This window comes from Lactuca serriola, chromosome 9 (genome assembly GCF_051521515.1).
Source record: "Lactuca serriola cultivar US96UC23 chromosome 9, Lser_US96UC23_V15, whole genome shotgun sequence".
Classification (NCBI taxonomy): Eukaryota; Viridiplantae; Streptophyta; class Magnoliopsida; order Asterales; family Asteraceae; genus Lactuca; species Lactuca serriola.
The window spans coordinates 73,240,195-73,312,283 of record NC_136416.1 but is presented as its reverse complement, the minus strand read 5'-3'; the positions used below and the strand labels follow the sequence as shown (position 1 = coordinate 73,312,283).

The window sequence follows — 72,089 nt, the reverse complement described above, 5'->3', positions numbered from 1 at the left end:
TATAAAATACGTATACAGTTTGAATCCTTTAAAACATGTATAAAACGTTCAACCAGCATAGACAACAAGTATTCAGATAATATGCACACATAGCACGTTGTTTATATAAAATACTTCATATCTATGTGTAAGATGAAAGGGACCATGCACTCACCTGAAAGGTGATGACTCAGCACTCGGACAGCGCTTCGATACTCTCAAAACGATTTTCTTCGATAAAACCTAGTACCAATACCACTAGGGTTTAGTCTAACGATAACCGCGACAAATTAATAGTTTGACTATTATTATTATTATATAAGCGTTAATAACACTCAATATAACTCATAATAATAGCCCAAATAATTATTTTAAGGACCTAATAACATTCCTATAATTATTTGAAAGCTATATTAAAAATTGCGTAAGCGTAGCACACTTACAACGAATTTTATCGAAAACCGGAACTTAATTGGAGCAGCGTTTCGAAACCGAAAGGCTCTTTTTCTCGGGACTTCGGGAGCCTCGGGGCTTCCCTCGGGAGCTAAGGGGTTTAACTAGGGCTTAGGGGGGGTTAAAAACCCTAGAGAGAGAAAGAAATCTAGAGAGAGAAGGAAAATTGTGTGAAAAATGCGGAGACCCTCGCCCCTTTTTATACCCTGCGAGGTCTCGGACTACGCTGGGCGTAGTCCTTGGCTACGCGGGGTGTAACTTCGGATAGGAGCTCCAGTTGTCTCGCACGTGGCTTGCACTCGTCGAATGGATAAGAACCGGAGTACGCTGCGCGTACTTGGCCCCAGACACTGGGCGTAGCGAAGCAAGGCGTGTCCGAATCCGAAGCGTTCACTGATCAGCGATGGACGGCCCACAACGCGCCACGTCATCAAGTCCTTATCAGCCTTCGCAAATTTGATCATAAACTTTAAAAATTTATAACTTTCGCGTACTACCTCCGTTTTCAACGTTCTTTATATCCATGCGAAGGTGGGAACGTACTCTACAACTTTCGTTTAGACTTCGTCGGCTAATTTTGACTCAATTTTAAATTTTATTTTATTAACAAGCCGGGACAGGATTGGTCCGTTAAATCCTCATAACTTCTTCATCCGACGTCCTTTTTTGCCCATCTTTTTTTTCATTACGCTACTCTTATCGAGATCTTCGATTCTCGTTTAGGTCGTGCTGGCTAAAAATCACACGATCTAATATTTGAATTTTGGGTTGTACACTGCTAATCCGAAACTTCGAAAAATCATAACTTCCTCATACGAAGTCAGATTTGGGCGTTCTTTTTATCGATGTTCTTAGTTTAACGTATTCTACGACTTTCGTTTAGAGCGCTAAGGCAAAATCTTGATCTATCGTAAATTCACTATTTACGCTTCCCGGTGCCGTGCTGGTTCCGTCGCGAAACTTCGACGAGTCATAAATTCTTCGTTATAACTCGGATTTCTGTAAGTCCCTAATCTGCCTGTGTATCAGTCAGATCCGTTTGATGGTGTGGAATCCCAATCAAACGGATGATGTTAGATAAAAATAGAAGAGAAGTAGAAGAAGAATAATATGAATCTTCGTATGAATTGATATGAATTAAGATCCGGATACAAAAGATTCACATACAATGCTTTCTAGTTCTCTCTGGCCGTAAGCTCTCTAGTTCATCAATCTCTACTCCTCACCCTAACACCTCTATTTATACATGTTGGATATGGGCCGGAAACAAATGGGCCGTAAATGAGTTTACGGCCGTAAACTCAGCCGTAAACTAGGCCATAAAATCATAAACTATTACACAAAAATATAATTGCCCAGAAAAGTAAAGTATAAACCATATTTTGACCCAACAATCTCCCCCTTGGTTTATAGCTTTCTTTTCTTAATTGACCCAACAAGCTCCCCTAAAAAGTAGCTGACTTTCTTGATAATCTTCATTGGGAACTTGGCTTCAGCATTAAGCTTCAAATTCTTCACAGCATCAGGATGAACATATGAATCTTCCATGAATGACTTCATCTTGAGCAGTTGGGCTTTTCTTCAGAGTTTGGCATTGATCGCACATTGGGTGAGGAGGCTTCTTGTACTGATTCTTGAAAGATAACACTTTCAGCTTGAGAATCTTCAGAGAGAACATCAGAGAGAACAAATCTTCTAGATCACTTCAGCAGGTACAACAATAGCAGCAGACTGATTGAGGAGTCTTCAATGCAATCCGTCACATATTCTTCAATTTCAGCTTCACCTTGCTTCTGGGGTTGAAGGATTGAATGTTGAAAGAATAATCTTCATTTCTTGCTCCTTCGAATGAGAATTCTTCGATGCTCACGGACGAGGCTTTGGCTCAGAAATCTTCAACACAAACTCCATGAGTTTTATCTATACCTGAAATCACTATTCAAGACAAAACAAAACTAAAAGAAAACTTAGCACACAAATTAAAATAGAAACAAAAATATTTTTGGATTTTTGATTTTTCTGAACAAGAAATAAAACAAAAATAACACTATTTTTGGATTTTTAATTTTTGAATTTTTTATTATTATTTTTTTATTTTTTTCATTATTTTTAATTTTTAATTCTCCCCTAATATTTAAATTAGAATATACTATGACAAATTTAACAAAAATAAAAATGATATCTAACTTTAAGAGAGATTTGGGATCAAAGTTTTTAGACATCCTTTATCCACTTGTCGGTACCTTCTATCTTCACGTCTTTGTCTGGTCGATTGCCGGTATTGTTGTCCACTTAAACACGAAAAATTGTGACAAATTTAGGACATACTATTTGTTATAAGACAAGGTGAACTTAAGTTCCTAAAAATTATATCTGATCCTAATTCCTTAGATACTATATCTTAAGGTCCATTCATCTGACGACGACCAGGGATATTGTTGTCCACCTAAATTGAGCAGCGAGATCTATAGACAATCTGTATGTGTTCAATTTTTTTTAAGTGTACTGGAACGTATTTCCCGCTTCCTGATATGCCCCAACCATCAAGAACTTCCAGAGTAATCCTTACACCGGGTGAGCAGACAACCATTCAGAGAGAGAAGAGATTCAGAATTCTATTGCTAACTACTTCAGAGGGGTTGAGAAGAAGAAGGTTGCATATGTTGTGTACCATGTTGGATTAGAAGTCGCGCAAAGGAGACAGCATATGGCTAACAGATGAGAAGTATTTCACACATACATTTCACACACACACACATATATATATATATATATATATATATATATATATATATATATATATGTATATATATATATATATATCCTACAGAGAAATAGAGTTGCATATGTTGTGTACCAGGTTGGATTGGAAGTCACGCAAAGGAGACAACATATGACTAACAGACGGAAAGAAAGAAAATGATATTCTACAGACCTAATTTATCGGAATTTACCAGTCGCCCCATCCAACCGGAATTAAGGACAAAATCCGCACATCGAGGAAAAGTTAAGCCACGGTTCCAAGTACGGGTTCAATTAATGTGACAAGTAGATTCCCATATGTATCTCCCTACTCAACCTATCCGAGCGTCGTATTGTCAGGCTGAACGTATCTAACTAGGTCAAGATTTGTCAAGTCTATATATTTCCTAAGTTCAACTCTGCCTAGTCATGTCCATTTAAAATTTTTTCGTGCCTACCGACGCATCAAGTCAGAGCATAGACCCTTCAACTTCGGGTACGTTACGCAGACGCAGATTGCCTATTATCACTTGATAATATCACTTCCCAAAACATCTCCCTCAATCACATATCATTACAGACCTATTTTTGATTTTTTCTGATTTTGTAATGTTTTTGGATTTTTGAAACTTTTAAAATTTTTGTTGTTTGTTTTGTTTTTATTTCTCCCCCTAAATTTGTGCATAGGAGAGAAACGAAAGTAAATGTGCAAATTTAAACTATCCTAAAACAAAAATTAGTTTTTAAAGCAAATCAGGTTAAGAAAAACTCAGGAGTATAGAGAAGAAAACGCAAACCGTAAGTCACCGATTGAATTTGCATCCAGAAGGTCTGAGAACAGCACGCGTAATCTCAGAACAGATCCGAAAATTCTTTACGTCATTAAGCACTAACCCCATGTGATCCCTTCTTTTCTTCCCTTCCCGCAACGAACACATACTCTCAAATAATGTTCTAAGTGTTGTACAGTTAAGAGATGTCCCCAATCATATGCCAGGAGCAGCCATTACCAACAAACCGAAGTCTGATGATATGCCTCCATAGCTGCTCCGACACAGAGCGAGATCAATTGGTCTTTGAAACCGAGTCCATTTTGAAACTGGGTCGACCTTTGTCATCAATGCACGATACCTTCTCCCATGACATATCCTGCTTGTCACAAACAGAAGATGTAGAAACGTTAGAAGCATTAGGAATTTTGGGAGTTTGAGCCTTCGGAACCCATTTGTAGTTGCGTTTAACCCATTTTTTTCCGATCCGATGGGTGGCTCAGCACTTGCTTTGGAACTTGAAGCCGACTACCGAGATGACTTTGACCTAACCAGTCTTGGCTTCACAATATTATTTCTTGAACTAGACTTCTGGGTCGACGTTTCCTTCTTTCCCTTGGCATTCAGATTCTTGGCCTCTGGAGTTTGATTCTTGGCCTTCTGCGCGTTCCAGTCATCATGGTCTGAACGTGACCTGGAAGGGTTTCTTTTGAAGTGTCTCCCTCTTGACGCGTTCTGCCAGCCTTGTGCGTAGTAGGGAACATACGCGCGATTAGGACAATTTCTGGCAATGTGTCCAGGTGTTCCACAGTGAAAACATGTCCTTTTCTTCACTGGGGAGTTATCTCTTCCTGCCCCTGGTGGCGTATCCTTGCCTTGTCTCTTGTTGTTCCCACATGCACACTTGCGACAGGCACTCTGTTGCGTTGGAATTGGAGGCCTGTATTTCTCAACGGCAGATTTATCAGAAGCAGCTGAGTTCAAAGCAACAGACTCAGAGCTCAAAGAGACATTTGTTTGTTCAATAGTGTTCTCCTTGTTCTCATCTTCTGCTACTTTACCTGCACATGAAGTAGCAACATTAGTATCTTCAAAATTAATAACTCCTCCTGACACAAATCCAGCTTGTTTTCCATACTGAAGATGTGCTTCCCTGTCAATTTCGTTCTTTGTCATAGGGATGGATGTGTAGTTATGATTGAAAGGAGGAGGTACACTATCATACCCTAGACCCTTGTTTTGATTCCTTTTAAACTGCATGCTTTGGTCTATCATATTTGCAACCACCTCACTTGAGAAATCATATTTTCTAACATCAAGTTTGGCGGTTTCAAACTTTCCTTTCAAAGATTCAACTTCAGCCACTAGCTCAGCATTTTGTTTGACTACATAATCATAGTTTTCACATTTGTTACTGTAGTCTTCCTGAAGTTTCCTAAAGTCCTTGGTTTTAGCTTCTAATTCAGCCTTCAGGGGTTTCTGTCCTTTCCTGAGTTAATATCCTTCATATCTCAGGTCTTCAACTTCTCTTTTGAATATATCAATTTGTTCTCGAAGAAATTTAATCGTGGCTTCACAAGCTGGAGAACATGTAACTTCAGTGACCGGAATACTTTCAGAACGCATTGTTTCTCTACACTTCAAAACATCAAGTTCTTGAATTACATCAGCAAGACTAAGATGATTGAGATCTTTTGTCTTCTTGATGATAGCCACGTTCATATCCCACGATTTCGGAAGTGAATTTAGCAACTTTTTGTTTATCTCGGACTTAGTCAAGAAGATCCCGGCTATATTCATCTCAGTAGTGAGTGTAGTAAATCGCTGCAACTGAGTTTCGAGTGTTTCTCCAGGGACATAATCGAAAAAGTTGAAGTTTTGTCTTAACATATCCTGACGACTTTCTTTCATGTTTTCAACTCTTCGTAGACCTTAAAATCAATTAATTAAAAAAACAACTAGAAACAAACGTCAAATTTAAAATGCCCTTTTTTTTTAAATCTTTCGTGCCTACCAGCACATCGAGTACAGAGCGTAGACGATTCAACTTAGGTACGTTACGCCGATTCAGGTTGTCCTTTATCACTTATTAATATCATTTCCCATCACAATACTTACAACCGAGGTTGTTAACAAAAAAAAAAAAATGCTGAACTGAAATGACACTATTTTTGGATTTTTTGTGTAATTTTTGTTGTTTTTGGATTTTATTTCCCTCCTAAATTTGTGCATGGGTGAGAATTTAAATAAAAGAAAACAATGCGCAAATTTAAACAAACCTAACAAAAATTGAAAACAAACCTAATAAAAATTCAAGATATAGACTAATAAAACCAAAAAAATAAAAAATAAAGAATAAAAAACAAAAAAACTTAATCCTCAAAACGTATCATTTTCAGAAATCCCACAAGCACATCAAAACGAGCTTTGTTAAAAGGCTTTGTGAACAAGTCAGCCACATTGTTATCAGTGTGGACTTGTTCGATTCGAATTAAAGATTGTTCATAACAGTCTCTGATAAAGTGAATTTTAATATCGATGTGCTTGGTTTTAGAGTGTTGGACTGGGTTCTTAGCAATTTGTATGGCAACTTCATTATCACAATAGATAGGGGTTTCTAAGTAATTCAAACCGTAGTCCAACAGCTGATGTTGGATCCAAATAACTTGAGAACAGCTCAATGCTATAAAAACAGCTCAATGTTGAAGAGGGTTAATAATGAGTGATGGTTTGTAAAGTCCCGAAAAACAGATCTACCAATGATCAAAGATAATCACAGATGCAAACACGAATTAATAAGCAAATATAGAACAAAAGACCAAGCTTGCATACGCTTCAATGCTATAAAACGTCTGATACAACTTGGGAGAATACGAAAGCATCAACAACAAATAAAGTCTGACACAACACCCTATTTATAGACTTGACTTACAACCGTAAGGTGTTTGCGGCCGTAAACACATTTTGACCGTAAACTCATGACAAAAACATTTTGGCTACACATCTACTGCTATCAACTATTATGCCTAGACCAAACCACTATACAGGGTCTTTCAATCTCCCCCTTGGTTTGGACTAGCTCGGCCCCATTCCTTTCTTTACCAACATGACATCCATTTGGCCCATAGCACCATTCCACATCTGCTTGCTCAAGATCTCAGCAACCATCCTGGTATACGCCTTGGCTCCCTCCTCATAGATATCTTCAACCACTTTGATCTGAAAATTGCTCAGGTAATGAATATCCCACTTCCTGAACTGCAGTAGGTCTCTTCGATCATACAACTGTATGCACCCATTCTTGAGCTTAATGATTGCACCACAAGTACTCTCATCATAAACCCAGCACTCCATAGAATCGAGCGATCCATCTTGATAACCTTGAACAATGGGAAATTGTTTCACTTGAGTCGTGGATGGCCACATAACCACCTGCAGAGGTTTATCAGAAGAAGCTTCAAACACATCTGGATGTTCTAGAATGACTGACTTGGCAGTTGGCATTGTTGGAAAGCCCTTCTTGACTTGCTCATCCAGAAAGAATTTGAACTGCGAAACTTGAGGATTATTTAATAGATTGATAAAAGGAGCTTGTGATAACTCCGTAAGATCAACCCTTGTCAATGAACTAAAAGCACGAATATCTTTATACAACTCTGAGTTACCACTCTTGCGAATAATAATCCAAAGTCGAAGAGGATCGTGAAATCCCCAAGCAGCCACACCCGATCGATCCCCAAAAGTATCTCTGAACCGAACAATTTCAAGATCAGTCACAGTGATCAAAGGTCCTCCTTTAGAAGCACACTGAGTAGCATTTCTCTTGAATAACAACTGCCCCTTTTCAGTATCATCTTCTTGATTTTTCCGAATTATCTCTTGAATATGAGAAGCCATAGGAGGAACAACTGCAATACGTTCAGCAGAACCAGATGATTGACTAGTTGGCACATCTACTGGATATGCTTGCACATGTAGATTTATTCTTTGTTCTTCTATGTTTGTTTTATACTTCTCACCAAAATCATCCTCCAATTTCTTTTTCAATTCGAAGTAGCTCGAAGTTAGCAGATTGAAATGTTCTTGAAGATCAGAAATTTGCTTACTTTTCACTTTCTTATCCCTTTTAACTTCTGCCAGCTATCCACCAAGATAAGTTCTATCTGACTGAAGCTTAGACACTTGAGTACGAAGCTCAATGTTCTGAGCACGAAGTTCAACTACTTGAATGTCAAGTTCTATGTTCTTCTGACTTAGCACAGAGATCTCCTTTTGTAAACTAGCAAGAGATGGATCATCATCTGGAGCACCCCCTTCGTTTATAGAAATGCTCTTTCCTTGAGGACTGGGCGAACGAAGCTGTTCTTCTGCCATGTGCAAAGCCAGCCTCTCACAAGCAGCATCCCTATTGAATCTTGGAACAGGAAAACCGGGCGGAGCTGAGGGACCGCCAACATCAAAAACTGAACTAGGTCCAGTTGTAAACATCTTTGTTGCAGAAAGTCGTGTAGTAGCAGTAGTAATTGGCGGTGTAGGAAGACCACTGACCAAACTAGTAATTAGCTCGGATTGTCTTGCATCAAGTCTTCTCCTCTTTGATTGAGGTTGGTCAGCTTGTAGAGGAATTACACTAACAAATGGTTCAGTTGTAGGAGAAATAGACACGGGAGGGGAACATCCCACAACTATCTCCATTGGAATCGAAGTTGACACCATCTGCTCAGAAGTTGGAGTAAGAGTTTCGCTTGACTTCCTCATCTCAGTTGTCGGCAAAACACCATCATCGACATTTTGAAAAATTGTGTCAAGAATCTCGTTGGACACAACATTGGCACTACTAGCTAAGGAAGCCACGATATCATCATTATCAAATCCCGTAAGATCAAGATCTTCAAATGAGTCATGTCCATCATCACCGCTAACCATTTCCCTTTCATCTTGTCTTTCATTCGATTCGTGTTCATGACTAGAAGCACTTTGGTCTCTCGGAGTTGGTGAATCTTCATCATCTTCAGTCACATCTATCACTATGTTTGCTGGAGTCGAACCTTCAGTAGATGTTTTCTTAGAAGAAGTCGGTTCTGACGATTCGTATGACACTGGCGTCTCATCTAATTCTGTAAACTTTCCAAATTTCTCCAATGGATAACGCCCTCGGAAGACGACTTTTCCTCTTATGTTTTGTTTAATGAGTCCCACAGTGTCTGGACCCAAAGATTTCATATCCAAAGTGTCTCCCGCCTTTCTAACTTCAGGAAACTGCATATCGACAAACACTTGAATGAAGCGGGGATATTGGAGAAAGGTATCCCTCGTAGAAGCTCGGATGTTTATTACAAATTCCTCTAGAATGAACTTTGAGAAATTGAAATGAATTCCTGCAGCCAAAGACACCAACGCACCAGTTGTGCGTTGAGAAATTTCATCAGCCCCAGACCTTCTACCCGATATGCAACGCACGAACACATGAGCTAGAAATCTCCAATACGGATGGAGCAGCTTTTTCAAAGTTGGCGGGTAGGTTCCCTCATAACTCATCCGTCGTAGTATTCTCTGAACATCTTCGATACCAATCTCCATCGGATAGTTAGGTTGATCGTCAATCAACAACGCCTCTCAAACAAAGCTTTCATTGATCACGATGTCTCATCCTTGCACCTTCGCCGCAACCGTGAAATTTCCATCATCATCCATCTGCGTCCTCGCCGTCTCCCAAAATTCACGAACAATGTTCTAATATATCACCGGATTGACTGTTAATGCTGATGCAACACAACATTCACGCAACCTGTGAACCATTGATAGCATATCGGAATGTATGACAGGTGGATCAGCAAGAACGATTGCCAGATTGTGCATGTCTGCAAACTTGAGATTTGCCATTTGTCTGCACTCAAATATAATTGTAAGAAACCGACACCAACAATAAGACTTATTTTGACCAAAAATAGGACAATAAAAATATGATCAAAATAGAATTTATTTATCAATGATTTATGTTTACTGCCCTCCCCTTTTAAATTTTAAAAAAAACGTGACCTTTTAACAATTTGGTTCTTGGGCCGTAAACTCTAGTTTACGGCCTAAAGAACACTTCGAAAAATCTTTGGTTCACGGTCTAAAGATCACAATCATTACCAAATTTGTTTACGGCCAAAAGAAACATGAGTTGAGAATTTGTTCTTGGGCCGTAAACTCTAGTTTACGGCCTAAAAATTACTTCGAAAAATTGATGCGCAGTTATCACTGAAATCTTTCAAACAATCCGAGGCAGTAACAACTCGAATTCACGGACCGTAAACTGGGAGTTTACGGCCTATGAATATTTACTCCAAAAAGTGGCTAAAAATCGACTATTTTCTTTGAGATAACAAATGATAAGCATATATTCGTGAACACAAAGATAAATAGCATCATAATAAAATAAAATCGAATCGAAATTGTCAACTTTCAGAGTTTACGGCCTATGCTTACGGCCGTAAACTCCTCGAATCAGTTTTTTTAATTTTAACACACAATGCGACGGTGAACTATGAAACAAGATACATATTCGAGATCTGCACGATGCTACCTTCACGATGATGTATTTGTTTTTCTGAAAATCTGTAACGACCCGTCTCCGGTATGATAATTCCTTGGTATTTATTGTGAAGTTTTATAAGAGGGACTCGGCGAGTTCATAGCCTGACTCGCCGAGTAGGGACGGGATTTCAAGCACATGTTAGTTGGCGACTCGACGAGTCCATATTCTGGACTCGACGAGTCTGTCCGTCTGGGTGAAACCCTAAATCCCCGGGTTGCCCACTATTTAAGCCGCCTTATAGCCCCCAACCTCGCCTCCTTCACCCTCAAAAGCTGTGAGAAAACCCTAATTCGTTCTTGAGTGATTTTAAGTGATTTTGTGTACATTTGTGAAGGCTTGAAGAAGGAGAAGAAGAAAGGAGCAAGGAGAAGAGTTGTAGAGCAGAGATTCAAGGGAAAAGCAAGAGCTCTTTGAGGTATTCTTCAGATTTCCTTCTCTTTTATGCTTTAAAACCCTTTCTAGATCTTGTTAATGCCTTTCTCAAGCCTTATGTTGTTATGGAAGCTCTATTATGCCGAGATATCCTTAGATCTGTTCATTTAGGAGTTGTAGAACCCAGATCTACTGCCTTTATGGAGCTATTTTGCATATTAACCCTAGATCTACCCCTTTTAAGCATCTTTTAGCCTTTATTCCCTTGTTCATGTGTTTGTACACGTAAAGTTGGAAACTTTACGTGGTAAATCAGCTTATTGGACTCAGATCTATCATTTGTATGTATTGGATTCGAGCAGAATCGAGTGTGGAATAGTTGCATGGCGGTGACTCGGCGAGTCGAGTCGCGAGTCCCCGATTTCTTCCTTTTGCGCGGTGTCGAGTGGGACCAGTGAGTAGTGGAGTGGACTCAGCGAGTTTGAGGGTAGACTCAGTAATGGAGGGACTCGGCGAGTTGTTCATACAAATCGACGAGTCCAAGGCAATCTTCTTAAGCTCAAGAACAACTCGTCGAGTTGTTCATATGACTCGACGAGTCGGATGAAGATTGTCTGAGTTCTTGGACCGAATGAGTACTCGTCGAGTCGATGCCATACTCGACGAGTAGCAGCGAGTAGGGTCGAGGAGTGAGAATAGGGACTCGGCGAGTTGGCGGCCCAACTCGGCGAGTCAGGTCAACTGTGGGTTGACTTTGACCGAGAGTTGACTTTGACCGAGAGTTGACTTTGACCAAGGGTAAAAGAGTCATTTTACCCAGTGCAGTGTTTAGTATTTGATTGAGTGTGTTTATGGACTTGTAGCCGGGGAGATACCAGAGCAGCAGCAGTTAGCCCTTAGAGCTATTCACTCAGTAGTCAGTTCACGAGGTGAGTTCCCTTTCAGTAGGAACGAGTCTAAGGCCATAATGCCGGCCCGTTTGGCTAGCAGTAGTATCCGGATTTTTATCCGATGCAGTAGTTAGCATGTTTGATGCCTTCGTGGCTCAGACAGGATTATGTGTGTTCATGTTAAGTGATACGTTTATGTTATGATCAGTCAGCTTCGGACTTCGGTCCGATGTCAGCTTCGGGCTTCGGTTCGATGTAGGGGACAAGGTCCCAGTCAGCTTCGGACTTCGGTCCGATGTCAGCTTCGGACTTCGGTTCGATGTAGGGGACAAGGTCCCAGTCAGCTTCAGACTTCGGTCCGATGTCAGCTTCGGGCTTCGGTTCGATGTAGGGGACAAGGTCCCAGTCAGCTTCGGACTTCGGTCCGATGTCAGCTTCGGACTTCGGTTCGATGTAGGGGACAAGGTCCCAGTCAACTTCGGACTTCGGTCCGATGTCAGCTTCGGACTCCGGTTCGATGTAGGGGACAAGGTCCCAGTCAGTGAAACGACCCAAAAATACGACCCAAAAATTTTTATTTTTAATATAATCAAAACTGTAATCAGAGCATCATATAATAAAACCATACGTGATGTATTCCAAAACATAATAAAATACTGTGCGGAAATCTGTAACGTACTACATCAGATCCAAACATCTAAATCAATCCCAGGCTAAAGCTGAGGCGGTGGTGTGTGCGATGCCATCATCCCGAGCTCTTCCCTTAGCTTGCGGAAGTACCTGAAACCAAAACTGAAACTGTAAGCACGAAGCTTAGTGAGCTCCCCCAAATTACCACATACCATACCATAATATATCAAGCACATACGGGGCCTTGCCCCCTCCATCGGACCGAAGTCCGAAGCTGACTGACTGGGACCTTATCCCCTACATCGGACCGAAGTCCGAAGCTGACATCGGACCGAAGTCCGAAGCTAACTGGGACCTTATCCCCTACATCGAACCAAAGTCCGAAGCTGTCATCGGGCCTAAGTCCGAAGCTAACTGGGACCTTGTCCCCTACATCGAACCGAAGTCCGAAGCTGACATCGGACCGAAGTCCGAAGCTAACTGATCATAGCATAGCATATCACTAACATAAACACACATAATCTTGTCTGAGCCACGAAGGCATCAAACATGCTAACTACTGCATCGGATAACATCCGGATACTACTGCTAGCTAAACGGGCCGGCATTGTGGCCTTAGGCCCGTTCCTACTGAAAGGGAACTCACCTCGAAAACTGGCGGCTGAGTGTGTGTGTGTGAAAGCTACCGGCTGCTGCTCCTGAATCTCCTCGGCTACAAGCCCATGAACACACTCAATCAAATACTAAACCATGCACTTGGGGGGGTAAAATGACTCTTTTACCCTAGGTCAAAGTCAACTTACTGATGGGGCTGACTCGCCGAGTTGGGCCACCCAACTCGCCGAGTCCTACTCTCACTTCTCAGTTCTACATGCTGCTACTCGTCGAGTGTGGCATCGACTCGACGAGTACCCTCTTGATCCAAGAACTCAGACAATCTTCATCCGACTCGCCGAGCCGTATGAACAAACTCGACGAGTTGTTCATGATCCTAAGAAGATTGCCTTGGACTCGCCGAGTTGTATGAACAACTCGCCGAGTCCCTCCATCACTGAGTCTACCCTCGACTCGCTGAGTCCACCCTCAAACTCACTGGATTCACTCGACGATGCTCATCATGAAGGACTCGGGAACCCGCGACCCAACTCGCCGAGTCGTTCCTCCCGACTCGCCGAGTTGCCGCCATGCAACTGATTTTTACTCGATCTTGATTGAATCCAACACATACAATTGATAGATCTGAGTCCAATAAGCTGATTTACCACGTAAAGTTTCCAACTTTACGTGCACAACCTCATGAATAAGGGAAATAAGGCTAAAAGATGCATAAAATGGGTAGATCTATGATTATTATGCAAAGTAACTCCAAAAAGACAGTAGATCTGGGCTCTACAACACCCCAACACTCAGATCCAAAGGTATTTCGACTTATTAAGACATTCATGCAAACATAAGGCTTTGAACAACATCAAATAGCTCTTAGAAGAGCTCTAATGGAAGATTAAAGCATATAACAAGAAGGGAACTCCGAAAATACCTCAATAAACTCAGATTTGCCCTTGGATCTCTGCACTACAACTCGATTCCTTGCTTCTTTCTTCTTCTCCTTCTTCACACCTTCACAAAATGGCACCAAATCACTTATAGGCTTTCAAGGAAGGATTAGGGTTTTCTCACTGTGTTTTCAGGGTGAGGGAGGCGAGAATGGGACTATAAGATGATTTAAATAGTGGGCAACCCAGGGATTTAGGGTTTCATCCAGACGGATGGACTCGCCGAGTCCAGGATATGGACTCGCCGAGTCCCCGGCTCACGCGTGCTCTCAGCCGCGACCCCACTCGGCGAGTCAGGCTATGAACTCGCCGAGTTCCTCTTGCAAAACTCACAACAATTACCAATAAATTATCATACCGGGAACGGGTCGTTACAGTCAGCTTCGGACTTCGGTCTGATGTGAGCTTCGGACTTCGGTCCGATGTAGGGAACAAGGTCCCAGTCAGTCAGCTTCGGACTTCGGTCCGATGGAGGGGGCAAGGCCCCAGTATGTGCTTGATATATTATTGTATGGTATGTGGTAATTTGGGGGAGCGCACTCTTCGTCAACCGATCCACTACTACCCATATCGAGTCCACTCCTCGTGCGGTCCGGGGAAGCTTGGTGACAAAATCCATAGTAATGTCCTCCCATTTCCACACGGGAATGTCTAACGGCTGCATCCTGCCGTGAGGTCTCTGGTGCTCCGCCTTGACCTTTCGGCAGGTCAGGCATCTCTCGACGTACCAGGCGACGTCCCGCTTCATGCAGGGCCACCAATAATCGAGTCGAAGATCCCGGTACATCTTTGTCGCTCCTGGGTGGATAGAAAATCGAGACTTATGAGCCTCGTCCATCAATACCTGCCGTACCCCACCCCAGTACGGTACCCATACCCTACCATGAAGCGTCAGCAAACCCCGACTGTCGTACTCAAATGAAGCTACTCTGCCTACTATCCTTTCACACTTCTGCCTCTCCTCATTGAGGCCCTCCATCTGAGCCTCCTTGATCCGCTCCAACAGTGGAGTGATCACTGTCATCCTCATACACAGATCTCTGATAGGGGCCGCCGACACCTTGCGGCTTAGGGCGTCGGCCACCACGTTGGCCTTCCCTGGATGATAAAGGATCTCACAGTCATAGTCCTTCAGCACGTCCAACCACCTCCTTTGCCTCATATTCAAACTCGGCTGATCCATAAGATACCTCAAACTCTTATGATCCGTGTATATAGTACAACGGACCCCATAAAGGTAATGCCTCCAAATCTTGAGGGCAAACACAACTGCCCCCAGCTCCAAATCATGGGTAGGATAATTAGCCTCGTGAGGCTTCAACTGTCTCGAGGCATAAGCTATCACATGGCCTCGCTGCATCAGAACTGCTCCCAATCCTGTGATCGAGGCATCACAATAGACTACAAAATCCTCTACTCCCTCTGGCAAGGTAAGGATCGGAGCCTCGCACAATCTCTGCCTGAGGGTCTCGAATGCTGTCTGCTGCTCCGGACCCCAACGAAATACCACTGATTTCTTGGTCAGTCGGGTGAGCGGCACTGCTATCTTGGAGAAATCCTGAATAAATCTCCGATAATACCCTGCCAGCCCTAGGAAGCTCCGAATCTCAGATGGAGACTTCGGGACCTCCCACTGCATCACGGCCTTTATCTTGGCCGGATCTACCAGAATACCCTTCTGGTTGACGAGGTGACCAAGGAACTGCACCTCGCGCAACCAGAACTCACATTTGGAGAACTTTGCGAAAAGTCTCTCCCTCCTCAAAACCTCTAGCACCTCCCGCAGGTGTTCCTCGTGCTGCTCCTGCGTCTTGGAATACACCAAGATGTCATCTATGAACACTATCACTGACCGATCCAGCATCGGCCTACACACGCGGTTCATGAGATCCATGAACGCGGTTGGGGCATTGGTGAGCCCAAATGGCATCACCACAAACTCGTAATGACCATACCTGGTCCTGAAAGCAGTCTTCTGCACATCCTCATCTCTAACCCGCATCTAATGATATCCGGAGCGTAGATCGATCTTGGAGAACCAAGACGCTCCCTGAAGCTGATCAAACAAATCATCTATCCTCGGGAGTGGGTAACGGTTCTTCACTGTTACCTTATTCAGCTCCCGATAATCAATACACATACGATGCGACCCATCCTTCTTTCTCACAAACAGGATTGGCGCTCCCCAAGGCGAACTGCTCGGCCGAATGAAACCCTTGTCTAACAGCTCCTGCAGCTGTGTAGACAACTCCTGCAGCTGTGTAGACAACTCCTGCATCTCAGGGGGAGCTAGTCGATACGGTGCCTTGGCTATCGGAGCCGCTCCAGGGACGAGGTCGATCCGGAACTCGACCTGTCTCTCAGGAGGTATCCCCGGCAAATCCTCAGGAAACACATCCGGGTAGTCTCGAACGATAGGAACATCATCCACTGTCGACTTGCCCTTCTCCCGGGCATCCAAAACGTAGGCTACAAAACCGGCGCAACCCTGCTGAACATAGCGCCTCGCCCTTGCGGCATAACAAAAGGTCGGTCCTCGCTGTGGCCTCTCGCCCTGAATCACCAACTCTCCCCCACTGCGAGTGCGAACCCTCACTAACTGAAGCTCGCAATCAATCACCGCCCCATTAGGGCTTAGCCAATCCATACCCACAATAACCTTATTCCCTCGCAGGGGAATAGGTACCAAATCCACTGAAAACTGCTCGTCAAATAACTGAAGAGAACACCCTCTGTGCACTTTGCCGACCCTCACGGTCCTATCATCCGCTATCTCAACCTCTAACGGACAATCCAGCTCCCCTGGAGCTCTACTGAACCTCTTGCTAAGCGCAAGAGATACAAATGATCGGGTAGCCCCCGAATCGAATAATACCAAAGCAGAAATGCCGTTCACAGAGAACGACCCTGAATAAAACATAAAACCATAAGCAACATTTAATCAATACTAATAAAGAGATAAAAGGGAAGATACATACCCGTCACCACCTCAGGAGTCGCTCGCGCCTCCTTTGCTGTCATCTGAAACGCCCTGCTCTTCGCCACTGGCGCATCAGCTCGGCCCTGCCGGCCGTCTGTAATCCTCAAGGTAGTAGGGGCAGGTGCAGCCACCTTCCCTGCTGAAGCTAAACTCGGACACTGGGACTTTTTATGTCCCCTCTGATTGCACTGAAAGCAAATCAGGTCTGACGCAGCAACGACGGTAGCAGGAGCCGTACAATCCCTACTCAAATGTCCAACCCGACCGCACTTGAAGCAGCCGGAACTCCCTGCCTTGCACGCTCCCTCGTGCATCTTCCCACACCTACCACATCGACCGTAGCTCGGCTGCCCCCTGGACCTATGATCCGAAACCCTGGGCTTTTTGCCCGAACCTCCCGAACCCGAAACCGCCTCCGGTTTCCTCTTCTTCTCCATCTCGAGATCAATCTCCCTCTCCCGAGCTCTAGCAATCATATCCTCCAGCGTTTTACAGCTGGACCGGCTCACAAACTGGCGGATATCGCTCCGCAACATCTCATGATAGCGGGCCTTCTTCATTTCCTCATCAGCTACATACTGAGGAACGAGAAGAGCCCTCTCCCTGAACTTGGCGGTGATCTCTGCCACTGTCTCTGTAGTCTGGGTGAGGTCCTGAAACTCCCTAGCTAGCTGTTGCACCTCAATGACTGGTGCAAACTCCGCCCTGAACCTGGTAGAGAAATCAGCCCAGGTCATAGCGTCCAATGCTGCATCATCCCCAATAGCATGCCCGACCTCCTCCCACCAATCTCGTGCCCTGTCCTTCAGAAGACAGGACGCCAATCTGACCTTGTCCCCCTCGGGACATCTGCTAGTACGAAAAGCGTTGGCCACATCTGCCAACCATCTGGTGCTCGCTATGGGGTCCCGCGCCCCATGATAGTCCGGGGCTCCACATGCCCTGAACTCCCTGAAGGTAAGGGTGCGCGACCCCATCATGGCCGCCACCTCGGCACGGAAGGTGCCCAGTCTCTCATCCATCAGCTCTAGAATCCCCTCCTTGATCGAACCGAAGATCACAGGAGTCTGCTCTATAATGATGCGCGTAATCTCCGAAGAAAGAAACTCTCGGGTCTGCTCATCCATGCGCTCATCCCCCGAGCCTGAACCTGATCCCTCCCCAGCACCTCCGCTGCCGGCTGCTGGTCTCGAACGCAAAACCACCATTCTGAAACACATCACAATCACATCAGAAAACAGAAATATCTTGAGGGATCATTGATACTACAACTAGCTTCCTGGTCTTGTCTCAGCCTTTCTTGATTCGAGTACGGATCCTCTGCTTCCAGTAGTACGGGCCCATACTACCTTCCACATCTATCCGTACTTTCTTCAAGAACTGCCCTGACTCCACCAAGTCGCTTCTACTACTACTGATCTCTGCTACACTCATCCTAGGCTTGCCCCAGGGAAACCTCAGACTTAACTCAACTAGTCCTCAGCTGCTGCAGGTCTCCTTATAATGCTAATTAACCATCACCTGAACACCATCACATGTGACGAAGATCAGATAATTCTTTAAGTAAAAGACCCGTCCCTATAACGGTTGGACTCAAACAAGAGCTGCGCAATAGGGTCAGTTCCAGCACTCTGGGATTATTCAACCCTGATCACCTGTGGTGTATCGTGTTCACCTAATGGTTAACTTCCATCACTTAGAATTCCCACAAAGCACGAAGCAGGCAGCATTCGGATAAAGGAAACATACTCAGGCAAAACTATTCTCAAAATGAGAAACTGATCTAGCATACAGTGCTAAGCTTATACTATCAGGCATAACCTAAACAGGCTATCCTACTGCTGTCTACTCAATACTAGCATGCATTACTCATAAAGTTGTAACACATAAAGCAGGCACATAAGGCATCCTCCTAGATCCTTAGTCCTATACTAGCATGCTATTCAACTGAAACTGAAACTGAACGAATAACTTGTATGGATAATTTGGGAGTACTTACTTGAGCTCGGCTGACCGCATGCACACACCTCTATCTTGTTGAAAATTCTTCCTTTCTAAGTGCTTTCAAAAATTCTTTTAGAAAACATTTTACTTTTAGAAATCTTTCTATTTCCCCTTAGTTTGAGTTCAGATACACCCGGAAGTGTATCCGAATCCCTCAAACCAGGGCTCTGATACCAACTTGAAACGACCCAAAAATACGACCCAAAAATTTTTATTTTTAATATAATCAAAACTGTAATCAGAGCATCATATAATAAAACCATACGTGATGTATTCCAAAACATAATAAAATACTGTGCGGAAATCTGTAACGTACTACATCAGATCCAAACATCTAAATCAATCCCAGGCTAAAGCTGAGGCGGTGGTGTGTGCGATGCCATCATCCCGAGCTCTTCCCTTAGCTTGCGGAAGTACCTGAAACCAAAACTGAAACTGTAAGCACGAAGCTTAGTGAGCTCCCCCAAATTACCACATACCATACCATAATATATCAAGCACATACGGGGCCTTGCCCCCTCCATCGGACCGAAGTCCGAAGCTGACTGACTGGGACCTTATCCCCTACATCGGACCGAAGTCCGAAGCTGACATCGGACCGAAGTCCGAAGCTAACTGGGACCTTATCCCCTACATCGAACCAAAGTCCGAAGCTGTCATCGGGCCTAAGTCCGAAGCTAACTGGGACCTTGTCCCCTACATCGAACCGAAGTCCGAAGCTGACATCGGACCGAAGTCCGAAGCTAACTGATCATAGCATAGCATATCACTAACATAAACACACATAATCTTGTCTGAGCCACGAAGGCATCAAACATGCTAACTACTGCATCGGATAACATCCGGATACTACTGCTAGCTAAACGGGCCGGCATTGTGGCCTTAGGCCCGTTCCTACTGAAAGGGAACTCACCTCGAAAACTGGCGGCTGAGTGTGTGTGTGTGAAAGCTACCGGCTGCTGCTCCTGAATCTCCTCGGCTACAAGCCCATGAACACACTCAATCAAATACTAAACCATGCACTTGGGGGGGGTAAAATGACTCTTTTACCCTAGGTCAAAGTCAACTTACTGATGGGGCTGACTCGCCGAGTTGGGCCACCCAACTCGCCGAGTCCTACTCTCACTTCTCAGTTCTACATGCTGCTACTCGTCGAGTGTGGCATCGACTCGACGAGTACCCTCTTGATCCAAGAACTCAGACAATCTTCATCCGACTCGCCGAGCCGTATGAACAAACTCGACGAGTTGTTCATGATCCTAAGAAGATTGCCTTGGACTCGCCGAGTTGTATGAACAACTCGCCGAGTCCCTCCATCACTGAGTCTACCCTCGACTCGCTGAGTCCACCCTCAAACTCACTGGATTCACTCGACGATGCTCATCATGAAGGACTCGGGAACCCGCGACCCAACTCGCCGAGTCGTTCCTCCCGACTCGCCGAGTTGCCGCCATGCAACTGATTTTTACTCGATCTTGATTGAATCCAACACATACAATTGATAGATCTGAGTCCAATAAGCTGATTTACCACGTAAAGTTTCCAACTTTACGTGCACAACCTCATGAATAAGGGAAATAAGGCTAAAAGATGCATAAAATGGGTAGATCTATGATTATTATGCAAAGTAACTCCAAAAAGACAGTAGATCTGGGCTCTACAACACCCCAACACTCAGATCCAAAGGTATTTCGACTTATTAAGACATTCATGCAAACATAAGGCTTTGAACAACATCAAATAGCTCTTAGAAGAGCTCTAATGGAAGATTAAAGCATATAACAAGAAGGGAACTCCGAAAATACCTCAATAAACTCAGATTTGCCCTTGGATCTCTGCACTACAACTCGATTCCTTGCTTCTTTCTTCTTCTCCTTCTTCACACCTTCACAAAATGGCACCAAATCACTTATAGGCTTTCAAGGAAGGATTAGGGTTTTCTCACTGTGTTTTCAGGGTGAGGGAGGCGAGAATGGGACTATAAGATGATTTAAATAGTGGGCAACCCAGGGATTTAGGGTTTCATCCAGACGGATGGACTCGCCGAGTCCAGGATATGGACTCGCCGAGTCCCCGGCTCACGCGTGCTCTCAGCCGCTACCCCACTCGGCGAGTCAGGCTATGAACTCGCCGAGTTCCTCTTGCAAAACTCACAACAATTACCAATAAATTATCATACCGGGAACGGGTCGTTACAGTCAGCTTCGGACTTCGGTCTGATGTGAGCTTCGGACTTCGGTCCGATGTAGGGAACAAGGTCCCAGTCAGTCAGCTTCGGACTTCGGTCCGATGGAGGGGGCAAGGCCCCAGTATGTGCTTGATATATTATTGTATGGTATGTGGTAATTTGGGGGAGCTCACTAAGCTTCGTGCTTACAGTTTCAGTTTTGGTTTCAGGTATTTCCGCTAGCAGAGGGAAGAGCTCGGGTTGATGGCATCGCACACACCACAGCTTCAGCTTTTATCCTGGGAGTTGATTTAGTTCTTGATTTTTATATGACATGGATATGATACAGTTTTCCGCACAGTGTTTTATTATTATTTTGAGATACATCATGTATGGTTTTATGATATGACACTCAGATTATGGTTTTTTGGTTATGTTGAAAAACGAAATTTTTGGGTTGTTTCAAGTTGGTATCAGAGCCCTGGTTTGAGGGATTCGGATACACTTCCGGGTGTATCTGAACTCAAACTAAGGGGAAATAAAAAGATTTTTAAAAGGAAAATGTTTTCTAAAAGAATTTCGAAAGCACTTAGAAAGAAAGAAATTTTTAAACAAGATAAGGGTGTGGTGCATGCGATCAACCGAGCTCAAGTAAGTACTCCCAAATTACCAATACAAGTTTTATTATTAAGATTAATTGTTCTAGTTTCAGTAGAACAACATGCTAGTATAGGACTAAGGATCTAGGAGGACGCCTTATGTGCCTGCTATATGTGTTACAGCTTTATGAGAATTGCATGCTAGTATTGAGTAGACAGCAGTAGGATAGCCTGTATAGGTTATGCCTGATAGTATGAGCTTAGCATTGTATGCTAGTACAGTTTCTCGTTATGAGAATAGTTTTGCCTGAGTATGTTTTCTGTATCCGAATGTTGCTTGCTTCGTGCTTTGTGGGGTTCTGAGTGATGGGAGTTAGCCATTAGGTGAACACGTCACACCACATGTGATCAGGGTTGAATAATCCCAGAGTGTTGGAACTGGCCCTATTGCGCAGCTCTTGTTTGAGTCCAACCGTTATAGGGACGGGTCTTTTACTTGAAGGATTATCTGATCCTCGTCACATGTGATGGTGTTCAGGTGGTGGCTAATTAGCATTATAAGGAGACCTTCAGCAGCTGAGGACTAGTTGAGTTGAGTCTGAGGGTTCCCTAGGGCAAGCCTAGGATGAGAGTAGCAGAGATCAGTAGTAGTAGAAGTGACTTGGTTGAGTCAAGGCAGTTCTTGAAGAAAGTACGAATAGATGTGGAAGGTAGTATGGGCCCGTACTACTGAAAGCAGAGGATCCGTACTCGAATCAAGAAAGGTTGAGACAAGACCAGGGAGCTAGTTGTAGTATCAATGATCCCTTGTGATATTTCAGTTTCTGATGTAGTTGTGATGTGTTTCAGAATGGTGGTTTTGCGTTCGAGACCAGCAGCCGGCAATGGAGGTGCCGGGGAGGGATCAGGTTCAGGCTCGGGGGATGAGCGCATGGATGAGCAGACCCGAGAGTTTCTTTCTTCGGAGATAACGCGCATCATTATAGAGCAGACTCCTGTGATCTTCGGTTCGATCAAGGAGGGGATTCTAGAGCTGATGGATGAGAGATTGGGCACCTTCCGTGCCGAGGTGGCGGCCATGATGGGGTCGCGCACCCTTACTTTCAGGGAGTTCAGGGCATGTGGAGCTCCGGACTATCATAGGGCGCGAGACCCCATAGCGAGTACCAGATGGTTGGCGGATGTGGCCAACGCTTTCCGCACTAGCAGATGTCCCGAGGGGGACAAGGTCAGATTGGCGTCCTGTCTTCTGAAGGACAGGGCATGGGATTGGTGGGAGGAGGTCGGACATGCCATTGGGGATGATGCAGCATTGGACGCCATGACCTGGGCTGATTTCTCTACCAGGTTCAGGGCGGAGTTTGCACCGGTCATTGAGGTGCAGCAGTTAGCTAGGGAGTTTCAGGACCTCACCCAGACTACAGAGACAGTGGCGGAGATCACCGCCAAGTTCAGGGAGAGGGCTCTTCTCGTTCCTCAGTACGTAGCTGATGAGGAAATGAAGAAGGCACGATATCATGAGATGTTGCGGAGCGATATTCACCAGTTTGTGAGCCGGTCCAGCTGTAAAACGCTGGAAGATATGATTGCTAGGGCTCGGGAGAGGGAGATTGATCTCGAGATGGAGAAGAAGAGGAAACCGGAGGCGGTTTCGGGTTCAGGCGGTTCGGGCAAAAAGCCCAGGGTTTCAGATCACAGGTCCAGGGGACAACCGAGCCACGGTCGATGTGGTAGGTGTGGGAAGATGCACGAAGGAGCGTGCAAGGCAGGGAGTTCCGGCTGCTACAAGTGCGGTCGGATTGGACATTTGAGTAGGGATTGTACGGCTCCTGCTACTGCCGTTGCAGCATCAGATCTGATTTGCTTTCAGTGCAATCAGAGGGGACATAAAAAGTCCCAGTGTCCGGGTTTAGCTGCAGTAGGGAAGGTGGCTGCACCTGCCCCTGCTACCTTGAGGATTACAGATGGCCGGCAGGGCCGAGCTGATGCGCCAGTGGCAAAGAGTAGGGCATTTCAGATGACAGCAGAGGAGGCACGAGCGACTCCTGATGTGGTGACGGGTATGTATCTTCCCTTTATCTCTTTATTATTATTGATTGAATATTGCTTATGATTGTATGTTTTATTCAGGGTCGTTCTCTGTGAACGACATTTCTACTATGGTATTATTCGATTCGGGGGCTACCCGATCATTCGTATCGCTTGCGCTTAGCAAGAGATTTAGTAGGGCTCCTGGGGAGCTGGATTGTCCATTAGAGGTAGAGATAGCAGATGATAGGACCGTGAGGGTCGGCAGAGTGCATAGAGGGTGTTCTCTTCAGTTATTTGATGAGCAGTTTTCAGTGGATCTGGTACCTATTCCCCTGCGAGGGAATAAGGTTATTGTGGGCATGGATTGGCTAAGCCCCAATGGGGCGGTGATTGATTGTGAGCTTCAGCTAGTGAGGGTTCGCACTCCCAGTGGGGGAGAGTTAGTGATTCAGGGCGAGAGGCCACAGCGTGGACCGACCTTTTGTTCCGCCGCTAGGGCGAGGCGCTATGTTTAGCAGGGTTGCGCCGGTTTTGTAGCTTACGTCTTGGATGCCCGGGAGAAGGGCAAGACGACAGTTGATGATGTTCCTATTGTTCGAGACTAACCCGACGTGTTTCCCGAGGATTTGTCGGGGATACCTTCTGAGAGACAGGTTGAGTTCAGGATCGACCTAATTCCTGGTGCGGCTCCGATAGCCAAAGCACCGTATCGACTAGCTCCCCCTGAGATGCAGGAGTTGTCTACACAGCTGCAGGAGCTGTTAGACAAGGGTTTCATTCGGCCGAGCAGTTCGCCTTGGGGAGCGCCGATCCTGTTTGTGAGGAAGAAGGACGGGTCGCATCGTATGTGTATAGATTATCGGGAGTTGAATAAGGTAACGGTGAAGAACCGTTACCCACTTCCGAGGATAGATGATTTGTTTGATCGGCTTCAAGGAGCGTCTTGGTTCTCCAAGATCGATCTACGCTCCGGTTATCATCAGATGAGGGTTAGAGATGAGGATGTACAGAAGACTGCTTTCAGGACTAGGTATGGTCATTATGAGTTTGTGGTGATGCCATTTGGGCTCACCAATGCTCCAGCCGCGTTCATGGATCTCATGAACCGCGTGTGCAGGCCGATGCTGGATCGGTCAGTGATAGTATTCATAGATGATATCTTGGTATATTCCAAGACGCAGGAGCAGCATGAGGAGCACCTGCGGGGGGTGCTAGAGGTTTTGAGGAGGGAGAGACTTTTCGCAAAGTTCTCCAAATGTGAGTTCTGGTTGCGCGAGGTGCAGTTTCTTGGTCACCTCGTCAACCAGAAGGGTATTTTGGTGGATCCGGCCAAGATAGAGGCCGTGATGCAGTGGGAGGTCCCGAAGTCTCCATCTGAGATTCGGAGCTTCCTAGGGTTGGCAGGGTATTATCGGAGATTTATTCAGGACTTCTCCAAGATAGCAGTGCCACTCACCCGACTGACCAAGAAGTCGGTGGTATTTCGTTGGGGGCCTGAGCAGCAGGCAGCGTTCGAGACCCTCAGACAGAGATTGTGCGAGGCTCCGATCCTTACCTTGCCAGAGGGAGTAGAGGACTTCGTAGTCTACTGTGATGCCTCGATCACAGGTATGGGAGCAGTATTGATGCAGCGATGCCATGTGATAGCTTATGCCTCGAGACAGTTGAAGCCTCACGAGGCTAATTATCCTACCCATGATTTGGAGCTGGGGGCGGTTGTGTTTGCCCTCAAGATTTGGAGGCATTACCTGTATGGGGTCCGTTGTACTATTTACACGGATCACAAGAGTTTGAGGTACCTTATGGATCAGCCGAGTCTGAACATGAGGCAGAGGAGGTGGTTGGATGTGCTAAAGGATTATGACTGTGAGATCCTTTACCATCCAGGGAAGGCCAACGTGGTGGCCGACGCCCTAAGCCTCAAAGTTTCGGCGGCCCCTATCAGAGATCTATGTTTGAGGATGACAGTGATCACTCCGTTGTTGGAGCGGATCAAGGAGGCTCAGGTGGAGGGCCTCAAGGAGGAGAGACAGAAGTGTGAGAGGATCGTGGGCCAAGTAGCCTCGTTTGACTATGATAGTCGTGGTTTGCTGACGCTTCACGGGAGAGTGTGGGTACCGTACTGGGGTGGAGTACGGCAAGTGTTGATGGACGAGGCTCATAAGTCTCGGTTTTCTATCCACCCAGGGGCGACGAAGATGTATCGAGATCTTCGACCTGATTATTGGTGGCCCTGCATGAAGCGGGACGTCGCCTGGTACGTCGAGAGATGCCTGACCTTCCGGAAGGTCAAGGCGGAGCACCAGAGACCTCACGGCATGATGCAGCCGTTAGACATTCCCGTGTGGAAATGGGAGGACATCACCATGGATTTTGTCACCAAGCTCCCCAGGACCGCACGAGGAGTGGATTCGATATGGGTAGTAGTGGATCGGTTGACGAAGAGTGCCCATTTTATTCCGATCCAGGAGAGTATATCGGCGGAAAAGTTAGCCGATATCTATGTGCGAGAGATTGTGGCATGTCATGGAGTGCCGGTATCGGTGGTGTCAGACCGAGATGTCCGTTTCACATCCAGATTCTGGAAGCGGTTTCACGACGAGATGGGTACTCGTCTCCATTTCAGCACCGCTTTCCACCCTCAGACGGACGGGCAGAGCGAGAGGACGATTCAGACTCTCGAGGACATGCTTAGGGCATGTGTTCTAGATTTCGGTGGCAGTTGGGATACGTATCTTCCGTTGGCGGAATTTTCGTATAACAACAGTTATCATGCTAGGATTGATCGACCTCCCTTTGAGATGTTGTATGGGAGGAAGTGTAGGACCCCGATTTGTTGGGGCGAGGTCGGTCAGCGGGTCATCGGGAGCACGGAGGTGGTGCTCAAGACGACTGAGTTGATCCAACAGGTCCGTAGTAGACTGCAGACTGCTTAGAGTCGGCAGAAGAGCTACGCCGATATGAGGCGTTCGGACTTGGAGTTCCAGGTGGGAGATATGGTCCTTCTGAAGGTCTCACCTTGGAAGGGTGTCATCAGGTTCCGGAAGAGGGGCAAGTTGGGCCCCAGATTTATTGGTCCTTTCAGGGTTTTGGCCCGGGTGGGTCGGGTTGCTTATCGGTTAGATCTTCCTGAGGAGCTTAGTCAGATCCACAACACTTTCCATGTGTCTCAGTTGAGGAAGTGTTTGGTGGATGAATCAGTAGTTGTTCCCCTAGAGGATATTCAGGTTGATAGTAGCCTGAATTATATTGAGAGGCCGGTCGCGATTCTGGACCGGAAGACCAAGACCTTGAGGAACAAGGTAATTCAGTTAGTGAAGGTGCAGTGGCAGCACCGGAAGGGATCGGAATGGACGTGGGAGGCTGAGGAGGAGATGAGGGAGCACTACCCAGAGATATTTGCAGATTCAGCCGTAGCAGACTTCGAGGACGAAGTCTGAGATAAGTGGGGGAGAATTGTAACGACCCGTCTCCGGTATGATAATTCCTTGGTATTTATTGTGAAGTTTTATAAGAGGGACTCGGCGAGTTCATAGCCTGACTCGCCGAGTAGGGACGGGATTTCAAGCACGTGTTAGTTGGCGACTCGGCGAGTCCATATTCTGGACTCGGCGAGTCTGTCCGTCTGGGTGAAACCCTAAATCCCCGGGTTGCCCACTATTTAAGCCACCTTATAGCCCCCAACCTCGCCTCCTTCACCCTCAAAAGCTGTGAGAAAACCCTAATTCGTTCTTGAGTGATTTTAAGTGATTTTGTGTACATTTGTGAAGGCTTGAAGAAGGAGAAGGAGAAAGGAGCAAGGAGAAGAGTTGTAGAGCAGAGATTCAAGGGAAAAGCAAGAGCTCTTTGAGGTATTCTTCAGATTTCCTTCTCTTTTATGCTTTAAAATCCTTTCTAGATCTTGTTAATGCCTTTCTCAAGCCTTATGTTGTTATGGAAGCTCTATTATGCCGAGATATCCTTAGATCTGTTCATTTAGGAGTTGTAGAACCCAGATCTACTGCCTTTATGGAGCTATTTTGCATATTAACCCTAGATCTACCCCTTTTAAGCATCTTTTAGCCTTTATTCCCTTGTTCATGTGTTTGTACACGTAAAGTTGGAAACTTTACGTGGTAAATCAGCTTATTGGACTCAGATCTATCATTTGTATGTATTGGATTCGAGCAGAATCGAGTGTGGAATAGTTGCATGGCGGTGACTCGGCGAGTCGAGTCGCGAGTCCCCGATTTCTTCCTTTTGCGCGGTGTCGAGTGGGACCAGTGAGTAGTGGAGTGGACTCAGCGAGTTTGAGGGTAGACTCAGTAATGGAGGGACTCGGCGAGTTGTTCATACAAATCGACGAGTCCAAGGCAATCTTCTTAAGCTCAAGAACAACTCGTCGAGTTGTTCATATGACTCGACGAGTCGGATGAAGATTGTCTGAGTTCTTGGACCGAATGAGTACTCGTCGAGTCGATGCCATACTCGACGAGTAGCAGCGAGTAGGGTCGAGGAGTGAGAATAGGGACTCGGCGAGTCAGGTCAACTGTGGGTTGACTTTGACCGAGAGTTGACTTTGACCAAGGGTAAAAGAGTCATTTTACCCAGTGCAGTGTTTAGTATTTGATTGAGTGTGTTTATGGACTTGTAGCCGGGGAGATACCAGAGCAGCAGCAGTTAGCCCTCAGAGCTATTCACTCAGCAGTCAGTTCACGAGGTGAGTTCCCTTTCAGTAGGAACGAGTCTAAGGCCACAATGCCGGCCCGTTTGGCTAGCAGTAGTATCCGGATTTTTATCCGATGCAGTAGTTAGCATGTTTGATGCCTTCGTGGCTCAGACAGGATTATGTGTGTTCATGTTAAGCGATACGTTTATGTTATGATCAGTCAGCTTCGGACTTCGGTCCGATGTCAGCTTCGGGCTTCGGTTCGATGTAGGGGACAAGGTCCTAGTCAGCTTCGGACTTCGGTCCGATGTCAGCTTCGGACTTCGGTTCGATGTAGGGGACAAGGTCCCAGTCAGCTTCGGACTTCGGTCCGATGTCAGCTTCGGGCTTCGGTTCGATGTAGGGGACAAGGTCCCAGTCAGCTTCGGACTTCGGTTCGATGTAGGGGACAAGGTCCCAGTCAACTTCGGACTTTGGTCCGATGTCAGCTTCGGACTCCGGTTCGATGTAGGGGACAAGGTCCCAGTCAGCTTCGGACTTCGGTCCGATGTAGGGGACAAGGTCCCAGTCAGTCAGCTTCGGACTTCGGTCCGATGGAGGGGGCAAGGCCCCAGTATGTGCTTGATATATTATTGTATGGTATGTGGTAATTTGGGGGAGCTCACTAAGCTTCGTGCTTACAGTTTCAGTTTTGGTTTCAGGTACTTCCGCTAGCAGAGGGAAGAGCTCAGGTTGATGGCATCGCACACACCACAGCTTCAGCTTTTATCCTGGGAGTTGATTTAGTTCTTGATTTTTATATGACATGGATATGATACAGTTTTCCGCACAGTGTTTTATTATTATTTTGAGATACATCATGTATGGTTTTATGATATGACACTCAGATTATGGTTTTTTGGTTATGTTGAAAAACGAAATTTTTGGGTTGTTTCAAAATCGAAAGTAAATTTTTCAGCAACTTGAGAGCTTTTGAGAGCGAGTTTGCGGCCGGAAACTGTTGAGTGGGGAGATTCCGGCTGTGAACTCCTTTTTTTTTTTATTATTATTATTATAAAAAATCAACCTTAAAAGTCAAATTTTATAAAAATTAAACTTGAAAAGTAAAACTTAAAAGTCAAACCGAAAGGTTAAATTTGAAATTTTAAAGGTTAAACGAAAAAGTCAAGGTTTAAAATCAAAGGTCAAACTTGAAAAACAAAATTAAAATTTTAAATAAAAAATGAAAAAATCAAAAATAAAAGTTTAAAAAATAATTTTTTTTATAATTATATTATTATTATTATTATTATTAATTTTAATTTTGGATGAAATTTTTTTTTTTTGAATTAAAAGAAATTGAGTTTTGGGGTAAAAAGTGTCAAAATTCGAAATTAGGTGCGAAAAAGACGGGTTATATTTAAAACTTCGGAGGAAAGGAACAAGGAATCAGCTAGACGAGTTGGTGATGCGTTGTACTTCTACGGGGGAGACCCTAGTTCGAATCCCGGCACCCCCCTAATCGCGTTTCCATTTTTAAGGCGCTGATGCGAGCTGACTTCACCTAGCCGAGCCGTCTTCAATGCGAGTTGCTGCTTAGCCGTGATCCGAGCCAACTCCGAGCCGAGATCTCCGGAAACCCTAGCCGTAAACGCAAATGCCGCCGCCGGCCGTGAACTGTTTCCGGCAGTAAGCTCCGGCCGTAAACTCTTCCAGATTACGTGAAAATCAGCGATTTTTCGACTTTGAAGCTCCAAAACTCAATCAAAAACCCTTTTTTATGAAAAATACAAAGAAGAAACCCCCTTTATCTTTTTTATGAAAAATACAAAGAAGAAACCCCCTTTATTTTTGCGAGATCTTTCCAAAAACCTAAAAATATCCAGAAAATAAGATCAAATAATGCTCCAAATAGAGTTTACGGCCCAAGAACTCGGTGTTTACGGCCGTAAGCTTGGACTGTAAACACAGAATATTCAGATTCCAAACGAATTGTAAAACCTTTTGACTGATACAACTTGGCTCTGATACCAATTGTAAGTCCCTAATCTGCCCGTGTATCAGTCAGATCCGTTTGATGGTGCGGAATCTCAATCAAACGGATGATGTTAGATAAAAATAGAAGAGAATGAGAAGAAGAATAATATGAATCTTCGTATGAATTGATATGAATTAAGATCCGGATACAAAAGATTCACATACAATGCTTTCTAATTCTCTCTGGCCGTAAGCTCTCTAGTTCATCAATCTCTACTCCTCACCCTAACACCTCTATTTATACATGTTGGATATGGGCCGGAAACAAATGGGCCGTAAATGAGTTTACGGCCGTAAGGTGTTTACGGCCGTAAACTAGGCCATAAAATCATAAACTATTACACAAAAATATAATTGCCCAGAAAAGTAAAGTATAAACCATATTTTGACCCAACAATTTCGGCGTTCTTTATATGCACGGAAACCTTGTGACATATTCTACAACTTTGTTAAGATTATTTATTGTAAATAATCTTTTGTCGAAAAGTCGTTTTCGACCCCTATTGCCTCTAAATTGAGTAGCCCGGATCTACGGGCGTTACACACTAAGCTTTGACTTACAATTGTTGGTTTCATGGTTTCAGGTATATCAGATGATCAGGGCAAGGAGAAGGCATGACTGTACACATCCTAATGATTGATTATGTTTTTGAGAGATTTGATACTTTGATTCTATGGTTTTGTGTTGAAATAATGGATTACTATCTTATGGTTGTGGAATAATTTCTATAAAAAATGGAATTTTTTAATTATGGTTTTTGGAATGTTACATCTTACGAGGTTGAATTATCTGTAAAATATAAACCCATAACATATTAAGTATCGTTTATTTTATATATATATATATATATATATATATATATATATATATATATATATATATATATATATATATATAGAAACGGCCAATAATATTATTAACACTCATCCAAATAGCAAGTAACTATAGGGGAGAATTAAAAGCAGAACATAACAAAGTTTTCAAACAGAGAAAGGAGAAAAACAAAAATCTTCCCAAGTACACATATTTCCTTTGCCTCTACACTTAAGCCATGTAAATACCAAAGACTTTATATTTTCCACTACCCTTGAAGGGTAAATGAACTTCGTTTGGAATAACAGATCGTTTCAAGCCCTCCATAAGTTCCAAAGGAGCCCATAGCAAATTGCAGTGATACTATCCCTCTCTTTTCGGCTTCTACCTTGGTTAGCTGCAAAATGGATCACCTCCTCAATACTTTGAAATTTAACCTGATGTAATCCACACCACCCAAGTATATCCTCTGTGATAGAAATGGCGTATGGGCATCTCACCACGATGTGATTTGCATCTTCCAAACCATCAATACAAGAGTTGCAGGAATACGTGTCTACATTAACGCCTCTGTGGGATAGAGCCATGGCTGAGGGTATCTTACCCATAGTAGCCTGCCAAATGAAAGTGGTTACTTTTATTGGAATGATCTTACTCCAATCGATTTGAAGAGGGTTAATAATGAGTGATGGTTTATTCTCAATCTTTTTTCTCAAGACATCCACCTTGAATTTCCCATTAGACGTCAGTATGCAAGTGATTTGGTCTTCACCCGATTGAAGGTGCGTAGAGGCAATACACCTGGTGAGATTCTCCAAGTCAGTGGACAGCCCAACAACCACAGGATCTGACTTCCACTTCCAGTTGTTTCCACCTAGAGTAATTCGATCAGCCACCATACAAGACTTCTTTTTTTTCGAGTTCATACAGTTTAGGGTATTAACGATTTTAACTTTTCAGACTTTGTCCAAGTATCATGCCAAAATTGTGTGTTGTTACCCGTTTTTACAGTGTGTTGAAAGATATCATTGAATCTAAAACCCATTGCCTCAATGTCTTTTTTCACTCCATCTATATTGTTCCAAATTCATGTTATTTTCTTTTTAACAAGGTAATCGGCTGGCTTGTTCTTCAAGTTGTGTAATCCGATGATAGCTCTAGCCCAAAGTGAGGATGATTCAGATTTAAGTCTCCACCACCATTTAACCAGGAGTGCTATATTGAGGGCGCTAATTGAGCCTACCCCCAAACCGCCAAGATCTTTAGACGCAATGACCTTCTCCCAAGAGACCCAATGTATTTTGTTTTTCTCCTCGTTGCCACCCCAAAGGAATTTTCTTCGGATCTTCTCTAATTCCTCCGTAACATCAATTGGAGCTCTAAAAAGTGACATGTAGTATGTCGGGAGATTACCGAGGACTGCCTTGATTAGAGTTAGTCTTCCTCCGAATGAAAGAGCTTTGGATTTCCATCGAGATAGCTTGGATCTAAATTTCTCAATAATAGGTCTCCAGTGTTTTTCAGATTCAAATTAGCACCAACCGGAACCCCCAAATAAGTGAAGGGTAAGGATCCAGACTCACATCCAAGGATATGTGCCCACTGTGACGTTTCGATGTTTGATGCTCCAACACCGAACACTTTAGATTTATGGAAATTTACCTTCAAACCTGAAGAGACGTGAAAGCACTTGAGGATGGATGAAAGATTCTTTAGATTGGACCTCGACCATTCCCCCACGAATAATGCATCGTCTGCATAAAAGAGATGAGAGATTATCGGACCTTCGCCAGGTACTTTTATCCCTGTGAAGATTCCTTTTTCCACCGTTGTTTTCATCACCGCATTCAAGCCTTCCATCGCGATAATGAATAAGAAAGGAGAAAGAGGGTCTCCTTGTTTAACACCTTTGGTGATGTTGAGCTCTCTAGTTGGAGAGTCGTTAACCACCACAGATGCACGAGAGGAGGATAAATAGCCCTAGATCCATGACCTCCATTTTACACCAAAGCCCATTTGGGAAAGAAGCGAGTCTAAATACTTCCAATTTAAGGAGTCAAATGCTTTATCAAAGTCCACCTTGAATAATAGGATTTGTTTTTTTATACTTTTAGCCCATCCACATAATTCATTGATGATCAAAGGACCATCCAAAATGTTGCGCCCCATATATATAACCATAACTTAATTTATTAAAACATTGCACAAAATATGTGTATAAATATAGTAATATCATTGTACCAATATATAATCTCATTAACCATAAACGACCCATCCAAAATTTTATGACCCTTTTCAAATGTCAACTGCTCCATACTAACAACATTGTTGAACGCGCAAGCTAAATAAATTTCCAATAACTTTGGAAATGATGGTGTACTACAAACCGATTAGACTAGTAGGTCTAAATTTTGCAACCAACATATGATTATCACTTTTTGAGATAGAGTTACAAACAAGGAATTACAGTTGTTAGGCATACCCTGTGAATAAAAAAAAAATCCTCAACAAACTCCATAATATCATATTACATGATATCCCAAAAACGTTTCAAGAAACTAAAAGGAAAACCATCGAGGTCTCGAGTTTTGTCTCTACTACAAGACCAAACTTCATCTTTAGCATTTTGCACCTTGAAATCAAATTCAAAATAAACATAATGATTCGAAGTCAAGCACTTGTACATGTGCATTCGTTTTTTAACTATATGTCATTCAAACTTTCTGAAAAATTCTTTATAAATTTTATGGAATATCTATTTAACCCGACTCATATCACTAATATACCCATGTTGTTGACTCCACACATAGAAAATGGATCATCTTCTTTTTTAAAATTCCGTGGAAAAACTTCGAGTTCTCGTTTCCTTCAATACTCTACTTTGTCTTTGTATTTTGATTCATATTAAAAGACTCTCGTTTCCTTCAATAGCTTGTCAATGTTTTTTAATTTTTTTAGATGATATGTTGTTCCACCAACATATATCGAGTAGCAATTACAGTTTCAATAACTTTATTAATATCAATAAAGTTGTTATGCAAATCATGTTTTTAAGAAATTTCGTCAAGTATACCGATTACGTAGGTTTTAACATATGAGATAAAATTCGTTTCTAGGGTTGTAACCCATACCCTTGGTTCCCGCCTCTCCTTAGCACTCCTTATGTTATCTTCCCCCTCGATTCCTCTGTTAATTGACATTCTTGAAATATTGATCAATCAATCTTCATGAATACACAATTGAATCTATCCTTAGAATGTTAATCGCATGAAATCATGACATTCACCTCGTGGACCCCAACTGCCGTCAGACAACAACTAGCTGTTTACCATCCAAGAGAATATAAATGTTTTATAAATTTAAACCGGTAATTTTAATAACTAGTACTTAAAATATGTAAACTTAAAATTTTAAATCTTAAGATCTTGAACATGGCTAAAAGAAACTAAACAAAATATCATATACATTCTTCCATCGAAATTATTGGATATAAATAGTGAGATTGGTCTTACAATTTATCTTAAAACTTAAAAAAAAAAAAAAAAGGAATTATGAATCGTAAAGAGATCAATAATCGAACTTGAGACTTGGTGTTACTGAAACATCATAATATCATATACAAGATGTTATGCATCGAAGCAAAAAAAATAAAATAAAATAACATGTGAAAGTCGGGCAACATTGGGTGATTTGAACGATACGCTCATCTAAATTAATAAACTGGACCTTTTGGCCATCTCTGGCCTGAGTAATTACTTATCGTTCAGGGCCCATAACCCATACAACAATCAAATACTTATTTACACATTACAGCTTCTTTTGATGCGATGATATTTTTACACATATTTTAATAAATACGTATGTATTTTTACATTAATAAAACGTATTGTCATTTATAAGTACATATTTGTCTTATTTAAACCATATTTTTACATGGATATATGTATTTTTTTATTACATTATTAATATCATAAAATTAAACCGTATTTTTTTTTACTTTATTACCACCCTCATTCCTTCCTTTATGATAGTATTAAATTAACCAACTCCTAACCACAACCTAATAAAAAAGGTGAAATACAAAAAAAATGAAAAATAAAAACCAAAAACCGAAAACATAACAAAAAAATCATGAATCTAAATTGAATTGAGCGGATGGAAAAACCACATGATCAGACTGGTCTAGACCGAGACCCGAGACCGATCCGAAAAAATTGCACGGTCAAAGGACCGACTGACTGAGAGCGGTCTGAACAAAAACCGATCACAGAAGAAAAAAACCGGGTCGTCCTAAGCCCGACCCAAGACTGAGGACTATTTTTGAGGTTGGGCCATAGGCCCATAATAAAACAAGTAAATAAGCATCAAACAATTCAGTAACCAACAAGAGGTTTGACCCGTTTAGGTCAAATCCTACCTAATAAATGAAAATACTTTTGCCACTTGTCATCTTCTCCTTCATTTTGACAAATGTCATTTTCTAGGATTTTTAAAATTGTTATATTCCACTTGTCATTTTTTGGAGATTTCAATTTTCTTAAAATAAATTTTCAAAAAATTCTAATGGGTAATATATATGTAAGGTTATCATTCTATTAATTTGATAATAAATTATCATAAATGCTCTAAACGATTTGATTTCTTTCATAAATGCTCCAAAATATTACATTTTATTATGGAAAAACATTATTTTATAAAATATTTAATGTTTATATATATTCATATTAAATTTTTATTTTTAATAAACCCGTGTAATACACGGGTCTCGTACACCTAGTAATGAATCAACGGTAATATCCTGAAGCCGATTCTTCGGTTCTTCTTAAGAAATTGTTTACCCCTGACAATCAGGTAATTTTATCAAATATCTTTCCTTTCGGTTTCATTGCTTCAATTTCAAGTTGTTGATTGCTTGATTATCTATGCTATAATGGTTTACATGTATACAATTCAATACACTAATCATTTAAGTAATGATTTTTTCTGCTTTTGTAACCAGTAAATCAGAGCTTAAATGGTTGAAGTATATGAATTATGTTCCTGTAGAAATTCCCACCTTTGATTGTTTCCTTTTTATTTTTGTTCTTCTCTGCAGCTTCAATCGCTAGAAGATGTATCCTGATTCATGGCTGGGGCATTAGTTTCAGTTGATCTGATTCTCAAGTGTAAAGGTAAGAAAATACTTTACATGTCCTTAAACCCTAAATCCCTCAAAACCCATCTTCAAAATGCACATTATCTTCCCTCGTTCAATCCGAGTTCTGCAATCAATCTCGAAATCTCAAAACCCCCAAAAATTCACTCCTTGCTGTCTTCGTGATTTTTCACAATCAACCTCAATACCCAAAAAGCAACAACGAGTTCGAGACCATGGATACGATAACTACATGGAAATCGAGAAAAAAATACGCAAAGTCCTCAAAGTTCAAGAACTCATCCTCTCTCAACCCAACTCCATGGTTTCCTCTGCTCGTCTAGACAACCTCTCCCGCAGACTCGACTTTAAACAATTCGAACCAGGTCGTTTCATCCTCAAATTCCCACACATTTTCGATGTTTTTGAACACCGAGTTCAAAGAATCCTTTATTGTAGACTTACATGAAAAGCCCTAATCCAAATCCAACAAGAAAACGAAGCTCTAATTAACCAAATCGATCATGCTGTCACCATATTAAGGAAGCTCCTAATGCTATCAAACACAGGACAACTAGGGCTTGACCATGTTCGGATTGCTAGCAGAGAGTTTGGACTTCCAGACGACTTTGAATTCTCGATAATTCTAAAACACGCACAATTTTTCCGATTGTTTGAAGATAAAGAAAGCAAAACCAAGTACATTGAGATAGTAGAAAGAGATCCAGATTTAGCTGTTTGAGCTATAGAGAAGATGAGAGAAAAAGAATACAGAGAAAAAGGTGGAGACGCTGAAAACATTAGATTCTCATTTCTTATCAACTTTCCACCTGGTTTCAAAACTGGGAAGTATTACAAGATTGCTGTTTGGAAATGGCAAAGGCTTCCTTATTGGTTGCCATATGAAGATGTGTCTGGTTATGATATGAGATCACTTGAAGGTGAAAAGAGAATGGAGAAGAGGGCGATTGCAATGATTCATGAGATTTTGTCTTTGACTGTCGAGAAGAAGATTATTTTGGAGAGGATTGCTCATTTTAGGGTTACAATGAATCTGCCTAAAAAGCTTAAAGATTTTATTCTTCAACATCAGGGTGTGTTTTATATTTCTACTAGAGGGAATTATGGGAAGCTTCATACGATTTTTCTTAGAGAGGCGTGTAATAGAGGGGAGTTGATTGAGCGTTGTATTTGGCTAGAAGGAATTTGGCTAAATTGATTACTTTGAGGAGGCCTAATATGGAACGTGAGCTTGTTTATTACAGGAGGGAAAGAGTGAGTAATGATTTGGATAGAATCAGTGAAGACAATGAGGGGAATGAAGGTACGGAATCGGAATCAGAATTGGAATCGGAATCAGAATTGGAAATGGAAAGTGAAAGGGGGTGGTGAGTCTTGTGACACTGATGAAAATTGAAATTGACGAATATAAACGTAATTACTAACTTCATATTTATGAAATTTGTTTTTTGCCGTTGTCTGTGATATGATATTGATTATCCATTGTGAAATGCAACGAGAAAATGTGTTCTAAGAACACATAATCACTAACTTCATATCTATCAAATTTGACTTTATTGTTCTATAAACCCCAAAAGACAAATGCACTAAATAACTCCGAACCATCGACTATTTGCAATGTCTTTATGGCGTCTTATAAACCCCCAGAGCTTTAATGAGTGTTTTTGTAAATGTATTCAGATTTAGGGGTTGTTTGATAAAATTGAACAATTTAGTGTTAAATGTTTCCAACCTCTTAATGATGACGAGAATTATATATGTTCCTTAATGCATTAAAAATGTTTTGATTCATTAGGAGGTCATTTAGAGATTATATCAAACACATTTAATAAATATGACATATGACATGACATTTGAATAGTTTCATTAAGATGTTATCAAGCAACCTTATTCTTAAATGATGCTTATTAAAATATATTTCTTGGCCGGCTGTGTATCCTCCTTTCACCCCCACAGACGTAGTATTTACAACCACCAAATGATCGAGACCAGTACACGAGCTCTCACCGGTTCAATCAATTACTCCAAATACCTCAACTCGTCCTAGGAATGAGTTTGCTATAAAAAGATTCAGTTTCATACAACTAGAATCCAAGTGGTCTCACTTGAATCATAACACTCCCATCCGTGTTTATATATATTCATTAACTAACTTGGTTCCATGCGCCCCATCACAATCCCATATTTCATTAGGCTAAGCGGAGTGGCACTCGCCAAAGCCACTCGCTTAGCTCGCCATGGGTTTAGAATACCACCCCTTAGCTCTCGCTAAGGGAGTCGCCAAGGGATAAATGCCAAGCTCATAGCGAGAAGTAAGAGAAAGAATTAAATAAGTTTGATTGGTTGAAACACTTTTCTTGGGATTGCAACATGTAATCGGTGGTCTTCAAAGTAATATATGGCTGAAAATTAAATATCTCAATTCTCAATTTATGGACTCAACAACCTCAACAATTTATTTGTGATATATATATATATATATATATATATATATATATATATATATATATATATATATATATATATATATATATATATATATATATATATATATATATATATATATATATATATATGAGTAAATTACTAAAATCGTCCCTATGGTTTGGTCAAAATTGCACGTTTGGTCCCTAACCTTTTATTTGCACTCGGATCATCCATGTGGTTTGATTTTGTTGCGTTTTTCGTCCCTATGGTTTGATCAAAATTGCACGTTTGGTCCCTAACTTTATATATGTAAGAGACGAAAAACGCAACAAAATCAAACCACATGGACGATCCGAGTGCAAAAAAAAGTTAGGGACCAAACGTGCAATTTTGACCAAACTATAGGGACGATTTCAGTAATTTACTCTCTCTCTCTCTCTCTCTCTCTATATATATATATATATATATATATATATATATATATATATATATATATATATATATATATATATATATATATATATATATATAGGAGTAGGATCAAATGAGAACACCAAAAAGGTTGAGAACGCGAGAACAAGTATATTTATTTGTGATTTCATGTATTCATTTGTGGAGAAATGATAAATTTTTACGTCTTTAATTTCAATTGAAGAGAAAAAGCATATTCATGTTGATTGTGCGTAAAAATTTATCATTTATCCACAAATGAATACATTGAATCACAAACGAATATACATGTTCTCGCGTTCTCATTTGATCATTTCCCTATATATATATATATATATATATATATATATATATATATATATATATATATTCAACTACCAATTCAACCAATATAAATTAAACCACAATCTCACCAATTTACACACACAAAATACCATATCATTTTTACAAACTCTCTCAATTCAAGAAAAAATGTCTTCATCTCAAACAAAAAAAACCCTAAGAACCAACAAAAAAAATCTTCAAACCTTCCATCACTACATCTTCCACCTCCAAACACTCAATCAACAAACCTTCCATCCCCAAACCTTCCATCACCACCATGTTATCGACCATCATTTGATCAACCAATTCACTCTCCCGCTAACTTCTACTTTCCTACGATGGCTCCGCAAATGTTTCTATTTAATCCTTTCTCTTCTCAACCAATGAGATTTTACCACAACCAATCTCAACCAACACCTCGGCCGGATATGGATCTTGATCTGTTTGAAACGGTTCAAGAAACTCAATTCTTTTCTTAACCCCAATCGCAAACTAACTTTCAATTTCAACCACGTCGTCTACTAGATGAGTCATCCGATTCTTCTGATGAAGGCCCCGTTGAAGATCCAGTTCAAGAATCCTTTCAAGAGCCCGAAGTGGAACCACACGCATAAAAAAAGGAAAAGGAAGGGTTCCAAGTAGAGGGTGGACCCTCAGAGGGCCAGATTTAAGAATACAAATTTGGGTACTATCTTGTGGATGGGATCTATCCTGACCTTTCTGTTTTCGTTAAAAGTTTGTCATGTGCGGATCACCCTAAGAGGGCCAAATTTAAGAGAGTCCAAGAAAAAGCAAGAAAATATATTGAACGAGTGTTTGGAGCACTAAAAAAGCGTTGGCAGATAGTTGCAAAACCATCCATGTTTCGTGATATTTCTAATATGACTGAGGTGATGTATACATGTATCATATTGCATAATATGATAGTAGAACATGAAGGAAATGCGATATGTGTGTACGACGAGAATGAAGTCATCCTAGAGACATAGCCACTAGAATATGGTGGTCAAGAATGGATGCAAAGATTGAGGATAATTCAGAGTGCAGTAATCCATACCTATCTTAGCCGCCATTTGACTGATCATCTTTGGATGATGGACAATTTTGATTTAAATATGCCACCGTAAGACGAATTGGAAGGCCAGTATTCGGAGGAAGACCCGTTGCTTTAGTGTGTGTGTGTTTTTTTATATATTAAATCATGTTTTAGGTCTTAAGTAGTATTAAATCGTGTTTTAAGTTCTTGTATATAGTATTTAATATTAAATAAAAAATAATTTTTATTAAAATAAAGTAATTAAATTAAATTACAAAAAGTAAATACAAAAAATATATTTATTAAAATATACTAATTAAATTAAATTTAAAAAAAAAAATACAAAAAGTTGAGTGCTAAGAGTGTTACCATTCCTTACCAAATGTTAAGTGTAGGTGTTAAAAGGAAAAAAAATGATGTAGCATTTAAAAATGCTTATTTGGCAAGGTACCAAAAGTGTCATCACTCCTCTTTGCCTTAGAAGCAATAAATGCAAATTTTGTGCATCGAAGACACTTTAGTTTTTAGTTTATATGTTTGGTAAATTGTCGGGAGTTTGGGGTTGAATAGTAATCCGTTGGATTTTCTGATGTATTTATACATATAAATTTATGGAATTTTAAACCGATTACAACTTGCGGAAAGTAATGGATGTTTGGATCCACAACTAGATCTATGATTTCGTGCCGAAGAGGCGTGGAGGTTGGAATTTTATTTTTTTAAGGAAGGAGGGTTTGTGATCGACGATGATAAAATGTACATGTGAGTTGAAAATACGAGTTGTTAGTGACATCATGATAGTGGTTGGATTTTCTTCAAAGCATATGCCAATTGAATATTCTTTCACATAATTTATAAATTTTCAAAATAATAGTAATAAACTAATTATAAAATAATTCTAAAATAATCAGTTTAGAATAATCCATGTGGATTACATGTCAACTCCAAGGTGGACCGGTTATGTCGACTAAAATGCTAACCAAATTGCCATGTCATTAGTGTTATCGAATTATTCATTTAAATTTTAAAGAATGGCATTATTGATATCGTTTTTTATAGTTTAAATACTTACAATATGAAAGGAGAGGGGGAGTAAAGAGCTGATGGAGTTTTGAAGTGTGGGTACGTCGCATGTGTGGTCACCGAACACCAAAGGAGCATAGTATTACCATGCTACCACCAAACAACGTCACACCACCGTGCACCTCCTCATTGATAATATGTTATTTTACTATGTCATAATAATAATTATGCAATACAAATGATGATTTGGTTATAACTAGTGTAGGGACCCATGGTCGGAAAAAAAATCACATGTTTTATTGCTATAATTGGATGGACAGTCGACGTTGATGCTCCTGAAGTGTAAAAATTGCCCAAAACTCAAAGCCCAAAGGTCATTAGTATATGAATCCCAAAAGGAATTGCTGCCTCCCAGATCGACGCCTCCTATACACGACGTCGCCTTGGAGGCTGGAGGTGTTTCTCCTGTCGCCTTCTGCCACCTAGTGCCTCTGAGCGACTAAGGCGTGCTTTTTAAAACACAAATGCAAATTCCAAAGATAAAATCTAATTTATTTTGGCTGATAATGCAAATGTGAACTTCAGAATCGAAATACCATAGGTCCATTAGTGAAAGATGAACAAACACGACCTCAGCCACAACTACTATAATAGTAAGCTACATTACCGAACGTTCCCCACTTCCTGGTAAAGAGCTCAGGGTGTGCATACGTTGTCGTATACTTTCAAAAGCTCAACCTGGAATGGAATTCAACAATGAAATGGAATCCGTGATTGCATTCTATGATAGTTATGCTTTTGTATCTATTATATCTATATACAATGTGTTTTTTTATTTATTAGTTATTTTAAAAATATAAGATGAATATTTTTCAAAGGAATTGTCTGTAATATTTGTAATATTTTTCTGTCATAGAAGAAACTACCTTATAGCAGTGGCATAACTTTTATTTACAAAAAATAAAATTAAAGATAATGAATAAATAATGATTTTTTTTGTAGATGGAGTTGTCATTTAAAGATGACATAAATAAAAGTGGTTTATATCCTAATGTTTCATTCCATTCCATTCCATGAAGGAATGAAAAAGAAAAGCATTGGCTAAGGAAATGAAAGTAACAATACGGAAGGAATCGGAATAGCCCATTGCATTCCTTTGAACATTCGAATGGAATGAACCATTTCATTCCTTCCTTGATTCCAATATACCAAACACTATCATATTATATTTAGCAAATTGGAAAAAAAAGGAAAAAGAAGAAATAGTCATTAGTACTTACCATAGCCTTGGTCTTGGAATAGAATGACCCAATGAAATTGGGTTCATCCTCTCCCTTAAAACCAATCGCAGAACCTTCCGGATGTCCAGAATCATGCTCAAACCAGTCAACATTCGGTCTCCCAGTAACACCAACATCATTGGAAACATGAGTAAGTTTAATAGCTTGAATATCTGGCTAAGAGAGATGTGGTAAAAGAAATTATCTTTTTTAGACCCATGTTTGCAAATTCTCATGTTATTAGTTGCAATTATACTTCAGTTTAAAACACGTTCCATTAGTGTTTTATATCTGCTAGTAAGTCCAAGACATCATTTACACTTTTACCTATTTGAATGCTTTTCTCCGCTTTGATCTCCCTTCACCCTTTTTACAAACGCCTGTAAATTTAGTGGATTTAAATTAATACTCATATACTAATAACTACATACATAAACATCAAAGATTATAATATTATATTTTATCGATGAGCGGTCTAACACATCGGGGACTGCAAGGGTCTTAAATATATTTCTTTTGGTCAACTGGTTCCACATCACCCTTTATAAAAGAACAAAATGAACCATTAGTGAACATATGATTTCATCGGATGAGGGATCAAACATATTGTGAACTATACAAGGATGGATCCTTAGTACTTTGTAACTTGTTGATACAAGATCCAAAAACATAAATTTTTAGATAATGTTTCACACAAAACAATAACAGGAATGCAAAAGAATGTGACCTTAAGGCTTAAACACGTTTTATTGAATTTTTTTAACAGTTTTGCGCATCTTGTCATGTGGACATAAAATCATGAGGTTATATATTCATTGTACAACTATTTAAAATCAATTGAATCAAGAACAAAAGGATGACATGAAATATGTATGAAAAACTATCATTCATTTTGCCTCCTGGAGAAGATAGAATATGATTTTTCTTTTTCTTTAAACATGTTCTATGATCTGATGCATAAAGTCAAAGATTATGGAGCTCCTTTACTATTAAGTCTAAGGAATGGCATATTCAGTAATATGTTCAGATGCATGAGTTTTTGTGGATATACATCTGTGTTAACCCTCAACAACTGTCACGGTCCTATAGAAAAAAATATCTATAAAAATAATAGAACATAACAGCCTCTTACAAACAGCAAATCAGATTGAACTTATCTATTTTTATGATAATCGATTGACAATGAAACAACAATTTTATGCGCACACACACACACACTTGCAGCACATACATACATATATGTAATAAAAACTACAAAAAAATCGATGATTTACCTTTGGTTTTTGGCGATATCTAGATAGAGAGGTAGACCTTTCCCCATCTCCGTTCTCCTGGAAAACAATCACAAAACGAATATTATGGGGATACCCAATCATTCTCTTTTGTCTTTGATGAGTACGGATACATGAAGTTGTTAACTTTAATAATGGTTTTAAAGTCTCTGTCCATTTAAAAACGAAATAAATTGAGGTGAAACTGATTGAGAACCCAAAAGAACAAAACCAAAAGATGATGGAGCGAAGCCGGTGAGATTTACCTGGTTGATCTCTCGTGCAATTTTCCAAGGGTTTCTAAAGACCTTTGCTAGGTGGGCATATCTGTACAGAAAGTAGACATAAAGCGTTCCTGTAATGATGATTATTGATAGAGGGGATATCCGTGAGAACCGGCCGGAACTGAATTGGAAAGCCTAATCGCCGGCCAGAAATCGACTTCATGTTGCAGATAATCCGACGGATGTTCTAGCTTTTGAGCGGTAGTTTGTTGGAAATCGAAGCCCTAATCGAATATAGAAGGATTTATTGGAAAATCGAAGCCGTAATTAAATAGATAATGAGTAGAATAAAATGGAGGGTGGCATGTCGCTACATCTGGTTTTTGGAATTCCATCGAGGAATCGAGAAATGGAGTAGATGAGGCGATGAATGGTGATGCGGTGGATCGATATCGTATGTGTAATTGGAAAAGGGGCGATTGGAAGTAACCTTCTTGAGATAAAGTATTAGTCGGTGAAGCGGTGGAAGCCGAGTTCGATGAATAGTAACAGAGTATGAACAGTATCCAACTCGGGTACTGTTCATAAGAATGTTGGGATTTAATTAGTAGTATAGTATAATAGATTTCGTAATCCACGAATGAAAAGCACAAGATAATGCCTTAAATATGAAACAAAGTAACAACAAAGTTAAAAGGTCGGAAAAAATAAAACTATACTAGATGTCTAAAAATGTCACTTAAAATTCTACAAGGTAGTATAATGAAAACTTAAAATCCCTACAACTTATAAAGTGCAGGAAGTCATTGAGCTCCTAGGGTTTTATTTTTCGCGAACAGGGAAGAAGCTGCTGCCGCCGCCATGGTGCTCAAGTACGATCTCTTTCATTCACTCATTCTCTTCTTCATATTTGATCGCCGTATGATCGATTAAACATATACCGTCATCTACTTTATCTATATATTGCAATCCTGTATTCTTTCTATTGTTCGATAAGAAATCGAAGATACATTTTAGAAGTTATTGCAATGATCATTTTCCTCAAATATCAAATCAAGATGTGTTTTTAGCTAGATTATTATCGTGCTTCGCTTGTCTGTAAGTTAAGCGAGAGCTTATGGAAGCAATCGTTCAGATACATTATTGGTTTGTATATTAGGGTTTCAAACGCCATCGACTAAATCTCGTGAGCTAAGATACCTTCGAAGTATGCTATAATTTCCACCTTTTCAATTCGCAACTTCTCTGAGCATCTACATACATTTGATTTATTGCTTATCTCGGGATAAGATTTCGTTTTCATATGCCCAGTGAAAAGTACACCTTGAAATGATATGCTAATTAGCTAGTAGGATATTCTCACTTGATCTTCTGTTTATCTGCTTTCGTTTCTGAATACTGAATAGTATTTGGTTCCATTCTACATCAAGAACACCTAATTGGGATCTGTTTCTTATGTCGCTCATCTATATGCTGTATGAGTTTTGTTCTAATTTAATCTCTTTCCATGTTTATAGGACCGAGTTATGCAGATTCAGTGGCCAGAAGATTTATCCTGGAAGAGGAATTAGATTCATCAGATCTGACTCTCAGGTAACACAATCACATCTTTCTTCGAGTTTTTTCCCAAGTTACACATCAAACCATTAACATTTGTGCTTTCCAATCTTCCTCAAATTCAGGTCTTCCTGTTTGCAAATTCCAAATGCAAGAGGTACTTCCACAACAAACTGAAGCCCTCAAAGCTTACATGGACTGCAATGTACAGAAAGCAACACAAAAAGGTTACAACTTTTCCAACCTCCATCTTTCTCTACACATCAAAAACTCCTTTTTTTAGCTCAGGTTATTAACTCAAACGTTCTCAATCAGGACATTGCTCAAGAAGCTGTGAAGAAGAGGCGTCGTGCCACCAAGAAGCCATACTCCAGGGCCATTGTGGGAGCCACCCTTGAAGTTATTCAAAAGAAAAGAAGTGAGAAACCAGAAGTTCGTGATGCAGCTAGAGAAGCAGCTCTTCGGTATCATCTTTTTTTTTTCATCTTCTTTCTATCTTCTATGATGATGTTTTTGACTTGAAAGTGAAGAAGTATGTGATGATTTTGGTGGAAATTGCAGTGAAATTAAGGAGAGGATTAAGAAAACTAAAGATGAGAAGAAGGCAAAGAAAGCAGAGGTGGTGTCAAAGCAAAAGGGTCAAGGAAAGACAGGTGGCAATGCCCCAAAAGGCAAGGGGCCTAAACTTGGAGGTGGTGGCGGAAAGCGTTAAAAGTATTTGGTATTTATTTACTAGATATTTTTATTATTATTACATGTTAGACAAGATTTTGAGTGTTTTGTATTTGTTTTTGAGGTGTTTCTAATTATTCACAAGATTTGTTTTTGTGAAATTTGAAGTGGTCTAGTCTCTTGATTTTTGTTTTGGTGCGTGGGTTTGATCAATTCTAGGAGTCTAAACAATAACATGCAAAGTAAAATCTAATTTTAAATTTAAATTACATTAAAGTGGATCTATATATATATATATATATGAATAAATAACTGACTCAACCATAAAAGGTTCTTAGATATATCTTTGATGTAAAGACATGGAAATCACCTATTGATTGCCACTATATGTATCCACATGAGTAGATTTGAAAGGCTTGTTGATAGCATGTTGAATCAAAGAGTTTCCTTCTATGGTTTGTAGCAGTCAATCACAATGAAATGGAGGGATGCTGTAGTTTATAAAATCTTGATTCAAACATTTTAATGGTGTGAAAAATATGTTCTAAAGCTAAAAAATTATATTTATTAAAAAATGTGAGGAAATTAACAACCATTTTTAAAACATTAGTCAAAGTTTTTCTATTTTTGGTTTTCAATTTTGAACTAATACAAGGACATATCAAAATAGAAGTGTTTAGGCTATGAAAAACATAATGAATATAACGTTGTAATCCGAACTCAAAGTCAAACCCTCAAGATAGTTTCAAAGATTTCAATGATTTCAATCCCAATCTCAAGGGTCAAGCTCACAATGACAATTATTTACTTTTATTGTAAGAAAAAATAGGCTTGTTACAGACTTACAATAGCCTTTTAGGTAGCTTCATATAAGGTTTCGTTTTGTTTTTCGTTTGAAATGTTTTTTTCCCTTTCTAGCAGTATTCAATAAAGCTTTTGTTGTGAAGTATTATAGTATTAACCCTTCCTCCATGTTACCGCAATTTTAGTTTTTAAGACTTTTAACCTATCACTATGTAATAGAGTGTCTCGTGTTTAATTGTATATGCTAAAAATCGTTTGATCCTCAGAAATGTCTCTCTTAACAAAACCTTCAAACCCTTAAAAAAAAACCCAGTTACCTTTCAGTGTCCGGTTCTCACTTCTACAAATTACATGATATGGGCCGTTAAGATGGAAGCTATAATGGATGCTTGAGGGTTATGGGAATCCATAGAGTCGACAACTGGTGTGGTTGTAGACAAGAAGAAAAGCAAAATGGCTCATGCGTTCGTCTTCCAAGCAATACTAGAAGATATTTTGATGCAGGTGACTAAGAGGAAAACAACCCGTAAAGTGTAGAAGCCGCTAAAAACTCAGTTTGTTGGAGCAAATCAGGTTCAAAAGGCCAGGTTACACACATTGAAGAGTGAGTTCGAGGTGCTCTAACAGTGAGTCCATTGACTAGAATGTGGGGATGACTCGAAGTATAATGATGCTAGTGCAACATTGAACGACGAAGAACTGGTTCGAAAACTCTTTGATACGGTAACCGATAAATACATCCATCTTATTGCCTCCATGGAGTAATACTCATATGTAGAAGAAATGCGTTTTGAGGAAGCAATTGGTCGATTGAAAGCCTACGAAGACAGGTTAAAGCTTTGACAACGAGGATCGACGAGGGAAAATTCATTGTTGCTCACAAAGACGAAGGGCCAGACAACAAATAAACACAACAAGTAAACAAAAGAGCAAGGCGGCTGGTGGTCGTGGTAGAGGCTAGAATAGTGTTAAAGGCGATAGAGGTAACATACAAGGGGGTTGTGGAGCAGGTCGAGGTCGGGGTGATCGACATGATAGGAATTCGTCTCAAGAAGGTGGAAGATTAAATCAAAATCCTAGTGAAAAAAGTCACATAAGGTGCTTCGAATGCCAACAATACGGGCACTACGTATTGGAATGCCCGAACGAGAAGAAACAGGAACAAGAAGTGAACTTGACGAAGGGAATGGAAGATGAACCAACTCTCCTGTTGTCTGTTGAAGGGGATGACATATCAACAATGGCAATGCTAAATGAAGAGAAAGTGTTTCCTAAACTGCATGAAAGCCAGAACGATAACAATCGCGACATGTGGTAGCTCGACAACGGGGAAAGTAATCACATGACCGGGGAAAAAAATTGTTTGCAGAATTGAACGAAAGCGTCACGGGTCGGGTTCGGTTCGGTAACGACTCTACGGTTGAAATTAAAGGAAAAGGTACACTCTTGTTCCAACGCAAAAACAACGACCAGTAAGTGATCTCGGATGTGTATTTTATCCCGACTTTAACTAGCAACATCCTTAGTTTAGGTCAGTTAACTGAATTGGGATATGATGCTTGGTTACATAATGAAAACCTATGGGCTTATAATGAGCAAGGGCCGCTTGTGTTGAAGGTGCAAAGGTCGACAAATAGGTTGTATAAAATCGCACTAAAGGTTGCAAAACCGACATGCTTGGTAGTGTCTTTGGTTGATGACCCATGGATTTGGCATGCATGCTTGGGACATGCTAACTTCCAAAGTTTGGAAATAATGGGAAAGAAAGTGACGGTGTAACATCCAAAATTTCAAAAAAATTTAAACATTTTAAAACATGTCAAATTCATCAAATCATTACAACTTTGTTTTCAAAATATTAATTATCAGAGTATTTCCCAGAAACATGACATAACATGAGGAGTTGTACGTTCACGTCTTTGCCTTGCCGTGATCCCCTGATGTACCTGAAATAATAAACGGAAACTGTAAGCCTGAAAGCTTAGTGAGTTACCCCCAAAATACTGATACACATACAGTGCACATAGCAATATCAACATTAGCATATCATATCAATCAAGAACAGAACAACATGCACTGGGTCCACAACTTTACAAGCTGGACCACCCCTGGGCGCTCAGTACAAGTCTGGAATGCCTACCGGGCCCTCAGCTCATATCTGGAATGCCATCGAGCCCTCAGCTCGTATCTGGAATGCTCCCGAGTCCTCAGTATGAGTCTGGAATGCCTACCGGGCCCTCAGCTCATATCTGGAATACTCTCGGATTTGTTGGCTACCGCAGGGAGCAGTACACCCTCAACCCACCCCACATAAACAAATAAATGCACATGCAGGTAATCAATCAGTATCACAGGCAATCCTACAGATCTAGCTGACTAGCATATCAACTGGCATACATTACTAATTCAACTCAACATATCAATAACTACTAGGATATCCAATCCAATGGGCCGGACTTGGTGCCTCAGACCCCTTAGTATAGTGAGTATAACTCACCTCGTAGATGTCAGCTTGGTAAATAATCACAGCTCTCCGATCACTCGTCAAAGACTCCACCACCTATTACCATAATACGAACATGCTCATAAGTCTTCGTCCCCACAGGATACTCCCTAACCCAACTAGTTAACGTTGGTCAAAGTCAAAGTCCTTAGTCAAGGTCAACAGTCCATGTTGACCTTAACTCGTTGAGTACCCTCGGCTACTCGCCGAGTTCCTTGAAACCTTTACCCACTCGCCGAGTCACCAGGGTGACTCGTCGAGTTCCCACGATCCTCGATTGAGGCCCTAAGGCCACCCGTCGAGTTTCCTTCTAGTAACACGTCGATGCACACGCATTCCTAACTTAGGGAAAACTCATCCGACTCGCCGAGTTGTTCATGCAACTCGTCGAGTCTATGGCAATCTTCATTGGACTCGTCGAGTTGTTCTTCCAACTCGTCGAGTTCACGACTATATTCATACGACTCGCTGATTTGCCCTTGCGACTCGCCGAGTTCCTTCAGTCCTTAAGCCATACACACCCATTTTGAGCCATGCAACGACTCCAAACTACAGATCCAAGCTTCCAGGGCATGCCTTTCACGTAAAGTTGCAAACTTTACGTGCATGCATGGTTAAAAAGGTTCTTAGTGCCCAAAACTAAGCTCTTAATGGGTTTCATGCACAAGGGGGGCCTCATTCACATCCAAGACATGAACTTTATGGATCTAGAACTCGGAAATGGTCCAGATCTGAAGTTACAACTTCAAATCTAGCTTATGTCTTGCACTATCACCTTACTTACACCATAAAAACCCTAGATTCCAACATATGAGATCTAGAAGGGAAAAAGAGATAAAGATGTCGACTTGGTACCTTCGATGAGTACTAAATGAGGTAGATTTCGGATTCCACTCCTTCCTTGCTCCTATCCCTTTGTTTCTCCAAGCTCTTCCTTCCACAAAGCCCTTCTTTCAAGCTTCCAGTGCACAAAATGACACAATACACGGTTAGGGTTTTCTTTAGAGCTCTAACTGACTGTAAGGAGGCCAAATGAGGCTTAAGCCTCCTTAAATAGAGTGCAGAACCCGGGACTTAGGGTTTCTTCTGCCAACTCCATAGGATTGATGTAATGCTCAAAACACATCATAAAGAACTAACGCGTGTACGAAGCAGTTGAGTCCAGAACATCGTAGCTACCGTAGCAACATTATGACTACTGTACTAGGGGACTTGATGACATGCCCTAGCGAGCATGGAAGAGTCACACCCGGTCACAACAGAGAACTCTCCAAGGCGTAGCGTGCCCGGCCGGCTAAACCCAACGGAATCTCGTACCCACCAGCGCTCCTAAGAGAAGGGCGCTCTCGAAGAAAATTCGGCCCCGCCTGGGCCGCCTTTTGTTCCTAGACAAATACAATGGTAAGGAGACAAAGCAGATACTCAGAGCACTACTGCCACAACCAATCGTTAGCTCTGACAGATTCATGAGCACGATCCACCAATCAGCGTCCTTGATCCTGTCGGGTCTGACCCCCTTGTCCCATACAGACTACCAGGGAGTTTAGTATTAAAGGCTATCCTCAATACCTTGGGAAGTAAGTGATTCTCTACCAGTTTACTTTCACTCAACCCTAGAGAATACCTGTTGACTTGACCGTCGGAACTTTTTCCCGGGAGCTCCTTTTGGAGAATGGTTGCCGGCCTCTTTCTTACTGTGACCTCGCAGGTTCGCCGGAGTCACTCGGTCCGGAGGACATAGAGCAGAGTTCAAGGTCACATCAATATATATATATATATATATATATATATATATATATATATATATATATATATATATATATATATATCGATTTCTACTCCCTTAGTCTGAATTTTTCTTAGAGTTTAGGGTATTTTGGCAAGTTATGAGGTCCCTAGGAGTTTGACATCTAGTAGACATCAGCCTGAAGTTCTGCGAGTGCAAATTCTGGTCTTTTGTCTAGGAGAATCTCTGTAATTTAAGCTACACTCTTGTCTTTTCAGTGTAACTTATATTTATAGTCGTAAGTCGTTATTATTAACCTATAAATAAGAACTAAAATTAATTCCAATTTATAATACTAATTGATCTACTTATGTGAGAGCTGACTAGAATAGCCATGTTGGCTTTGTTGTTGGATTTTAGAAAGGCTATACGTCGAAATGGTCCTGCCTCCCAATTGTCTTGCATGGTTGATCCTTATTTGATAGAACTATCGGTGTTCACTGGAATGATTGATAGGTCTAGACTATTTTTAGTAGCATAGAATATTAGACTAATACTTAGTGATAATGACACTAGGTTACGAAAAAGGAAGTTACTAGAAGCGAAGCATTGTCTGAGTTTTGAGGCATCACTTTAACAAGTGAGTGCATAATTACTTTCATCTTACACATAGATATGAAGTATTTAAGATAATTACATGCTATAGGTGCCTATTATCTGTGCTCCTGATATCTATGCTAGACGAACGATCTAAACATGTTTTATTCGATTTAAACTATATATCTATTCTATATCGAAAAAATATATTAGCTAGAGATGGACAGATGAAAGATGAAACAGATGAGAGAGTCCTCAATTTTTTGGCTACGAAATCGAATAAGTAAAGATGGATAGATGAAAGATGAAATATACAAGAGAGGTCTTGACTATTTGGTACGATAGGTACTTGATGTTGAGTAATCTAGTGGAGTATAAATGACGACCACAAACTATTCTAGACAGTCAAGTGGAACGCTAGCGGGCTCGCAACCTGTAGGTGCTTTTAAACTAAGTGTTCACCAGGTGTACTCCATCCCCCCCCCCCCCCAACATGGTTACCTTATTGACATATATTGTTAAGGAATCCCCTGAGCATTATTGTCTATCCTGAAGATGATGCTTAGGATAGGTCCTTTGAGTTAGTTGCTTTAGGGACAGTAAGTGAGGATAATGAGAATGGGTAATCGGGTTGAATGATTTGATGAAAATACATAATTAAAATAATTTAATTATTATGGGTTGAAAATCCTATGTGCTCATGAAGCCCCCAAGTTTGGCTCACTCAGTTTCTAATATTACAGGTAGTGGCATAAGAGCATATATGTGATGATCAAATGAGATATTTATGGATTATATATCATTAGAATAACAAATGTTTGTAAGGCCATAATTATTTCCGTTTATGTTTATGTACTGTATTGACAATGACATCCCAAATTTTTTAATATAAATACATTTCTTCGGTAATGCTGTGATAATATCATTATCATGTTTTTGGGAACAAATTCCACATCATTATTCTTTAAAAAAAGATACTCTGATAATCATAAATAAACCGGTCTTTTCTGGCCGTTTAAGAGAACTAGGAATTTGTAGGATTTTTAGACTTAAACTTAGAATGCAAAGTTTTTTTCTCAGCTTCTAATTCGTTCTAGAGGGGTTTATGGTCTTCCAGAACAGCTATCCTTTTTTCGTTCCTCTTCTTTTAGGGTTGAATTCCTTATATATAATTTAAAACCGACAACAAATGTGTCATGTAGGGTCGCTAGACATGTCACGTTGTTTAAAGTATTTTCATTTTTATCGAACCATTCAACCTCCATGCGATATGTGATATATTTGGACGTGACATATACGATGTATTTTTCAATATTCTCTTTTGTTCTTTATCTTCACCATTTAGCTCCTAATTCTTCTATAACACCTGATCCTTGCATGTAAACTTCTTCCTTTAATTTAAAGTTTAATGTGGGGTTTTGGTCCTATGCAGGGCGTAAGGTAGCCTCCTACACATCGTGTATGGGGGAACTTGGATGTGAGGTTTAAGTGGGCTACACAGGGCGTAAGTATAGTTACACAGTGCGTAGCTACACAGAACCAAAACCTTAATCTTGGGGTTTTAATCCCTATTTAAAGGCTCTAACTCCCTTCAGGCTTTTCCATCCTCAACCTCTATCATCCCAAACAACCTTAGAAACTGTAATCCCTATTTGTGAGTTTTGACTATTGAGAGTGTTTTGTGTTCACTTTTGAAGGAAGAAGAAGATTATGGAACCACTTGGGAGCTCAAATCAGTATAAATCCAAAAGTTTCATCCAATCAACCATCTCAAGAAGGTATAAAATTCCGACCTTGATGCCATTTTATGATTAGATCAAGTTATGCTAAGAGTTTCATGCTTTTTCCCCATACCCATGGTGAATATGAGTAAGAGCTACTCCAAATAATTACAATATCATTTCCATATGCTTTAGAGTTGTTAAGTCACTAAAATAAGAGTTTGGTCACTCTCATCCATCCATGCATGATTTCTTAGCATTAGGTGACTTTTGGACCTAGGTTATGATTTTGTGCCCTTAGTATGCACGCAAATGGATAAAGTCAAAGAATTTATCCATTAAGACATTTATAAGATAGAGATATGGAAGTTGGAAGACTTTGGTTTGAATTAAGGGCTTAATAATTAAGTTAGGGCATCAAGGGTTTACGTAGGGTGTAAATCCCCTTATGCGGGGTGTAGCCCTGATTTTCCCTGTATTTTCCACCTTAGGCTCTATGCAGGGTGTAGAGCTGTTACGATGGGAGTATATTAGCTGGAAGTTGACTTTTGACTTTTTTAACTGTTGACCGTTGACTTTGACCAATTTTGACTTTAGGTCAAAGGGAACATTTTGAGTTGTAGATTGAGGCTTGGTCGATGTTTGTAGTATAGGTGACCTATAGAGTTAGTGTTTGGATTTGTGATCAGTTTAGTTACCTTTTAGACTTCAAGGTGAGTTTTCCTCACCGTGGGTCGAAGGTACCAATATCGGCACACTAGATTGAGTTATATTTCATTGTGTATAGGATGTTGCTATGCTATAGTGATATGTTAGATTGGTAGATCTGTATTATTACATGTATTTTCTGGTTATTGTTTATCTGTTGCATATGTCGACATAGTACAATTGCGTTTAGGCGGTATTGCTTTGTGTTGTAAACCAACAAACCCGAGAGCAATCCAGTCATAAACTGAGGGACGGGAGGGCAATCCAATCTTATGATATAGGGTTGAGAGTAAGCCAGTCATGAGCTGTGGGCCGGGAGCAGGCAATCCTGTCTCATGTTGTGGAATCATGGGCAATCCAGTCTAATGTTGTGGACCCAATATACATGCATTGTATATGTATTATTGTGTGGAGTATTTTGGAGGAACTCACTAAGCTTTGATTTACAACTGTTGGCTTCACAGTTTCAGGTATATCAGATGATCGAGCCAAGACGAACGCGTGACCTTACACATCCTCATGATTGATTATGTTTTTAAGAGACTTGATACTCTTATTCTATGGTTTTGTGTTGAAATAATGGATTACTATCTTATGGTTTGTGGAATAATTTCTATAAAAATGGAATTTTTTATTATGGCTTTTGGAATGTTACATCTTCCCTAGTTGAATTATCTATAAAATATAAACCCAAAACATGTTAAGTATCATTTATCTTATGGTAAAAGTACCTCCACATTTCGAACCTCGGGAGAGAAGTGATGGGTTTTATGCATAAGAAACAGTCCTATGTGCTCATACAAACCCTAATTCTTGGATCTAGGTTTCTCTATTGTACATGCTTTGAATCCAAGACTAATAAACTTAGATCTAACATATTATAAACTGAATTAGGGTTTATAGAATTACCTTTGATTGTTATATAGCAATAACAATCAATTCCTTGCTTGGATTGGCCTTAGAAAGCTTAGTGCCTCAAGTGCTGCACCTCTAATGGAGTCACAAACACCATATATAACTTGGATGAAGAGGAGAAGAAAGGAGGCTGCCCAAATATGACTAGAAACCCTAGAGAATCAGTTGTCCACGTTTTTGGAGCCTAAGGGGTCCTTTATATACTTGTGTAGGCTGCTAGGGTTTCAGTCAAAACCCTAATGGACAGCTTAAACTCTAAGCAGCCCATGGAACCTTCTGAATAAGGCCATGGACGAAAATATGATGGGCTTCCATCATAATTTCGTTCACCCCTTGATCCTTTAGCATTCCTTAGCCCAATAACTCAATTATCCAATAATTGCAGTCCAGTCCCCTGAATTTAATTAATCTCTTTTAGCCACAAAATTAATTCATAATTAATTATTGACTAATATTAATTAACCAATATGATTTCTCCTTTAATATATTATTCTCATAATATATTAATAAATCATATTTAAACCTTTTTCTCCTTAAATCATCCTACATATTGCTATGGTGAAGGCAACCCAAAAGGACCATGCTCATAATCGGGTCAAGTACATACCAAAATAGTTATGGACTTAGACACTAATCCAACAAGAAGTATATATATATATATATATATATATATATATATATATAGATTGGTACAATTATATAACTATATATATATATACATATTTTATGCAATGTTTGAATAAATTAAGCTATGGTTATATATATATATATATATATATATATATATATATATATATATATATTAAATCATTGCACAAAATATGTGTATAAATATAGTATAATTGTACCAATCTATAATCTCATTAACTATGAACGACCCCTCCCAAATTTGATGACCATTTTCAAATGTCAATTGCTCCATACTAACAACATTGTTGAATGCGCAAGCTAAATAAATTTCCAATAACTTTGGCTATAATGGTGGACTACAAACCGATTAGACTAATTGGTCTAAATTTTGTAACCAACATATAATTATCGCTCTTTGAGTCAGAGTTACAAATAAGGAATTATAGTTATTGGGCATAACCTCTGAATAAAAAATCCTCAACAAACTCCATAATATCATTTTGCATGATATCCTAATAACGTTTCAAGAAACTAAAAGGAAAACCATCAATGTCTAGAATTATGTCACTACGACAATACCAAACTTCATCTTTAGCATTGTGCACCGTGAAATCAAACTCAAAATAAACATAATGAGTCGAAGTCAAGCACTTGTACATGTGCATTCGTTTTTAACTGTATGTCATTCAAACTTTCAGAAAATTTCTTTATAAATTTTATGGAATATCTATTTAACCCAACTCATATTAGTAATATACCCATCTTGTTGACTCCACGTATCAAAAAATGGATAATCTTCTTTTTTAAAATTCCATGGAAAAACTTAAGTTGTTTCCTTCAATACTCTACTTTATATTTGTATTTTGATTCATATTAAAAGACTTAAGCTTGTAAATGTCTTTTAATTTTTTTTAAATGATATGTCGTTCCACCAACATATATCGAGTAGCATTTTGAGTTTCAACAACTTTATCAATATCAATAAAGTTGTTATGCAAATCATGTTTCTAACAAATTTCATCACGTATACCGATTACGTAGGTTTTAACATATGAGATAAAATTCGTTTCTAGGGTTGTAACCCATGCCCTTGGTTCCCCACCTCTCTTTGGCACTCCTTATCTTATCTTCCCCTCGACTCCTCTGTTGACATCCACCTAATTGTTCGTAATTGACATACTTGAAATATTGATCAATCAATCTTCGTGAATACACAATTGAATCTGTCCTTAGAATGTTAATTGCAAGAAATCCTGACATTCACCCCCGTGGACCCCCGACTCCTATTAGACAACAGCTAGCCACTTACCATCCAAGAGAATATAAATGTTTTATAAATTTAAACCAATAATTTTAATAACCAGTACTTAAAATATGTAAACTTAAAATTTTGAAGATGGTTAAAAGAAACTAAACAAAATATCATATACATTCCTCCATTGAAGTTATTGGATATAAATACTGAGTTTGGTCTTATAATTGATCTTAAAACTTTTATAAAAATATGAATCGTAAAGAGATCAATAATCGAACTTGAAACATCATATACAAGCATTGGCGGATTTAGGGGAGTTCCGGGGTGGCACCGGCAACCCCTAACTTTTCCGGGTGCAGTGGAAAAATTTTCGAAATTTTTTAAAATTTTTATTTTTTTCTACTATCGTGCAACCTAAGTTTCCCGTGCAACCCTTACTATGAAATCTTGCGTCCGCACATGTACAGAATATGTTATGAAAAAAAAAAAAAAAGTGAAAGTCGGGCAACATTGGGTGATTTGAACGATACGATCATCTAAATTAATAAACTGGACCTTTTGCTCAGCCTGAGTAATCGATTAATCGGCCCATAACCCATACCATAATCAAATACTTATATACGCATTAAAACTTCTTTTGAAGCGATAATATTTGTTTTTTTATATAAATAAATACTTTAGTAAAAACGTATGTATTTTAAAAAAAAACATAGTCATTTATAAATACATATTTGTATTATTTAAACCATATTTTTACATCGATATATGTATTTTTTATTATATTATTAATATCATAAAATTAAACCGTATTTTTTTTTACCTTATTACTACCTCATTACTTCCTTTATGATATTATTAAATTAACCAACTCCTAACCACAAACTAATAAAAAAGGTGAAATAAAAAAATGAAAAACAAAAACGAAAAACCGAAAACATAACAAAAAAATCACGAATCCAAATTGAATTAAACGAATAGAAAGACTGTGTGATCAGACTGATCCAGACCGAGACCGATCCGAAAAAATTATGCGGTCAAAGGACGGACCGTGTGTGGTCAAAGGACGAACTGTGAGCGGTCTTAACAAAAACCGATCACCGAAGAAAAAATCTGGGCCGCCCTAAGCCCGAGCCAAAACTCAGGACTATTTTTGAGATTGGGCCTTAGGCCCATAATAAAACAACTAAATAAGCATCAAACCATTCAAAGAGGTTTGACCCGTTTAGGTCAATGCGGTGTGAATCGTCTCAAATAATGAATCAACGGTAATATCCTGAAGCCGATTCTTCGGTTCTTCTTAAGAAATCGTTTACCCCTAACAATTAGGTAATTTTGTCAAATATATTTCCTTTCAGTTTCATTGCTTCAATTTCAAGTTGTTGATTGCTTGATTATCTATGCTATAATGGTTTACATGTATACAATTCAATACACTAATCATTTAAGTAATGATTTTTTCTGCTTTTGTAACCAGTAAATCAGAGCTTAAATGGTTGAAGTATATGAATTATGTTCCTGTAGAAATTCCCACCTTTGATTGTTTCCTATTTATTTTTGTTCTTCTCTGCAGCTTCAATCGCTAGAAGATGTATCATGATTCATGGTATTCTTATGAAGTTGGAAGCACTTATCTTGCTGTGAATGTTATTCTTCATAATGTTCTTCATGTACCACATTTCCAATTCAATAATCTGTCAATCAGCAAGTTGTGTCATCAATTAAAATCTCTTGTTGTATTTTCAGACAAGTTTTGTTTCTTATTGCAGGGCCTTTCTCTGAAGAGGCCTCTGGTTCTTGGTAGGCATCAGGCTGGACTATATTTCATGCATTCCAACCGGAAGAAGAACAGAGCAATTGCCCTTTATGTTACTTCAAATACCCCTTCAGATCCATCTGTCATTTTTTCTACTTCTGTTTCTAATAATGCTACCACAAACAATTCATTTCTATTGTGGCATAATAGGCTTGGACATTTACCATTGTACAAGTTGAAAGTTTTAAATCTTTTGAACAATGTAAAGATTAATTCTAATCTTTCTTGTGATATATGTTCTAGAGCTAGACAACACAAGTTACCTTTTGGTCAAAGTACGATTCATACCTCATCTCCTTTTGATCTAATTCATGTTGATACATGGGGCCCATATCACACTAAAACCTATAATGGAAAGCCTTATTTTCTTACTATTGTAGATGATTTTACTAGAACCACATAGACTCATCTTTTAAGTACCAAAAGTAACGCCTTTAATGTCATCAAAGGTTTCATTTGGATGGTTCTAACTCAATTTGGCAAGAGCATCAAATTCATAAGATTAGACAATGCTTATGAATTGGGATCAAATAATGAGGCCATTTCATTTTTTTCAAGAACAGGGCATTCTCCATCAAACAAGTTGCAGGAATACCCCTCAACAAAATGGAGTTGTTGAGAGGAAACACAAACATCTTTTGGAAACTTCTAGAGCTCTAATGTTGCAATCAAAACTACCCTTAAGTTTTTGGGGTGACTGTGTCTTAACTGCTAGTCATTTGATAAACAAATTTCCATCAAAAGTTTTAAAAGGAAATTCTCCTTATTTTGTACTATACGGTAAGCATCCTAGATATTCAGATTTGAAGAGTTTTGGATGTTTATGTTCTGTTAGTACCTTATCACACAACAGAGACAAATTTAAGCCCAGAGCTCTTCCAAGTATTTTTATTGGTTATCCATACGGCAAGAAAGGATATAAAATTTATGATATGACAACAAAGCAAATTCTTGTTTCCAGAGATGTCATCTTTCATGAACATATTTTTCCCTATTCTGATAATAAAACATCCTTTGAGCCCTTATTCCCAAGTGAGATCAACTTATGTCACTTTGATATTAATGTTCCTATTGTTACTGATGCTACTTCTGAAAATACCCAAAATACCCCTCATGATAGTTCTCAACCATTACATGTTCATACAGATCCTCCACCTGTTCTTAGACGCACCACCAAAACTCTCAAGACTCCTGCCCACTTGCAAGACTTTATTTGCAATAATGCTTCTTGCAAGTTCCAAAATCCTCAGTGTTATTCTTTTTTATCCTGTTCTCATAATGTCATTTATACTTCTTCACCAAAACATGTTTGCTTTTCTACCTTATCACAAGAAAGAAAACGGTTGATTCAAAATATGGATCAAATTTCTGAACCATCATGCTTTGAAGAGGCTGTATTAATACCTGAGTGGCATGAAGCTATGGCTAAAGAGTTTGAAGCCTTGGAAGCAAATAACACATGGGTTCTTGTTGATCTTTCTAATGGGAAGAAACCCATCGGTTGTAAATGGGTGTATAAAGTAAAATACAAGGCTAATGGTGAAGTGGAACGATGTAAAGGGAGATTAGTGGTTAAGGATTTACACAAAAGGCTGGAACTGACTATACAGAGACTTTTTCACCAGTGGTCAAAATGACTACTATCAGGGCTTTAATAGCTACTGCAGTTAATAAAGGATGGGATATGTATCAACTAGATGTGAATAACGCATTTTTGCATGGAGATCTACATGAAACCACCACCTGGTTTAAAGATGTCCAATCCAAATCAAGTTTGTAAACTTCAAAAATCATTATATGGGCTTAAGCAGGCATCAAGACAATGGCATGCTAGACTTTCTTCTGCTTTAAAGAATATTGGATATCAAAATTCCAAGAATGATTACTCCCTATTCTTTAAGAAAATGGGATGTCATGTTACATTTGTTGTTGTATATGTAGACAATATTATGATAACATGCAACAATAAAGAGGAGATCATGCAATTAAAAGCTTTTCTAGATTCAACTTTCAAGATCAAGGATCTTGGAAATCTTAATTTCTTTTTGGGCATTGAGGTATTGTATACTACACAAGGGACCATTCTCACTCAAAGAAAATTTGTTTCAGAAATGCTAAAGGAATTTAATTGCTCTGGAAATACAGTTTTCCCTCTGCCATCAAATCAGAAATTACTCCGTTCTCAAGGGGATCATTTAGAAAATCCAGAAGTATTCAGAAGATTGGTTGGCAAATTAAATTTCCTATTCAACACCAGACCTGATTTGGCTTTTTCTGTACAACATCTTAGCCAATTCATGTCAGATCCTAGATCTCCTCACTTGGAAGCAGCTATGCATGTCCTTAAATATCTTAACAATGATCCAAATCAAGGATTGTTAATGGACAATAGTGATGAATTTTCATTAAGAGCTTATTGTGATTCTGATTGGGCTTCTTGCCCCCAATCTAGAAGAAGTATTAGTGGATTCATTATTTTTCTTGGTGATAGACCAATTACTTGGAAATCCAAGAAGCAAATTACTATCTCCTTATCTTCAGTAGAAGCTGAATATAGGAGTATGAGAAGGGTTATAGCTGAATTTTACAAGATTGTTACAGGAGTTTACTGTCCCCAATTTAACTCATGTTCCTGTTCACTGTGATAATCTAGCTGCTATACACATCGCTCGAAACCCTGTATTTCATGAGAGGACAAAACACATGGAGATCAATTGCCATTTTGTCCGAGAAACTACAAGATGATTTGATTTCTCTCAAGCATGTTCCAACATAATCCCAATTAGCTGATGTTTTTACAAAGAATCTTTCAAGTAAACAACACAACCATTTGGTCAGCAAGTTAGGAGTTCATCATCTCCCAACTTGAGGGGGGATGTTAGTGTTATCCTTGACTTATGTTGACCTCACAGGTTTATCACGTGATTGGTTGTTAGAGAATTAGTTTTACTCTGATTAGATTAGTTTGTACAGATTATATAATCTCTTATTCTTCAGTATTGTAATAACAGTTTGGGAATAATGAAAATAGTTTTTCTCTCTCTAACTCTTCACAAATCATCACTTATAAACCCCCAAAGCTTTAATGAGTGTGTTTTTGTAAATGTATTCGGATTTAGGGGTTGTTTGATAAAATTGAACAATTTAGTGTTAAATGGTTCCAACCTCTTAACGGTGAAGAGAACTATATATGTTCCTTAACAATTAAGAAGGTTTTGATTCATTAGGAGGTCATTTAGAGACTATACGCACACACTTCATTAACTAACTTGGTTCCATGCGCCCTATCACAATCCCAAATTTCCTTATCATTGCTAGTGATTATCACTCGAATCCAACTGTCCATATTCATTTAAAATATAAATATAAATAATGTTTTCATTAAATTTATCGAATAGCTTTTTGATTTATCCACCATATGAGAAGATCACAAAGAGACTTGGTGAATAATGATAATGGTTGGATGTTCTTCAAAGCATAGAACCAATTGAATGTTCTTTCGAATATAATTTACAAATTCTCAAAATAATAGTAATAAACTAATTATAATGATAATTTTAAAATAATCAATTTAGAATAATCCATACGGATTACCATGTTAGTAGTGTTACCGAATTATTCTTTCAAATTTGAAAGAATGACATTATTGATATCGTTTTTTTTATAGTTTAAATACTTACAATATGAAAGAAGAGGGGGAAGTAAAGAGTTGGTGGAGTGTTGAAGTGTGGGCACGGAGCACCAAATTTAGAATGTGTGGTCACCGAACATCGAAGGGGTGTGGTATTACTGTGTTACCATCATACAACGTCATACCATTGACCACTATGCACATTCTCTTTGATAGTATGTTATTTTACCGTGATAATAATAATTATGCTTATACAAATTATGATTTGGTTATAATAGATTTCTGCATCCACGAAAAAAAAGCACAAGATAATGTCTTAAATATGAAAGTAAGTTGATTTGTGCTAAATATGTAAAAAAAAATGCACGAGGTTATGGGTTACTTTGTCAAATAAAAACAACAAAGTTAAAAGGTCGGAAAGAATAAAACTATACTAGATGTGTAAAAGTGTCACTTTAGATTCTACAAGGTAGTATAATGAAAACTTAAAATCTCTTTCATTCACTCATTCCCTCCTGGGTTTTATTTTTCGCGAACAGGGAAGGGAAGCTGCTGCCGCCGCCATGGTGCTCAAGTACGATCTCTTTCATTTGTCAAATATCTTTTCCTTTCAGTTTCATTGCTTCAATTTCAAGTTGTTGATTGCTTGATTATCTGTGCTATAATGGTTTACATGTATGCAATTCAATACACTAATCATTTAAGTAATGATTTTTTCTGCTTTTGTAACCAGTAAATCAGAGCTTAAATGGTTGAAGTATATAAATTATGTTCCTGTAGAAATTCCCACCTTTGATTGTTTCCTTATTATTTTTTTTTGTTCTTCTCTGCAGCTTCAATCGCTAGAAGATGTATCCTGATTCATGGCTGGGGCATTAGTCTCAATTGATCTGATTCTCAGGTGTAAAGGTAAGAAAATACTTTACATGTTCTTAAACCCTAAACCCCTCAAAATTCATCTTCAAAATGCATAAGATCTTCCCTCGTTCAATCCGAGTTCTACAATCAATCTCGATATCTCAAAACCCCCAAAAGTTCACTCCTTGCTGTCTTCGCGATTTTTCACAATCAACCTCAATACCCAAAAAGCAACAACGAGTTCGAGACCATGGATACGATAACTACATGGAAATCGAGAAAAAAATACGCAAAGTCCTCAAAGTTCAAGAACTCATCCTCTCTCAACCCAACTCCATGGTTTCCTCTGCTCGTCTAGACAACCTCTCGCGCAGACTCGGCTTCAAACAATTCGAAGCAGGTCGTTTCATCCTCAAATTCCCACACATTTTCGATGTTTTTGAACACCCAGTTCAAAGAATCCTTTATTGCAGACTTACACGAAAAGCCCTAATCCAAATCCAACAAGAAAACGAAGCTCTAATTAACCAAATCGACCATGCTGTCACCAGATTAAGGAAGCTCTTAATGCTATCAAACACCGGACAACTAGGGCTTGACCATGTTCGAATTGCTAGCAGAGAATTTGGACTTCCCGACGACTTTGAATTCTCGATAATTCTAAAACACCCACAATTTTTCCGATTGTTTGAAGATAAAGAAAGCAAAACCAAGTACATCGAGATAGTAGAAAGAGACCCAGATTTAGCTGTTTGTGCTATAGAGAAGATGAGGGAAAAAGAATACAGAGAAAAAGGTGGAGAAGCTGAAAACATTAGATTCTCATTTCTTATAAACTTTCCCCCTGGTTTCAAAACTGGGAAGTATTACAAGATAGCTGTTTGGAAATGGCAAAGGCTTCCTTATTGGTCGCCATATGAAGATGTATCTGGTTATGATATGAGATCACTTGAAGCTGAAAAGAGAATGGAGAAGAGAGCGATTGCAATGATTCATGAGATTTTGTCTTTAACTGTTGAGAAGAAGATTAGTTTGGAGAGGATTGCTCATTTTAGGGTTACAATGAATCTGCCTAAAAAGCTTAAAGATTTTCTTCTTCAACATCAGGGTGTGTTTTATATTTCTACAAGAGGGAATTATGGGAAGCTTCATACGATTTTTCTTAGGGAGGCGTATAATAGAGGGGAGTTGATTGAACCTAATGAGTTGTATTTGGCTAGAAGGAATTTGGCTAAATTGATTACTTTGAGGAGGCCTAATATGGAACATGAGCTTGTTTATTATAGAAGGGAAAGGGTGAGTAATGATTTGGATAGAATTAATGAAGACAATGAGGGGAATGAAGGTACGGAATCGGAATTGGAATCGGAAATGGAAAGGGAAAGGGGTGGTGAGTCTTGTGACACTGATGAAAATTGAAATTGACGAATATACGCATAATTGATAACTTCATATCTATCAAATGTTCTCAATCAGGACATTGCTCAAGAAGCTGTGAAGAAGAGGCGTCGTGCAACCAAGAAGCCATACTCCAGGGCCATTGTGGGAGCCACCCTTGAAGTTATTCAAAAGAAAAGAAGTGAGAAACCAGAAGTTCGTGATGCAGCTAGAGAAGCAGCTCTTCGGTATCATCTTTTTTTTTTTTTTCATCTTCTTTCTATCTTCTATGATGATGTTTTTGACTTGAAAGTGAAGAAGTATGTGATGATTTTGGTGGAAATTGCAGTGAAATTAAGGAGAGGATTAAGAAAACTAAAGATGAGAAGAAGGCAAAGAAAGCAGAGGTGGTTTCAAAGCAAAAGAGTCAAGGAAAGACAGGTGGCAATGCCCCAAAAGGCAAGGGGCCTAAACTTGGAGGTGGTGGTGGAAAGCGTTAAAAGTATTTGGTATTTATTTACTAGATATTTTTATTATTATTACATGTTAGACAAGATTTTGAGTGTTATGTATTTGTTTTTGAGGTGTTTCTAATTATTCACAATATTTGTTTTTGTGAAATTTGAAGTGGTCTAGTCTCTTGATTTTTGTTTTGGTGCATGGGTTTGATCAATTCTAGGAGTCTAAACAATAACATGCAAAGTAAAATCTGATTTTAAATTTTAATTACATTCAAGTGGATCCATATAGACATGAATAAACAACTAACTCAATTACCTTTGTAAAGACATGACAATCACCTATTGATTGCCACTATATGTATCCACATGAGTAGATTTGAAATGCTTGTTGATAGCATCTTGAATCAAAGGGCTTCCTTTTATGGTACGTATCAGTCAATAACAATGAAAGGGAGGGGTAATGAAGTTTATAAAATCTTGATTCAAGCATCTTAATGGTGTGAAAAATATGTTCTAAAGTCCAAAAAAACCATATTTATTAAAAAATGCGAGGAAATTAACAAACATTTTTAAAACATTTGTCAAAGGTTTTTTTATTTTTGGTTTTCAATTTTGAACTAATACGAGGGCATATCAAAATAGAAGTGTTAGGCTATGAAAACATAATGAGCATGACATTGTCAGCTATTACAATGTATTGGATAATGATGATCATACGAACTCAAAATCAAACACTCAATATAGTTTCAAAGATTCCAATCCCAATCTCATGGCCCAAGCTCACAATGACAATTTGCACGCTGTGTTGATTACGGTTCTTCGTGATACTAGGATGGTGGACCAAATTTTTTAACACCTTATTTACTTTTATTGTAAGAAAAAATAGGCCTGTTACAGTAGCATTTTAGTTACGCAGCTTCAATATCTGGTTTTGTTTAGTTTTTCATTTGAAATGTTTTCCCTTTCTAGTAGTATTCAAAAGCTTTGGTTGTGAAGTATTACAATAGTAACCCTTTATCCATGTTATTATAATTTCTATTTTTAAGGCTTTTAATCCATCACTTAATATCAGAGCACAAGGTTGGTGTTTAATTGTATATGTCAAAAACCATTCCATCCTCAGAAATGTCTCTCTTAACAAACACCTCAAACCCTCCCAAAGAAAACCAAGTTACCTTTCAGTGTCCGTTTCTCACTTCTATGACATGACATGGGCCATTAAGATGAAAGCTATAATGGATGCCCAAGAGTTATGTGAATCCATCGAGCCGACAACTGGTGTGGTTGTAGACGAGAAGAAAAGCAAAATGGCTCGTGTGTTCATCTTCCAAGCAATACTAAAAGATGTCCTGATGCAGGTGGCTAAGAGGAAAACAACCCGTGAAGTGTGGGGGTCGCTAAAAACTCGGTTTGTTGGAGCAGATCGGGTTCAAACGCCCAGGTTACACACGTTGAAGAGTGAGTTCGAGGCACTCTGAATGAAGGACGAAGAACTGGTTCGAAAACTCTTTGATACGGTAACTGATAAATACATCTATCTTATTGCCTCCATGGAGCAATACTCATATGTAGAAGAAATGCGTTTTGAGGAAGCAATAGGTCGATTGAAAGCCTACGAAGACAGGTTAAAGCTTCGACAACGAGGATTGACGGGGAAAATTCATTGTAGCTCACAAAGACGGAGGGCCAGACAACAAGTAAACAGAAAAACAAGGCAACTGGTGGTCGTGGTAGAGGCTGGAATAGTGATAAAGGTAGTAGAGGTAGCATACGAGGGGGTTGTGGAACAGGTCGAGGTCGGGGTGATCGACATGATAGGAAATCGTCTCAAAAAGGTGGAAGATCGAATCAAAATCGACGTGACAAAAGTCACATAAGGTGCTTCGAATGTCAACAATACGAACACCACACATTGGAATACCCGAACAGGAAGAAATAGGAACAAGAAGTGAACTTGACGAAGGGAATGGAAGATGAACCAACTCTCTTGTTGTGTGTTGAAGGGGAGGACATATCAACAATGGTAATGCTAAATGAAGAAAAAGTGTTTCCTAAACAGCATGAAAGCCGAAATGATAGCAATCGTGACATGTGGTACTGTAACGCCCCGTTCCTAAAAGTACTTATTTGTGAGTCCCCGAGATTTAAGAGGAAGGGTATTTTGGTCCTTGTGTGGGAAAAGTGGAAGAGAGGGCCAAATATGAAAGTTGGGATACGCCGAGTACGCCCATCGTAAGCTGGGATTACGCCCAACGTAGAGCGTAATTGGAAGCGGGTGCAAGGTTGAGTACGCCCAGCGTACTAGAGGTACGCCCAGCGTACTCTCAGAGTTCTAAAACCCTAAAATTAGGGTCAGCCACTATATAAGGAACATGTTGGTTCTTACCCTAGCCTCCATAAGTTCTCTCTTAACCCCAGAAACCCTAGATAGCCGTTCCACCTCCATTGTTGGGTGTGTTTGGCCTTGGAAAGCTCATTTTGGCAAATGAGAGGCTAGAAGAAGAAAGAGGAAGTTGTCAAAGAAGGAGTTGAGTGGCTGGAGCTTATAGATCTGGAAAGATATCATCCTTCGGAGCCTATCTGAGGTATAAAGCTTCTTGCTTGTCATTTATATTGCATAGATCTAAGTGTTGTGAAGTTTTGACATCATTCTTGTCCCAAAAGTCCTCATCTTGATGGATGTTTTGAGTTGGTCGAGATTATCTGTCCTTTCAGACCTTTGGAGAGGTCTTGAGTGAGAAAAATGAGGTCCCAAGGGCTGGGGTTGTTCCATGTGTGAGATAAGTAGGTCTTAATGGATTAAGACCTTGGATTAAGAGCTTTATGGACGTCCCAAGTGATAAAGTTTGAGACTTTATGAATCTTAGGCATATTTGGCCTAAGGATCTGAAGTTTGGGCTTAAGAGCTTAAGCCATTAAGAAGTTATGAGGACTTAATGAGCAGCGAAGTTACGCCCCGCGTTGCGAGTCAGTGCCCTGATCCCCAGTTGCGAATCAGCGTGTACGCCCAGCGTACCAAGGAGGGTACGCCCAACGTACTCCCTCTGTTGGGTTTTTCATTTTGGGCCCTAGGGATTGGGCTGTTATTGGGCTGCTGGATTTTGGGCCGTGACTGGACATATTGGATGGAGTATTGTGGACCCATTAGTTGTTATGGACCATGGGTCTAGGCCCATTTGGTGTGGTGGGCCCAATTTAGTAAATTGGGCCAATAGTGGGCTTTGCTTCGGACTTTTGGACTTTGGGCCATTAGTGGGCTTGAGAGCTTACCTAGTGTTGGGCCGGATTGAGTTAAGGGTAAAATGGTCAATTTACCCTTGGAAGAGTATTGTGCTTAGCCTAATGATTATTTGTGCTATGTTGGCTAGTTCGGGCTTTTCGGTGAGTCGATGATTCGAGAATCTGCTTCTTCAGTTTAGAGTTTCGGCAGTGGCGAGGTGAGTTATCCTCACTATATCAATAGGGTCTAAGGCACCAAGGCCGGCCCTTTATCGGATTGAGATCTGGGTATTTGTTGTTATGTTATTGCTTTGATATGTTTGCATCCTGGTTGCTAGGATGGTATATGCTAGTGACCGGTTAGGTCGGTATCCTGGTTAGGATGATGATATGTTATGTGATCTGCTAGATCGGCTTGTTGACTGTGAATTGTTATATGATTGTATGTTTATGTGCACATGGTTGTTTGGACTGGAGTGGGGCTGAGGCGAGTCCTGCTTTGTGCTGTAGGCCAAGATACCCAGGGCAGACTGGTTGTCCTGAAGGCCCAGCAAGCAGTCCGGATAGGATGTAGGCCCCAAGAGGGCGGACCAGACGTGCCGGAGAGTGGACCAGGCCAACTGAAGGCCCAATGCGGGCGGACCAGTCATACTGTAGACTCAGAGAGTGGACCAGGTGGATTGAAGGCCCGGTGCGGGCGGACCAATCACACTGTAGACTCGATGTATATGGCTAGACTCGGAGGGTGGACCAGGTGGACTGTTGGCCGGTGCGGCGTACCAGTCACACAGTAGACCCGAAGTGCATGCCTGTTCTGTGTTCTGATATGATATGGCATGTTATGCGTGTATGGTATATGTGGTTGGTATTTTGGGGGTATCTCACTAAGCTTTCGGGCTTACAGTTGTGGTTTAATGTTTTTCAGGTTCTTCAGGAGACCGTGGCAAGGCAAAGGCGTAATCGTACCGCTCCTCATGATTATGTTTTATGATGTGATTCTAGGAAGATTCTGATAATAATTGTATTGAAAACTTTTTTGTAATAACATTGAGAAAATGGGTTGTTTTTGAAAAGTTAAAATTGGTTGAATTTTTATGGTCGTTACAGGTACCTCAACAATGGGGCAAGTAATCACATGTCCGGGGAAATAAATTTGTTTGCAGAATTGAATGAAAGCGTCATAGGTCGGGTTTGGTTCGGTTACGACTCTACAGTTGAAATTAAAGGAAAAAAAGTACACTCTTGTTCCAATGCAAAAACGGTGGCCAGTTAGTGATCTCAGATGTGTATTTTATCCCGACTTTAACTAGCTAGCAACATCCTTAGCTTAGGTCACTTAACTGAAGTAGGTTATGATGCCTAGTTACATAATGAAAACCTATGGGTTTATAATAAGCAAGGGACGTTTGTGTTGAAGGTGCAAAGGTCGACGAATAGGTTGTATAAAATCGCACTAAAGGTTGCAAAACCAATGTGGTTGGCATCTTCTTTGGTTGATGACACATGGATTTGGCATTCCTGCTTGGGACACACTAACTTCCACACTTGGGAAATAATGGGAAAGAAAGGGATGGTGACCGAAATGTCATGTGTCTTACATCCAAAACATCTGTGCAAAAGGTGTGTTGTGCCAAAACAAACAAGGCAAAGCTCTCCTAATGAAGCTCAAAGGAGAGCCTCCAAGCCGTTGGAGCTCTTGCACACCGATCTCTGTGGCCAATAACGCCACAATCAATGGGAGGTAACAAATTTTTTTTATTGATTGTTGATGATTGGTGTAGATATATGTGGGGTTTTCTACTTAGATCAAAAGATGAAGCGTTAGCAAAGTTCAAGCTGAGATGGAAACTGAGCATAAGGTAAAGATACTAAGGACATATCTGGGAGGCGAGTTCAACTCACCAGCCTTCATCAATTTCTACCAGGGAGAATGAATCTAAAGGCAAAGCACAACATTGTATACCTTGCAACAAAACGATGTTGTGGAGCGGAGAAACAGAACAATAGTCGAGATGACACGGTCGTTGTTGAAAAGCATGAACGTACCAAATCTATTGGGAGAGGGGGGGGGGGGAAGCAATTCGCCATACAGTTTACTTGATTAATAGAAGTCCCATGAAGGCCCTGAGAGACTTTACTCCATATGAAGGCTTGAAGAAAAGAAAACCAAATATGCAATATTTAATAATATTCGGTTGTTTGGCTTTTGTAAAGAAATGGAGGATCATCTCACTAAGCTTGAAGATAGAAGCATACATATGGTTCATTTAGATATAGAACTTGGGAGCAAGGCTTATAGACTATATAATCATAAAGCTAAAAGGATTGTAGTGACACGTAATGTCTCATTTGATGAAGCAAAATCTTGGGATTGGGTGACTATACATGGAAGCTTATCAAAAAGCACGGGCATGGTACAACTCATATTCATGGGTAACATGGAAAACTCACAGCCTACCAACGTAAATCATGAGGAGTGACCACATACCCCATTAACGCCATATTATAATAATATATCTTCCTTTTCTTTAAATTCATTAGGTACTGAAGATACAGAAGGCTCAAACAAAGCAATTCATGGTTTCTCATGTTCCTTGAGCAGTGGGTTGGTTAACGAAACTGTACCTAGTGATGCTTTCGATGACACCCTTGTACGAGGTACTCGCCTCATTCAAGAAATAAGCCAACAGGCACCCATGATAACTGAAGCAGAGATGTGAGATATGTATGAACAAGTCGGTTTGTTGTTAAATGATGAACCTACTTTGTTTCTTGAAGCAACAAAGGAGACCCATTAGATGAAATCCATACGTGTAGAGATAGATTCAATAGAGAAAAAGAGGATGTAGACTTTATCCCGATTACTTCCCAATCGAAAGGTGATAGGGTTAAAGTGGGTGTTTAAGTTGAAGAAATATGCATCGGGTATGGTTACGAAACACAAGGCACATCTTGTGGCCAAGGGTTACGTACAACAGAAGGGTGTGGACTTCGAAGATGCGTTTGCCCCGGTGACTTGGTTGGAATCGATATGGTTGCAATTAGGTCTGGCGGCAAAAGAAAACTAACTCGCACATCACTTAGATGCCAAGTCAGCCTTCTTAAATGTGGAACTTTAGGAGGAGGTTTATGTGACTCAACTCTCTGGTTTCAAAGTGAAAGGAAAACATGAGATGATCTATAGATTGCACAAAGCTCTTTACGAGTTGCGACAGGCACCT

The 72,089-nt window shown here is 40.0% G+C and overlaps 3 protein-coding genes, 1 long non-coding RNA gene and 1 pseudogene across 5 annotated transcripts; 3 read left to right on the top strand and 2 right to left on the bottom strand.

Annotated features, from left to right (window-relative positions):
• Positions 1 to 32,665: 32,665 nt before the first annotated feature.
• Positions 32,666 to 33,091, bottom strand: LOC145075830 (uncharacterized). Its single transcript, XM_079021927.1, has one exon. The coding sequence runs from the start codon at positions 33,089 to 33,091 to the stop codon at positions 32,666 to 32,668; it is 426 nt and encodes a 141-aa protein (XP_078878053.1).
• Positions 33,092 to 36,008: 2,917 nt separating this feature from the next.
• LOC145076617 (protein ROOT PRIMORDIUM DEFECTIVE 1 pseudogene) lies at positions 36,009 to 37,876 on the top strand (annotated as a pseudogene). Its single transcript, XR_013692724.1, has 2 exons — positions 36,009 to 36,082; positions 36,327 to 37,876. The product of XR_013692724.1 is annotated as a protein ROOT PRIMORDIUM DEFECTIVE 1 pseudogene (transcript).
• A 3,959-nt stretch (positions 37,877 to 41,835) lies between these two features.
• LOC145072704 (uncharacterized) lies at positions 41,836 to 44,935 on the bottom strand. The gene is made up of 4 exons (XR_013691100.1): positions 44,464 to 44,935; positions 44,201 to 44,257; positions 42,927 to 43,306; positions 41,836 to 42,384 (listed from the first exon to the last, which is right to left on the bottom strand). It is a non-coding gene; the product is annotated as an uncharacterized LOC145072704 (long non-coding RNA).
• Positions 44,936 to 45,143: 208 nt separating this feature from the next.
• LOC145072703 (large ribosomal subunit protein eL24y-like) lies at positions 45,144 to 46,838 on the top strand. Its single transcript, XM_079019168.1, has 5 exons — positions 45,144 to 45,293; positions 45,939 to 46,014; positions 46,104 to 46,205; positions 46,294 to 46,442; positions 46,540 to 46,838. Exons 1-5 carry the CDS (start codon positions 45,283 to 45,285, stop codon positions 46,688 to 46,690), a joined length of 489 nt encoding a protein of 162 aa, XP_078875294.1. The 5' UTR covers positions 45,144 to 45,282; the 3' UTR covers positions 46,691 to 46,838.
• Positions 46,839 to 63,445: 16,607 nt separating this feature from the next.
• On the top strand, positions 63,446 to 65,677 carry LOC145072702 (protein ROOT PRIMORDIUM DEFECTIVE 1-like). Its single transcript, XM_079019167.1, has 4 exons — positions 63,446 to 63,527; positions 63,787 to 65,201; positions 65,288 to 65,436; positions 65,538 to 65,677. Exons 2-3 carry the CDS (start codon positions 63,920 to 63,922, stop codon positions 65,368 to 65,370), a joined length of 1,365 nt encoding a protein of 454 aa, XP_078875293.1. The 5' UTR covers positions 63,446 to 63,527; positions 63,787 to 63,919; the 3' UTR covers positions 65,371 to 65,436; positions 65,538 to 65,677.
• The last annotated feature ends 6,412 nt before the right edge of the window (positions 65,678 to 72,089 follow it).

Bases quoted from the DNA above. Each gene is read 5' to 3' on its own strand.
- LOC145072702 (XM_079019167.1), top strand. From the start codon at position 63,920: ATGCATAAGATCTTCCCTCGTTCAATCCGAGTTCTACAATCAATCTCG. The intron at 65,202-65,287 runs GTGAGTCTTGTG...GTTCTCAATCAG, and splicing joins AATGGAAAGGGAAAGGGGTG to GACATTGCTCAAGAAGCTGT.
- LOC145072703 (XM_079019168.1), top strand. The intron at 46,015-46,103 runs GTAACACAATCA...CCTCAAATTCAG, and splicing joins TCATCAGATCTGACTCTCAG to GTCTTCCTGTTTGCAAATTC. The intron at 46,443-46,539 runs GTATCATCTTTT...TGGAAATTGCAG, and splicing joins GCTAGAGAAGCAGCTCTTCG to TGAAATTAAGGAGAGGATTA.
- LOC145075830 (XM_079021927.1), bottom strand. From the start codon at position 33,091: ATGGAAGGCTTGAATGCGGTGATGAAAACAACGGTGGAAAAAGGAATC.